The following is a 67,528-nucleotide window of genomic DNA, read 5'->3' on the forward strand; positions in this document are numbered from 1 at the left end:
TGCATTCTAACCACTGCACCACCAGGGAGGGAGAGAGGGAGGGAGGGAGGGAGGGAATATAGGTAAACAGATAGACAGTGACAGATATTGTAAGATGATAGATAGAAAGATAGATATTGTAGATAGACAGGAAGGAAGGAAGGAAGGAAGGAAGGAAGGAAGGAAGGAAGGAAGGAAGGAAGGAAGGAAGGAAAGAAAGAAAGAGACACATAGACACATAAAGATATATGATAGATAGATGATAGTTAGCAATAGCACTTAGACATATACCGCTTCATAGTGCTTTACAGCCCTCTCTAAGCAGTTTACAGCCTATTGCCCCCCCCCCACTCCCCCAAACAATCTGGGTCCTCATTTTACCAACCTCAGAAGGACAGGAGGCTGAGTCAACTTTGAGCCGGTTAGGATCGAACTCCTGGCAGTGGACAGAATTAGCCCGCAATACTGCATTCTAACCCCTGTGCCACCAGAGCTAAGTACCTTTTAAAAGTCTGTCGTAACTTCGAACAATCACTGACTGGTCGTAAGTCAGGGACTGGCTGTACTTCAACTTTGAACCTCCAAGCTATGAGATGGTGTGGGGGTTCCTTTTTTCTTCCAGCTGAACTGGCTACCTCCATGGAAGGCTTCGAAACGGGCCCGGTGGAGCAGCAGAAGCAGCGGAAAAGTTACTTTGTGCGGCTGGGGTCCTTGTCCAGCAAACTTCGCCACCGCGTCTTCCCGCATTTCCTGGCTAAGTTGAAAGACGCCAAGGAGGGCACCCAAGACGCCCTGGGCCAGCTGCACCAGACTTTAGTGCTGGTAAGAAAAGAAGAAAAAAAATTCTTGGGATGTTTATGTCTTCTTTTTTTTTTTTTGAACTTTGCACATGCTTCTTAGCAGAGAAAATGCTTGCTTAACTTCCATTGGCTGAATTGCGTTGATGTCCCAGAAAAGGCATCACATTCTTAACTCCCATGGGCTGACATGCTGTGATGTCACTGTGCAGGCATCACAGTCTTAACTCCCATTAGCTGACTTACTGTGATGTCATAAGTCAGCTATCATATATTCTTAACTCCCATTGGCTGACTCGCTGTGATGTCACAGTGCAGGCATCACAGTCTTAACTCCCATTAGCTAACTTACTGTGATGTCACAAGTCAGCTCTCATATATTCTTAACTCCCATTGGTGGACTCACTGTGATATCACACATTCTTACCTCCCATTGGCTGACGTGCTATGATGTCACAAGTCAGCTATCTTATATTCTTAACTCCCATTGGTGGACTCGCTGTGATGTCACAAGGCAGCTTTCACACGGTCTTAACTCCCATTGGCTGACTTGCTGTGATGTCATAAGTCAGCTATCATATATTCTTAACTCCCATTGGCTGACTCGCTGTGATGTCACAGTACAGGCATCACAGTCTTAACTGCCATTAGCTAACTTACTGTGATGTCACAAGTCAGCTCTCATATATTCTTAACTCCCATTGGTGGACTCACTGTGATATCACACATTCTTACCTCCCATTGGCTGACGTGCTATGATGTCACAAGTCAGCTATCTTATATTCTTAACTCCCATTGGTGGACTCGCTGTGATGTCACAAGGCAGCTTTCACACATTCTTAACTCCCATTGGCTGATTCGCTGTGATGTCAGAATGCAGGCATCATATTCTTAACTCCCATTGGCTGACATACTGTGATGTCATACGTCAGCTATCATATATTCTTAACTCCCATTGGCTGACTCGCTGTGATGTCACAGTGCAGGCACCACAGTCTTAACTCCCATTAGCTAACTTACTGTAATGTCACAAGTCAGCTCTCATATATTCTTAACTCCCATTGGTGGACTCATTGTGATATCACAAGGCAGCTATCACACATTCTTACCTCCCATTGGCTGACGTGCTGTGATGTCACAAGTCAGCTATCTTTTATTCTTAACTCCCATTAGCTACCTTACTGTGATGTCACAAGTCAGCTATCTTATATTCTTAACTCCCATTGGTGGACTTGCTGTGATGTCACAAGGCAGCTTTCACACATTCTAAACTCCCATTGGCTGATTCACTGTGATGTCAGAATGCAGGCATCATATTCTTAACTCCCATTGGCTGACATATTGTGATGTCAAGGCATCACATATTCTAAGCTTCAAGCTTCAGAGGTTGACCAAACCAGCCTTATTTTGCGGGGTGTTAAGGCTGATTTGTCAAGATGGACAAAAGGTTTCAAGGTTAAAACATAAAACATGTCACTAAACAAGGCAGGCCGTAACAACTTCCGGGATGGAAGCTTTTTCGTAAAAATAACATTTTGTAAAACTTCTCTGCTTTCTGCCCTTTGTTAGGTTGAACATGTCAAACACGGGCTGGACCAGAGGCTGCAAAACAGCCAGGAGAGACTCTTCCAGATGTGGCTGATCTGGAGCCAGATGCATGCTGGGAATGGCAAGCAGGTGGATTCATCAGCCCAGCCAGAGGTAGCTTTGCGATTCTTTCTCGCCTGTTTAGTTCCGGTTTCAATTCTCTTTTTTATTATTGTTATTATTATTATTTTTGCTGGGAACATCTGACTTCACACTCGACGCTAAGGATTGCGTGCTGCAACATGCTGAGCTGTGGTTTGTGAAGCACAGTGGCTAGAATTGCAGAATAACAAGAGCGGGAAGGGGCCTTGGAGGTCATCTAGTCCAACCCCCAGCTCAAGCTGTACCATTTCAGACAAATAGCTGTCCAGTCTCTTGAACATCTTCAGTGATGGAGCACCCACAACCTCTGGAGGCATAATTAATTGTCAGTTCCATGGATTAACTGTTGTAGCTGAAATTTTCTAACTGGTCATTAAAAGAAATGATCATATGTCAGGGGGAGGAAAGCGAAAGAGAAATCATGGTGGAGAAGCAGACTTGGTGGTGGTGATGGAGGAGGAGGAGGAGGAGGAGGAGAGGAAAGGAGAAGGAGGAAGAGGAGGAGCCAGCCCTGTGCTGCAGCTGGCCAAAAAGCCAACACAGTGCTGGGCTGCATTAACAGAGGGAGAGAATCAAGATCACGTGAAGTGTTAATACCACTCTACAAAGCCTTGGTAAGGCCACACTTGGAATACTGCATCCAGTTTTGGTCACCACGATGTAAAAAAGATGCTGAGACTCTAGAAAGAGTACAGAGAAGAGCAACAAAGATGATTAGGGGACTGGAGGCCAAAACATACGAAGAACAGGAATTGGGGATGTCTAGTTTAATGAAGAGAAGGACGAGGGGGGACATGATAGCAGCCTTCCAGTATCTCAGGGGCTGCCCCAAAGAAGAGGGAGTCAAGCTATTCTCCAAAGCCCCTGAAGGCAGGACAAGACGCAACGGATGGAAACTAACCAAGGAGAGAAGCAACCTAGAACTAAGGAGAAATTTCCTGATTGTTAGAACAATTAACCAGTGGAACTACCTGCCTCCAGAAGCGGTGAATGCTCCAACACTGGAGGTTTTGTAAGAAGAGACTGGACAGCCATTTGTCTGAAATGGTATAGGCCGAGCAAGGGGTTGGACTAGATGACCTCCAAGGTCCCTTCCAACTTTATTACTATGATTTTAATAGGTGGAGGAGAGGAAAAAGAATAGGAGAATGAGGAGGTGGAAGAGAATGTGGAGAAGAGGTAAGGAAGAGGAGGAGAAGAGGAAAGAAGGCATAGGAGAGGAGGAAGAGGAAGATGAAAGGAGAAAAGGAGAGGAGGAGGAGAAGAAAGAAGGCAAAGAAGGAAGAGAGGAAAGGAGAAGAAAAGGTGGAGGGAAAGGAAGAAGACAGGAGGAGAAGAGGAGAGGTGAGGAGGAGAGGAGAGGAAAGGAGGAGAGGAGGAAGAGGAAAGAAGGAGGAGAGGAAAAGAAAAGAGAGGAGGTAGAGGTGAGGAGGAGGAGGAGAAAGAAGGAAGAGGAGGAAGAATTATCCTGGAGAAGGAGGTGTGCTAATGATAGGAAGAGTGAGAGATGGACCCCGTCCTGAGTTAGACGAATCTAAGGAAGCACAGCTCTGCTGAGCACCTGCCTTCTCCCATTTCCTAGGCCGAGTCCCGGACGCTGACCGTGTTTCGTGGGCTGGCTCAACAGGTGCAGCTCTCCTGCTGGACCCTCCTGTCCCAGCTCCAGGGTCTCCCCGCCAGCATCCAAGACAAAGCCAGGCTGATGTGGCACACGGCGGAGGGCCTCCACCGATCTCTCTCGACCGCCCAGTCCTTCGAAGAGGTGCCCTCCACCGTATTGGCCCAGAACTGCCAGCGGATCGCCATGCCCCGGGGCTCGGTGGACGAGATCGTGGACTACGTGGTGCAGAACGTCCCCCTGCCCTGGGTGGTGGGGCCGTTCGCCCCCAGCGTGGTGGAACGGCCTTACGCCTGGAGCGTGGAGGGGAACGAGGAACGAGACGCCCCCCGACGCAAACGCAGTGTGGAGCCCAGGAAGGGAGCAGAAGGAAATTCTTTGTAGAGCGTGGAAGGACACGAAGAACAGGGGTCTTCAAACTTGGCCTTTTTATGACTGGTGGACTTCAATTCCCAGAATTCCTGAGCCAGCATGGGGGAACAAAGGCCCCTTCATGACTTGTGGACTTCAACTCCCAGAATTCCTCAGCCACCATGGAGGAACTATGGCCCCTTCATGACTTGCGGACTTCAACTCCCAGAATTCCTCAGCCAGCATGGAACTATGGCTCCTTCATGACTTGTGGACTTCAACTCCCAGAATTCCTCAGGCACCATGGAGGAACTATGGCCTCTTCATGACTTGCAGACTTCAACTCCCAGAATTCCTCGGCCAGCATGGAGGAACTATGGCCCCTTCATGACTTGCGGACTTCAACTCCCAGAATTCCTCAGCCAGCGTGCCTAGCTGAGGAATTCTGGGAGTTGAAGTCCACCAGTCATAAAAGGGCTGAGTTTGAAGACCCCCTGCTCAAGATCGTCTCCCCAAACTGCTCAGGACTGCCTGAAAAAAAAAACCTAAAATAAAAGATAGAATTTTATTTAATTCCACGAATGCAGAGTTCAGGAAGATTGCCTTATCTGCTCTCAGCTGTGCCTTTGGAACGGTGTTTCTCAACCGCCCTCATTTTCAGATAGTCCTCGCCTTAACGACCACTGTCGAGCCCAGAATTTAGGTTGCTAAGCAAGATGCTGGTTCAGTGAGTTTTGCCCCCTTTCGCAAACTTCCTTGCCCAATATTGTTAAATTAGACACACGGGTCGTTAGTGAACCTGACTTCCCCCCATTGATCTCGCTGGTCAGAAGTTTGCAAAAGGGAATCGTGTGACACACACACACACATACACGGGGGATACTGCAACTGTCGTAAATATGAGTCGGTTGTCGAGCATCCGAAGGTAAATCACGTGACCCTGGGGATGCCGGAATGGTCATAAGTGTGAAAAATGGTGCTAAGTCACTTTTTCCCCAGTGCCGTTGTAACTTCAAACGGTCACCAAGGACCACCGGTAGATGGACTTCAACTCCCAGAATTCCCCAGCCAGCAGGGAATTCTGGGAGTCGAAATCCACCCATCCGAAAGAGACCCAGGCTTTCCTTGTGGTGTCTTTCCTAGCCCCGGCCTGCCCACCTTCCGAGCCCAGAAGAAGACAAAAGACTACATAACCAAAAATTCACGGAGGCCCATCATCCTGCTGTACGGTTTGTTTCAACGGTGGGGCACCGAACGCAAGGCAAGATCTGGCGGCATAGGGAAGCATCCCTCCAGGGTGGTTTAGTTGGCTCTTTGGCCCATTGCAAGGGGGTTAGGCTAGATGATCCTGGGGTACCCCTCCCACGTTCACTGAGGACCACCATTGAGCCCCAGCCTTCCATTGCTAAGGAAGGCATTTTACAACCTGTTTTTTGTTGTTTTTGGTCTCAGTGGCTAAGCCAGGGGTTTTCCAACTTGGCCCTTTTATGACTTGTGGACTTCAACTTCCAGAATTCCTCAGTCAGGCACAGGAATAATAATTTACTCGGACATCTGAGTTAACTTTGGTTATGCTGCACAGAAGTTACCCTATATTGAAATGGCAGCTGTGTCTTCTCTGCCTTTTGCCTGTTTTAGAATAAGAATTTTTAAATTAGATTATGTTTTGCAAATAACCAAAGGGATATTGTTATTATTCATAGCACTGTCCCTTTGGTTATTATTAACATTATTAATACACCTGGTTATTAATAATAGTAGCAATAATCTCTACTGCCACTTTGTGCTCACATTTCGCTTCTGGTTCAGTCACCGAAATAATTTTTGGGGAGAAGACGGGGCTCGAACCCGTGTAAGCCTCCAAGAGGTCGAAGATATACGCATGCGTCAATTCAAACGGCAAACTTAACCACGGGTGCCTGCAATACCTCTCGATGGCCACTAGGCCGAGCTCTTCACCGCGCATGCCTCCACCTCCCTCAGAGGAACGCAAGAAGAACCTTCTGCGCTTGCGACAAACTTCGCGCTGGAGATGGTCCTGCGCAAGCGCATAAAAAGGGCCCTGCCATGAGGGCGCACGCGCGTGAGGAAGGCCTGGAAGCAAAGCATTATGGGCAATGAGGGCAAATTTTTTAATGGTTTTGTAATTAAAAAGCTTTATTACTCTTGCCAAATAAAAGATCGTTTCATGCGCTTTTGGGATTTATTTTTTAACGTCTGGGAAATTATGACCAAAGTTTTTTGCTCCCTTGATTTCTCAAGCGTTGGAATTTTTTGTTTTAATTCTCTCTAGCATTTTAAAAATGTTTTTTTCATTTTAGTATTGTATAAAGTTGTGATATATGTGCTATATTTCTAAAAATCTTGCCTCTCTTTTATCATATGCCATTTCATCTCCCCCTCCTGAACTTAACCTAGCTGGTTAATATATAAAAACTATGGAATTTAAAGAATTACTGTAGTGGGAAAGAAAAATGGGATTCCCCCCCCCCCGCGCATCCCTCCCCATGCTTTTTCCTTTTTCATCACATAATTCAGGGGTCTTCAAACTTAGCCCTTTAATGACTTGTGGACTTTAACTCCCAGAATTCCTCAGCTAGCGTGCCTGGCTGAGGAATTCTGGGAGTTGAAGTCCACAAGTTATCAAAGGGCGAAGTTTGAAGACTCCTGACATAATTACATCGGTAAGGCCTGCAGGAAGGGAATATTCCTTTCTCTTACTGATCGATGGTATGCAGGAGTTGCATATCAGCAATTGAGCAGAATTAAAAGAACAATCAACTGGTATTTATAATAAAATATTAGGTATCTATTATCTAATAACTTTAAAGAGAAATTCTGTACTCAGCCCATCTCAGTTCAATAGACTATACCAGGGGTTGGGAACCTTGGCTCTTTTATGACTCATGGACTTCAACTCCCAGAATTCCTGAGCCAGCATGAGGGAACTATGGCGCCTTCATGACTTGTAGACTTCAACTCCCAGAATTCCTGAGCTGGCATGGGGGAACTATGGCGCCTTCGTGACTTATGGACTTCAACTCCCAGAATTCCTGAGACGGCATGGGGGAACTATGGCCCCTTCATGACTTGTGGACTTCAATTCCCAGAATTCCTCAGCCAGCGTGTTGAAGTCCACAAGTCTTGAAGGGCCAAATTTGAAGACCCTTGGTATATGTAATAGCACAGGTGTGTGCATTGGGAAAATAATATTAGCTGTAAAAATTAGGATTCAATACAATAGTCCTCCATTTGCGGCCACAATTGACCCCAAAATTTCTGTTGCTAAGCAAGACGTTTGCTTAGTGCGTTTGGCCCCATTTATGACCTTCCTTGCCACCGTTGCTAAATGAATCACTGTAGTTGTTAAGTTAGTTTTTTCAATGGTAACTTCGAACGGTCATTAAATGAATCGTAAGTTGAGGACAACCTGTATATGATACCAGTTGAACTACCTTCCTCCAGAAGCTGTGAATGCTCCAACACTGGAAGTTTAAGAAGAGACTGGACAGCCATTTGTCTGAAATGGTATAGAATTTCCTGCCTGAGCAGGGGGTTGGACTAGATGACCTTCAAGGTCCCTTCCAACTTTATTATTATTATTATTATTGTTGTTGTTGTTGTTGTTGTTGTTACTACTACTACTACTACTACTACTACTACTACTATATAAATGCAATTGTGCAGTTACAAATCTTGAGGCTCAGGTGACTTTTACCCCTGAGAAAGCTCAACTTTACCTATTTAGGCAAGTGAGTCATGATCACACCCAGAAGATGTTTCACATAGTTCAGAGACACCCCCCCCCAAGGCCACCAGGGACCCCCTACCATAATCAGCTGATAGCCAAAACACACACAGAAGCCCCCAGGTTAATCCCAGGTAACACAAAACAGATAAAAATTTCTTTCAAAAAAAGGCAGCTCCTGGCGACTTTGTGAGCACAGCCACCTAATGAATTCAGAAAATGTGTTGTTGCTTTTTAATGCAATTTTTTTAAAATTCCCAGTCAGTGCCACAGCCATGGGATCACCAGCTGGTATCCCATCCCAATTCTGAAGATAGACCAAAAAAAAAAAATCAAAGGTCATGTAAGTCCAGCATGAATTCTGGGCCCAGATTGTTCTGTCCATCCTCTATGCCTTTTTTTTTTTCTCATCTTTTCAAGCCTCATTTCAAAGGCTTTAATAGTTGCTTTTAGATTGTTCTCGCTATGAATTATGTTGGGTCTGGTTGCATTTTAACAACGGTAATTTTTATCCCCTCACTGGTACTTTTAATCAGACATTTTGAACACAAGGCATCCCCAAATTCAGGGCCACCACCCTATTTTTGTGCTGAATAAAAACTAGCAAGTATGATTGGTGGCGACGGGTCAGTAGAATCCGGCAAACCTAGTTTGGGTTCAAGATCTACACAAGGTTGGGCCCTGTAAATGCTTGGAAGAGAGACCACCAAGAGATCCTAGAGCTGTAGGCTAAAAGCATCTAGTAGAGTGTTAGACTTCATCTCCCAGAGTTCACCAGGCAGCAGCTATGGACTTCAACTCCCAGAATTCCTAGCTAGCAACTGCGCACTTCAATTCCCAGTGTTCTCCAAGCAGCAGCTACAGACTTCAACTCCCAGAGTTCCTAGCTAGCAACTACAGACTTCAACTCCCAGAATTCCCCAGCCAATGCTGAGTGAACTTTCAAGAATTGGGAAGAGAAACACGATATTAAAAAGTGAAGGGGGAAAAAAAACAGCAGATCCTGGACATGATTCCCACAGTTATGCTGCCCCAATAATGGTATGCCACATATTCTCCATTGCAGGTGGTCCTCAGACTTACAACTGTTCATTTAGTGACCGTTCGAAGTTACAACGGCACTGAAAAAAAGTGACTTAGGCCCATTTTTCACACTTACGACCGACCACTGCAGTATCTCCATGGTCACACGATCAAAATTCAGGCGGTTGGCAAACTGGCTTGTATTTACGACGGGTTGCATGGTCCCGGGGTCACGTGATCCCCTTTTGCGACCTTCTGAACAAGCAAGAATCAGTGGGGAAGCTGGATTCACTTAACAACCGTGTGTTTACCTTAACAGCTGCAGTGATTTACCCAACAGTTGTGGCAAGCCAGGTCGTAAAATGGAGCAAAACTCACTTAACTGTCTTAGTGACAGAAATTTTGGGCTCGGTTGTGGTCCTAATTTGAGGACTGTCTGTATTTGTGTACCTATAGGTCACTGCCCTTGCTACAGGTCAGGGGTAGGCAACCATGGCTCTTTTATGACTCATGGACTTCAACTCCCAGAATTCCTGAGCCAGCATGGCTCAGCTTGGAAACCTTTCCCTTTCCCCTCAGCGTGGCTGGCTCAGGAATTCTGGGAGCGGAAGTCCACGAGTCATGAAGGGCCAGGATTGCCTACCCCTGCGTACAGGCAAACAACTTTGCTTCTGTTACCAAGAAAACAAGCTACAAAACGCAACAATGCTGCAAAAAAACATTGCAACAGAGTAACCTCATACCTGAATTCCTTTGTAGGAAATCGATTTATTATTATTATTATTTTTATTATTATTTTTATTTTTATTATTATTATTATTATTATTATTATTATTATTATTATTATTATTATTATTATTATTATTATTAATATATTAATTATTAATAAATTAATATATTAATAATATATCAATTAATAATATTAATAATATAATTAATAACAATATGATGGCCCATAACCCACAAGATGTCAAGGTCTTCATCGAAATTGATGGACGAACAACATTACTACTACTACTACTACTACTACTACTACTACTACTAGTAGTAGTAGTAGTAGTAGTAGTAGTAGTAGTAGTAGTAGTAGTAGTAGTAGTAGTAGTAGTAGTAGTAGTAGTAGTAGTAATGTTGTTCGTCCATCAACCCACAAGATGTCAAGGTCTTCATCGAAATTGATGGACGAACAACATTACTACTACTACTACTACTACTACTACTACTACTACTAGTAGTAGTAGTAGTAGTAGTAGTAGTAGTAGTAGTAGTAGTAGTAGTAGTAGTAGTAGTAGTAGTATTTTCTGGAAACTGATTCTGTAGTGATTGATCCATTCCGACGTCTTGCAAACAAATCATAAAAGGAACTGTGTAAAAAGGTGGTGCCGTTAAAACCTGGCTACTTCCTGGAAAACCTGCCTAACATTTGTATCCCGTGTCTTTTATTTTATTTTTTTCCTGAACCTTACGAAGCCCACCCGAGAGATAAAACTCTTATTTCATTTAAAAATCACCTCCAGCTTCTCTTAAGGCAGGGGTCTTCAACTGTGGCCCTTTTATGACTTGTGGACTTCAGCTCCCAGAATTCCTCAGCCAGCGTGCCTGGCTGAGGAATTTTGGGAGTTGGTCCACAAGTCATGAAGGGGCCATAGTTTCCCCCATGCTGGCTGAGGAATTCTGGGAGTTGAAGTCCACGAGTCATAAAAGAGCCAAGTTTGAAGACCCGGTCTTAAGGAATCGTCCTTCAAGAGTTTATTTTCCTTTTCATAAGAGAGTGTTGTTTTTTTGTTTTGCTTCTTTTAAATTTTTTTGATGTTTTGTATTTTAATCTTCTTTGAATAAACTGACATTTTCATGAGGAAAAAAAAAGAGAAAGTGGAAGTGCTGCGACCCGGGGATCTTTCAATCCCAATTCATTCCGGATTATCAAGGACCTGATCTTTTTACACCCCCACACTTATCCCATCCCCCCGGAGGCCAGTTTTCTTCCTACTTGGGGAAGTGAAAGTCTGCCCCAAACCCAACTTTCAAACTTTCCTGCCCTCCGCTTCGAATTTGCCCCTTTCCGGCGCCGTTTACACGAGGAAGCGGAGTCGATCCGCCTCTTTCAGAAACCCAGACGTCATAGGATATTTAAAACAAAACAAAAAACAAAAAAAAACAGAGGCTTCGGGAAAACAGGTTGGACTCCTTTCCCAATTCCTGAGCCGGCCCACATTCCGAAGGCACGTGATGCTTGCTTGCTCCTGATTGCCTCCAGCAACAAAGGGCAGTCACTCCGGAGTATAAAAGGAGCCCAGCGGGGAAGCGGGGGCGTGGCTGCGCCATTGGGGAAAGCGAATTTGTTACTTCGGTCGGGTAAGTTAAAGAGCGGCGTCTTTCTTTTTTTTCTCGTTTTCTTTCTCTGTTTCTCACTCTTGCTCTCTCTTTTATTCTTTCTTCCTTCCTCTTTCTTCCTCTCTTCGTTTTTTCCTTCTCTTTCCCATTCTCCCTCCTCCTTTCTCCCTGTCTTTTTCCCTTTCTCCTTCTTCCTTTTTTATCTTTTTCTCTTTCTCCCTAGCTCTCTCCTCCTCTCCATTCTTCCTCTTACTTTCTCCCTTTCTCCCCAACTTTCTCTCCCCCCAAATTTTTCTCTGCCCCCAACTCTCTCTCACCAACTCTCTCTTCTTTACAACTTTCTCTCTTCTCCCCACTTTCTCTCTGCCCCCCAATTCTCTCTCTCTCCTCCCCAACTCTCTCTTCTTCACAACTTTCTCTTCTCCCAACTTTCTCTCTTCTCCCCACTCTCTGCCCCCCAACTCTCTCTCTCTCTCCTCCCCAACTTTCTCTTTTCCCCAACTTTCTCTCTTCTGCCCACTTTCTCTCTGCCCCTCAATTCTCTCTCTTCTTCACAACTTTCCTCTCTTCGCCACAACTTTCTCTCTCCCCACTTTCTCTCTGCCCTCCCAACACTCTCTCTCTCTCTCTCTCTCTCTCTTTCACAACTTTCCTCTCTTCGCCACAACTTTCTCTCTCCCCACTTTCTCTCTGCCCTCCCAACACACACTCTCTCTCTCTCTCTCTCCCCCCCCCCCCCCGCACGCGGCTGATTGCAGTGTGCGGGTCCATTCATGGTCTGTTCGTGGGTTAAATCAATTAATCCTCATCCTAGTTCTAAAACTGCAGGGTTTTTTAAACCGCCCCAACCACTCCCCGGCCGGTGCCTGCAAAGACTTGTTCATATAGAGGGTCTTTTAAAAAAAAACACACACTTTTAATAAATAAATTTGGTGCTTTTAAGTTGGCTCCGCCTTGCAGCAGCTGCATGAACGGACTGATACGTGTCCTTGAGTAGCTGTCGGCTCCTAGCGACCACCCAGCGCTGTGATTGGAGGAGGCGTTTAACAGCTGACTGCTTTCACTGCGCCCTGGTTTGAATGAAGCCTCCATTGGAAGAGCAGTCTATCTGAGAGTAGCTGGTTCATGCTGCTTGGATTGGTGTAGCACCGGATCCTGAAATCTGTACATCTTAAAATTGTCCAGCTTGCCAAACTGGTTGCTTCATCTTTATTCGTGTGGGAAGCATCGCAATTAAAATCAGGTATACTATATATGACCTCAATTTAGAATATAAAATAATAGAAGATTAAAATATATACAAATTCAGCAGCTCTTTTCCCAGAAATTAGCAACATTCATTGGGTGCCAAACCAGTTTAGGAGGTCAATTCAGAACCCAGCAGGATCCATAATTGGTTTAATTTTGTCTTTATTTTTTATTTTTTTTAAGAAAGGTGGCTTCTGTTTTTAAGTTGAAAAGTTTGCCTGCCTTTTATATTTGTTAAATTCTGATGTCCCCATCTTGCAATCAAACAACCATAGTACAGGCAGTCAATAATAATAATAATAATAATAATAATAATAAAGTTGGAAGGGGCCTTGGAGGTCATCTAGTTCAACCCCCTGCTCAGGCAGGAAACCCTATACCATTTCGGACAAATGGCTGTCCAATCTCTTCTTAAAAACTTCCAGTGTTGGAGCATTCACAGCTTCTGGAGGCAGCTTGTTCCACTGGTTAATTGTTCTAACTTACAACAATTCATTTAGTGACCATTCAAAGCTTCAGTGGCACTAAAAGAAGATTATATAACTTGGTTTTTTTTTTTCAAATAATCGTTGCGGCATCCCCGTGATCACGTGATGAAAACTCAGAATTTGGCAACCGACTCGTATTTACGACGGTCGCAGTGGCCCCTTTTGCGACCTGACTAGCGAAGTCAATGGGGGAAAGCCAGATTCACTTAACAGATGTGTTACTAATTGAACAGCTGCAGTAATTCATTTTACAACTCGGGCAAGAAAAGTTGTAAAATGAGGCAAAACTCGCTTAATAATTGTCCCGTTTAGCAACAGAAATTTTGGGGCTCAGTGGCAGTTGTAAGTCAAGGACTACCTATATAAAACATTAAATGAGGATTATAAGGCCGCCCCCAAAAAATAACAACTTAATTCCTTTTCCAAAAACTTAATTTTTCCCACGAGTCTGGACTCCTGAAATTTAAGGCACGGGGTACCTTGTCAGTCTGGAGATGTTGCCTTAAAGTTACAGCCTTTTCAATAAATCACATTTAGTTTCTCTCCTGGGCCCCGTCTCCTCTTTTGAATGCAGCCCATAACCTGAAGCCAAACTGCATTAATTAGCCCTGCATTTATTTTTCTGGAAAGGGAAGGCAGTTGAATTTTGTGCTTTGGAATTGAAAGGTAAAATCTATTCAAAATGGTACAGTTGGTTTTTTTTACAAAAAGGCCGCAGTTTATTTTCTTACTTGAATAGAATAACTGAATAAGGGAGTTGGAAGGGACCTTGAAGGTCTTCTAGTCCAACCCCCTGCTCAGGCAGGAAACCCTATACAAGGGATAGGCAACCTTGGCTCTTTTATGACTTGTGGACTTCAACTCCCAGAATTCCTGAGCCAGCCACACTGAGGGGAAAGGGAGAGGTTTCCAAGCTGAGCCATGCTGGCTGAGGAATTCTGGGAGTTGAAGTCCACGAGTCATGAGGGGGCCATAGTTCCCCCATGCTGGCTCAGGAATTCTGGCAGTTGAAGTCCACGAGTCATAAAAGAGCCAAGGTTCCCCATCCTTGTTATAGACCAACTCTACATCTGGTGGAACTACTGGTTTGTACCTTTAGGGCAGGGGTCTTCAAACTGGACTGTTTTATGACTTGTGGACTTCAACTCCCAGAATTCCTGAGCCAGCCACGCTGAGGGGAAAGGGAGAGGTTTCCAAGCTGAGCCATGCTGGCTCAGGAATTCTGGGAGTTGAAGTCCACCAGTCATAAAAGAGCTAAGGTTACCTACCCCTGCCCTATACCATTTCAGACAAATGGTTGCCCAGCCTCTTCTTAAAAACCTCCAGGGATGAAACACCCACAACTTCTGGTGGCAAGCTGTTCCACTGGTTATTTGTTCTAACTGTTGGGAAATTTCTTCTTAGTTCCAGGTTGCTTCTCTCCTTTGATTAGTTTCCATCTGTTGCTTCTTGTCCTGCCTTTAGGCACTTTGGAGAATAGCTTGACTCCCCCTCTTCTTTGTGGGACCCCCTCAAATATTGGAAGACTGCTATCATGTCCCCCCTAGTCCTTCTCTTCATTAAATTAGATATCCCCAATTCCAATAGACCAGCAACAGTTTATGCAAGGCTCTTATTAAGCTGTCTCTGTTGCAAACATGGGGGGGGGGGGGAATTATGCATTAATTCTAATAGGATCAGGTGCTCCCAGCGAAACTTGCTGACTTGTGCCACATGTCCGGTTTGACATCCTTAAATTGTGTTGCTGATGTTGCTGGATGTTGTTTAGCAATCTCGGGCGAAACTCATTCACATGTAAAAATAATCTAAAGCTCAGATGGGAAAGGAAGAGCCATGAGAATTTGGCACTCTGTTTTTTTCCACCTTGGCATATATAAGAAGGGTGGACTTCAACTCCCAGAATTCCCCAGCCAGAATGCTAGAAGAAAAGCAATCTGTAGCTTGGTGGACTTGTTGGCTTCATCTCCTTAGCTATGATGGCTAACAAGTCAGAATCCACCTGGGAGTTGAAGTCCTGTAATCGAGTTGATTAATATGCCAGTTTTGACCCAATATTTACAATACACACAATACACTGTAAAATGTTGGCTTAGTTTCCTTAGCTATGATGGCTAACAACTCAGAGTCCACCAAGCCACAGTTTGCCTTTCTTTAACCCGGCTGGGGGACTCTGGGACTTGAAGTCCTGCAATTTACATGAATTACATGCCAATTTTGGCCCAGAATTTACAATATGTATCATATCCCGCTAAAATCTTAACTTAATCTCCTTAACTATGAAACTAAGATATTACAAGGGTATGATATGGATTGTAAATTCTGGGCTAAACAATGTCATCTAAAACATCTAAAGTGTGGGACCTCAATTCCCAGAATCCCCCAGCCCAGGGGTAGGTAACCTTGGCTCTTTTATGACTGGTGGACTTCAACTCCCAGAATTCCTGAGCCAGCATGGCTAAGCTTGGAAACTTCTCCCTTTCCCCTCAGCTTGGCTGGCTCAGGAATTCTGGGAGTTGAAGTCCACGAGTCATAAAAGAGCCAAGATTGCCTATCCCTCACCTAGATGATAGATAGATAGATAGATAGATAGATAGATAGATAGATAGATAGATAGACAGACAGACAGACAGACAGACAGACAGACAGACAGACAGACCTAGATCAGGGGTAGGCAACCTTAGGCTCTTTTATGACTCGTGGACTTCAACTCCCAGAATTCCTGAGCCAGCATCGCTCAGCATGGAAACATCTCCCTTTCCCCTCAGCGTGGCTGGCTCGGGAATTCTGGGAGTTGAAGTCCACGAGTCATAAAAGAGCCAAGGTTGTCTACCTTAGGCCTAGGCCGCTTTATGACTTGTGGACTTCAACTCCCAGAATTCCTGAGCCAGCCTGGCTCAGCTTGGAACCCTCTCCTTTTCCCCTCAGCGTGGCTGGCTCAGGAATTCTGGGAGTTGAAGTCCACGAGTCATAAAAGAGCCAACCCCTGCCCTAGCCACTGTGCATGCTGGCTGGAGAATTCTGGGAGTTGAAGTCCATCTTTCTTACATGTGCCAAGTTTTACCACAGGCCATAGTTGCAGTGCCAACAAGGAACATACTTAAAATTTTCTGCTCATTCTTGAATGATTGTACAAGGGAAACCACGTTAGGCTATTAGCGCCGTTTCCCGCCAATGCATTTGATATGGCTATAAAGTTTTTATAAACTGCAGCTTGTGCTTTTTAATAAATCCGTGAATCGGAAACGATGCTACCAAATTTCTGACAGCATTTGGGAGTTTCTGAGTGACATCACATTGCTAGCCCCCATAAGCCTGCCCACTCTTCCAGTTTTAACGCCCATTTCTATTTACTCTACCTGTACAGGTAGTCCTTGACTTAGAACAGTTTGTTTAGTGACCGTTCAAAGTTCCAATGGGACTGAAAAAATTACTTACGACCATTTTTCACACTTATGACCGTTGCAGCATCCCCAGGGTCACGTGATTTACACTCAGATTCTTGACAGCTGACTCATATTTATGACAGTCCCAGGATCCTGTGATCCCCTTTCGCGACCTTCAGACAAGCTGACTCAACGGGGGGGGGGGGGGGAGCCAGATTCACTTAACAACCGTGTTACTAATTTAACAACTGCAGTGATTTACTTCGCAACTGTGTGACAAGGAAAGCCGTAAAACGGGGTCTGTTTGTTTTTAAAAATCCTTTGCAAGCCGTCTTGTCTGTTAAGGCCACGGCAATCGTGCTGCGAATTGGAAAGAAAAGTGAAATCAAGAAATGGGTGGGTTTTTTTAAAAAAAAACTAAAAATAAAAATTCAGAAGTATGTGGCCATGGTGTAACTTAGAGATTATTTCAACTTCTCTTAGAGAGGATTGGCTTGCAAAACAATGTTGGGCAATTTTGTTTAGCTTAGTGTCACTTTGCTCCAGATTACTCCATAAGGATCTCGTCCTCGGGGGTTTTTCAGGCAAGACGATGAGATAAAGTAAAAAAAAAAAATCTTTTCAAAAGTGAGGGATGAGCGTCCAAAAATGCTCTGGACTCAGCATTTAGTTCCAATGTTGAGCTGGGCCAGTCACTTTCGGTCATCTTTATCTCTGTATGTTTATTCCCCATAAATTTAATTTGCCGCTTCCATTTAGAGGAGGGTGGAGCAAACACACACACACCCTTTCATTTTCAGAGGGTTTTTATTTCTGGTTTTTTTTTTTCTTTTTCTTTTTTCAGGGAATCAGGTAGAAGAGAGCGAATCAATATTCTTACCCAGTTCAATCACGCTGTTTACAAGCACACTTAGTTTAGTGCTTTTTGGCTTTGACTGCATGTAGCTTGGGCTAGACCAGGAGTAGGCAACCTTGGCTCTTTTATGACTCGTGGACTTCAACTCCCAGAATTCCTAAGCCGGCATGGCTCAGCTTGGAAACCTCTCCTTTTCCCCTCAGTGCAGCTGGCTCAGGAATGCTGGGAGTTGAAGTCCACGACTCATAAAAGAGCCAAGGTTGCCTACCCCTCTTTTAGTTTAATGAAGAGAAGGACCAGGGGTGAGACGATAGCAGTCTTCCACTATCTCAGGGGCTGCCCCAAAGAAGAGGGAGTCAAGCTATTCTCCAAAGTGCAAGAAGCAACGGATGGAAATTAAACAAGGAGAGAAGCAACCTGGAACTAAGGAGAAACTTCCTGACAGTGAGAACAATTAACCAGTGGAACAACCTGCCTCCAGAAGCGGTGAAGGCTCCAACACTGGAAGCTTTTAAGAAGAGACTGGACAGCCATTTGTCCGAAATGGTATAGGGTTTCTAGCCTGAGCAGGGGGTTGGACTCGATGACCTCCAAGGTCCCTTCCAGCTTCATTATTATTATTACTATTATGAAGTCATTTTTTTCAGTCCCGTTGTAACTTCAAACAGTCACTAAACAAGCTGTTGTAAGTTGAGGACAACCCCCGAGCGTAAAGCTTTGCAGAAGGAGCACCAAAAAATGAAAACTTGTCCCTTACCCATTGCCTTGGAATACATCCACCCACCCAAACAAGCACACAAACACACACAAGGCTAGCTATACTCTTGTGCTCCTGCAGACATTCACCCGGAAGTCTGGCTCAAGTTCAGCATGAACCAAGCCAGGGTGAAATGTTGCAATCTGGAACAAATGGCGAAGGGTGGTGGGACGGGGTGGGGTGGGGGGGAAGTGGTCTCCCGTTGACTCATCTCATTCTTGAGGATTTCTTGCAAAATTGCTTTCTGGGTGACAAGGGCGCCTTCCTTTGGCCCAGAGAGGGGGGTGATGCAACGGAGAATGGCTGGGAACAGCCGGCGGGTGAAGAAGGATTGGATCTTTGGGGCCAAAGATTGTGTGCGTCTTTGGGGGTGGGGGGGGGCAGAGATACAGACCGTCTCTTCCGTCCCACCAGAGTGGGGCAGGTCTGTGAAGTTTCTGCAGGGTTTGGCCAGAAGCAAATGAGCCAAGCTGGATTTTGGGGTGCTCTGTGAAAAGTCAAAAGGATTTGGAACGTTGGGGCCCTGGGTGTGCCCTGAGCTGGATGGTTCTCTTGTGGACGTTTCGTGACCCAACTAGGGAACGTCATCAGTGCCAGAAGGGGATGGGGTTTGTGGAGTGGGGGAAGAGGAGGAGGAGGAGGAAGAGGAAGAAGATGAGGAGGAGGAGAAAAAGAAAGAAGAAAAAGACTTTGGAGTCCCAGGTGCTCCCTGAGCTGGGTGGTTCTCTTGTGGACGTTTCGTGACCCAACTAGGGAACGTCATCAGTGCCAGAAGGGGATGGGGTTTGTGGAGTGGGGCAAGAGGAGGAGGAAGAGAGGAAGAAGAGGAAAAAGGAGAAGGAGAAAGACTGTGGGGTCCTTGGTGCTCCCTGAGCTTGATGGTTTCCTTGCAGACATTTCATGACCCAACTAGGGAATGTCATCAGTGCCAGAAGGCGATGGGGTTTGTGGAGTGGGGCAAGAGGAGGAAGAAGAGGAGGAGAAAGAAGAGAAGAAGGAGGACAAAGACTGTGGGGTCCTTGGTGCTCCCTGAGCTGGGTGGTTTTCTGGCAGACGTTTCATGACCCAACTAGGTAACACCCCATTTCAGACATTCCTGACAGAACGATTAACCAGAGGAACAACCTGCCACCAGAAGCGGTGAATGCTCCAACACTGGAAGTTTTTAAGAAGAGACTGGACAGCTACATGTCTGAAATGGTAGAGGGTTTCCTGCCTGAGCAGGGGGTTGGACTTAATGACCTCCAAGGTCCCTTCCAACTATTATTATTATTACCATTATCATTATTATCATTGTTATCATTATTGTTGTCATAATCATTATTATTATTTGGTTCTCCAATCTCTTCTTTAAAACTTCCAGTGTCAGAGCAGTCACAACGTCTGGAGGCCGGTAATTCCACTGATTATGAACCGTTATATGTCAAGGACTACCTGTCTTTCCACCCCCTTCCTGATGTCTCCCCAGCACAAAGACAATAAAACACCGAAGGGGACGCTGCTCCCTTCATCTTTGCCCCTTCCTGGATATTTTGAAGTTTCTCAGTTTACGACGGTGGTCTCACATCTAAGGGATAACAAAGATAGACCCTGCCTAGTGGTGGGGGATCGTCTCAAAGCAGTCTTGCTGTGTTGCCGATTGCTGAAGCTTTGGGTCTAAAGTAGGGTGCTAAAGTCCAGAGTAAATAAGGAGTGTCACTTGTACTCCTATCTTCCTCACCTTGGGACTTGAGAATGAGTTGCGTGGATAATTTCAAAGGTTTTGATCCTTGTTCTCGGGGCGACCTTCCGCAAGGATCACCTGTCTTATTTTATCTCTCTGGAATTTACTCGAGGCTCATCAAGATAAAGCTGGAGCGTAATCCGAATTTTCTTTCTTTCTTTCTTTCTTGATAGCTGCACCTCAACTCACCATGGCTTCCACCAAGAATGCGGATGTCGCCCCGTCTACCGCCAGCCCGGCAGTGGAAGAAACCGAACAGAAAATAACTGAGGTTTGGAGACATTGGGAATAAATAGAATAGAATAAGAGAGTTGGGAAGGGACCTTGGAGGTTTTCTAGTCCAACCCCTTGCTCAGGCAGGAAAAACCTTGCACCATTTCAGACAAAGGGTTGTCCACTCTCGTCTTTAAACCTTCCAATGTTGGAGAATTCGCAATTTCTGGAGGCGGGTTGTTCCACGGGTTAATTGTTCTCACTCTCAGGAAATTTCTTCGTAGTTCTAGGTTTATAGCGATTGTAGGCCTTCTCTGGGAATGCCTTCATTTAAGAGGGGACTTCTAGATTCAGGGGAAGGGTGTTTGGTGAGACATTGCCTCTTCAACTTGATCCCAAATCGGTCCACCAAGTGGAGTTGATCCCAAAAAGGATTTGAGTGGAATTGATACACGATATGAAGCGGTTCTCCGTCGAAAAGTCACATTTATGAATGTTAACTTGGTTTGGTGGGATGTATCTTTCAACTACAGCTAGTCCTCGACTTATAAACACAATTAAGCTCCAGATTGGTTGTTAAGCAAGACACTGAAGTCAGATTGGCCCCATTTTATGACTTGGCTTGCCACCGCTGTTAAGAGAATCCCTGCAGTTGTTAAGTGAGTAGCCTGGTTGTTAAGTGAATCCGGCTTCCCCCCATTGACTTAGCTTGTCAGAAGGTGTGATTCCAGGATGCTGCGACCGTCATAAAGTGGCTGAATTTTGATCACGTGACCCACGGGGAGGCTGCAACGGTCCTAAGTGGTGAAAAACAGTCCTCAGTCACTTTTTTCGATGCCGGTCACTAAATGAACGGTTGTAAATTAAGGACTAGCCACAATGCCCCAGCAGTCAGCTGCTGATCACGTCTGCTGAGGTCTCCTTTTGTGTGCCAAGCGAGTTGGAAGCCGGGCCAGGTTTGTGTAGAGTTTTCTCCTGAGCTGAGGTGACAAACTCCGGATCTATTTTGGGAGCGAGCGACGGCTGTTGCATTATCACTTTGGCAAAGACAGTTGCACAACCCGAGCAAAATGAATTCTCTGGAAGACGAGCCGTTCGCTTGGGTGCTCTGCCAAGTAGGAGATGCCCAGTGTGTCATTTCTGAGTTTAATAGGAGGCAAGATTCCAGGGGACACACACGCTCCACTTGTGCCAGCTCTAATCTCTCATTGCAGGGACTCTCTTGCAGGGGATAGCACAAACACACACACACACACAAAACGTAATTTATCTCAAAGATGTTTTTTCAGGAGGCAACTGGACTTTCTTGTTTTTCCTTTGACTCTGACTGGATGGTGGGGAAGGGAAGGATTTATACTCCTTGCTGACAGCTGGTCATTTGCATTCTTTTGGAGGGTCGTTGAGACCACTCGGAGGTTTATCTGTGTCCTAAGGGTCAGCTGAGTGGTGTAGCCCTGTCTCAACAGAGGGGTAGGGATACAATATCATCCATCTCCAGTCTACAACATGGTCCTTTCACCACTTTCAAGAAGGCTCCACACCCATTGGCCCCACTCAGGGGATCTTGAGGACACAGACGGACATCCAGGTGGCCTCAACAGCTCTCTAAAAGAATGCAAATAGAATAGAAAATAGAATAGAGAATAGAATAATAGAATAGAATTTGGAATAGAAAATGGAATGGAATGGAATAGAATAGAATTTAGAATAGAATATGGAATGGAATGAAATGGAGTAGGATAGGATAGAATAGAATTTAATTTAGAATAGAACATGGAGTGGAATGGAATAGAATATAATTTGGAATAAAATATGGAGTGGAATAGAATAGAATAATAGAATAGAATTTAGAATAGAAAATGGAATGGAATGGAATGGAGTAGGATAGGATAGAATAGAATTTAATTTAGAATAGAACATGGAGTGGAATGGAATAGAATATAATTTGGAATAAAATATGGAGTGGAATAGAATAGAATAATAGAATAGAATTTAGAATAGAAAATGGAATGGAATGAAATGGAGTAGGATAGGATAGAATAGAATTTAATTTAGAATAGAACATGGAGTGGAATGGAATAGAATATAATTTGGAATAAAATATGGAGTGGAATAGAATAGAATAATAGAATAGAATTTAGAATAGAAAATGGAATGGAATGGAATGGAGTAGAATAGGATAGAATAGAATAGAATTTAGAATAGAAAATGGAATAGAATATGGAATAGAATAGAGAATAGAATAGAATAGAATAGAATATAGAATGGAATTTAGAATAGAAAATAGAATAGAAAATAGAATGGAATGGAGTAGAATAGAATAGAGAATGGAATAGAATAGAATAGAATAGAATAGAATAGAATAGAATAGAGAATGTAAAAATAGAATAGAATGGAATGGAACAGAACAATAGCAATAATGTTTACACACCACTTCACAGTGCTTTACAGCCCTCTCTAACCGGTTTACAGAGCCAAGCCTATTTGCCCCCAACAATCTGGCTCCTCATTTTACCGACCTCGGAAGGATGGAAGGCTGAGTCAACCTTGAGTCGGTCCAGGATCGAACTCCTGACAGTGGGCAGAGTTTGCCTGCAATACTGCATTCTAACCACCGTGCTACCACGGCTCATTAAAAAAATGGAGAAGCAGGGGGAAGGAGGCACCAAGTTGCTAGTCCTCACGGTTGCCGCTCTCGTCTGTTTCTTCCCTTTGCCAGAACGTAGCGGATCGGGTAGCCAGCCTGCCACTGGTCAGCTCCGCCTACGACATGGTCTCGGCAGCGTACACCTCTACGAAAGAGAGCCATCCCTACATGAAGTCGGTTTGTGACATGGCGGAGAAGGGAGTGAAGACTATTGCCTCGGTGGCGGTCACCGGCGCCCAGCCCATCCTGAACAAACTGGAGCCACAGAGTGAGTAAATAACCGAAACGCTGCTAAACGAAACAGTGGTCCTTTTCTGCTTTCTTGTGCTTTTTGCAAAAGGCGAGTAGACTTCGTTTTTCCCTTGAAGACGTTTCGCTCCTCATCCAAGAAGCTTTTTCAGTTCTTTTTTTTATACATATATATAATATTTTATTAATTTTCCAATTTTACATTTGAATATTTAAAAAGCAACGTGGTGACTGGGTTAATCAATAGCTCAATAACAAAATCCGTGTGCTGCAGCTGCCAACAAAGCCAACACAGTGTTAGGCTGCATCAACAGAGGGAGAGAATCAAAATCACGTGAAATATTAATACCACTTTACAAGGCCTTGGTAAGGCCACACTTGGAATCCTGCATCCAGTTTTGGTCACCACGATGTAAAAAAGATGTTGAGACTCTGGAAAGAGTGCAGAGAAGAGCAACAAAGATGGTTAAGGGATTGGACATATAAGGAATGGTTGCTAGAATTGGGTATGTCTAGTTTAACGAAGAGAAGGATGAGGAGGAACATGATAGCAGTCTTTTAGTATCTCAGGGGCTGCCACAAAGAAGAGGGAGTCAAGCTATTCTCCAAAGCGCTTGAAGGCAGGACAAGAAGCAACGGGTGGAAACTAAGCAAGGAGAGAAGCACCTAGAACTTAGGAGAAACTTCCTGACAGTTAGAACAATTAACCAGTGGAACAACCTGCCTCCAGAAGCAGTGAATGCTCCAACACTGGAAGTTTTTAAGAAGAGACTGGACAGCCATTTGTCCGAAACGGTATAGGGTTTCCTGCCTGAGCAGGGGGTTGGACTAGATGACCTCCAAGGTCCCTTCCAACTTTACTACTACTACTACTACTACTACTACTACTACTACTATTATTATTTAGATTTAGCGGCAGAACTTAAAGGTGCTGAAATTACAATAGGCACAAGTTAACGACACTGGAAAAAAAAGTGACTTAATGACCGTTTTTCACACTTACGACCGGTGTAGCGGTCCCCCATAGTCATGTGATCAAAATTTGGGTGCTTGGCAACTGGCTCGTATTTATGATGGTTGCGGCATCCCAGGATGTCGTGATCACCCGTTGTAACCTATCCCAGCAGGCTTCCGACAAGGACAGCCACTGGGGGAAGGCAGATCTGCTTAACAACCAGTTAAACAGTTGCTAAGTGGGTTTTGCCCCATTTTGCGACCTTTTTGGGCCAGTTTGGTGAACCACTGCAGTCATTAACTGAATCGTGTGGTTGCTAAGTGAATCTATCTCCCCCTCCCATTTACGCCGTGGTTTTGTGATCCGTCCTCTGCATTTCCTGACCCATGTAGAAAGGAGAGGTGCTTGAATGCGTGACTTTTTTGACCTCCGGATAACTTTTTCTTCTCCAGTTTCCACAGCGAATGAATACGCCTTGAAAGGTTTGGACAAGCTGGAAGAGAAATTGCCAATTCTTCAACAGCCGACTGATAAGGTAATCAAAACCTTCCTTCCCTCCTTCCTTCCTTCCTTCCTTCCTTCCTTCCTTCCTTCCTTCCTTCCTTCCTTCCTTCCTCCCCATTTTCATCTTCCTTCCTTCCTTTCTTCTCCTTTCTCATTTTCATCTTCCCTCTTCTTTCCTTCCTTCTCATTTTCATCTTCCTTCCTTTCCCCTTCCTCCTCCCTCCCCATTTTCTCCTTCCTTCCTTCCTTCCTTTCTTCCTCCTTTCTCATTTTCATCTTCCCTCTTCCTTCCTTCCTCATTTTCATCTTCCTTCCTTCCCTCCTTCCTTCTCATTTTCATCTTCCTTCCTTCTCCCTTCCTTCCTTTCTTCCTCCTTTCTCATTTTCATTTTCCCTCTTCCTTTATTCCTTCTCATTTTCATCTTCCTTCCTTCCTCCCTCCCCATTTTCATCTTCCTTCCTTCCTTCCTTCCTTCCTTCCTTCCTTCCTTCCTTCCTTCCTTCCTTCCTCCTTTCTCATTTTCATCTTCCTTCTTGCTTCCTTCCTTCTCATTTTCATTTTCCTTCCTTCCCTCTTCCTCCTCCCTCCCCATTTTCATATTCCTTCCTTCCTTCCTTCCTTCCTTCCTTCCTTCTCATCTTCCTCTCCCCTTCCTCCTCCCTACCTTCTAATTTCTCCTTCCTTCCTTCCTTCCTTCCCTCCTTCCTTCCTTCCCTCCTTCTTTTCTGCCTGGCTGGGGAATTTGGGAGTTGAAGTCCACTCCTCTTAAAGTCTGTATCAGGGGTTTTCAAACTTGGCCCTTTTATGACTTGTGGACTTCAACTCCCAAAATTACTCAGCCAGGCACGCTGGCTGGGGAATTCTGGGAGTTGAAGTCCACTCAACTTAAAGTCTATATCAGGGGTCTTCAAACTTGGCCCTTTTGTGACTTGTGGACTTCAAGGCCCAGAATGCCTCAGATCTGGATCCAAGCCTGCAGTTTCATCAAAATGGCTGTCTGAGGAATTCTGGGAGCATAGCTGACTCAGGAATTCTGGGAGTTGAAGTCCATGAGTCATAAAAGAGCCGAGGTTGGGTTTCCTGCTTAAACGGGGGGGGGAGCTAGACTAGAAGACCTCCAAGGTCCCTTTCAACTCTGTTCTTCTGTTCTTGTTTCAGATCATTTCGGGCACAAAAGACCTGGTCACTGGAGCTAAGGAGGCGGTGAGCTCCACCGTCAGCGGCATGGTGGACAGAACCAAGGAAGTGGTCCAGGGTGGGGTGGAGATGACCCGCTCGGCCGTCCAGGGCGGTGTGGACATGACCCGCTCGGCTGTCCAAAGTGGTATGGAGATGACCCGCTCAGCGGTGTCCAGTAGTGTCAACACCGTCATGGAGTCTTCCGTGGGCCAGATGGTGTCCAGCAATTTGGAAGCCGCCCTTGGAAAATCTGAAGAGATGGTGGACCACTATCTCCCCATGACGGATGAAGAACTGGGTGAGTTGGCTGTTCAAGGGAAGCTGAAGATGGCCACCTTAAGATGCGTGGACTTCAACTCTCAGCTATACATGGGTTTCTTGGTGGTCTCTGAGCTTGGTTGTTTTCTTGGAGATGTTTCATGACCCAACTAGATAATGTCATCAGTACTAGAAGAGGGTGGGGATAACTCTCTATTTGTATACTAATGGCTTGCCCTATCTGCACTAATGGGAATGGTCTTGGTGGTACCTTGAATAGCTGTTGTTTGTTGTTAGTTTGTTTGTCTGAGTTGTTAGTGTCAAGCCACTGTATATAGAGAGCAAATCCCACACGCCCATCTAGCACTCATGATGTTACTTAGTTGGACAAGAAAATGTCTCCATGAAAACAACCAAGCTCAGAGAACACCAAGGATCCCACAGCCATTGTCGTCGTCATCTTCTTCTTCCTCTTCTTCTTCCTCTTCCTCTTCTCCTCCTCCTCCTTCCTTCCTTCTTCCGCCTCCTCCTTCTCCTTCCTCCTCTTCCTCTTCTTCTCTTTCTCCTCCTCCTTCCTTCTTCTTCTTCCTCTCCTCTCCTCCTTCTCCTTCCTCCTCTTCCTCTTCTTCTCTTTCTCCTCCTCCTTCCTTCCTTCTTCTTCCTCTCCTCTCCTCCTCCTCCTTTCTTCTTCTTTTCTTCTCCTCCTCCTTCCTTTCTTCTTCTTCCTCCCTCCTCCTCCTTCCTCTCCCCTCCTCCTCCTCCTTCTTCCTCTTTCTCTTCCTCTTCTTCTCCTCCTCCTCCTCTTTCCTTCCTCCTCCTCCTCCTCCTCCTCCTCCTTCTTCCTCTTCTTCTTCTTCTCTTTCTCCTCCTCCTCCTTCCTTCCTTCTTCTTCTTCCTCCCTCCTCCTCCTCCTTCTTCTTCCTCTTCTCCTCCTCCTCCTCCTCCTTCTTCTTCACAAAACCCACTCCCTTCTAGCACTGATGATATTTCCTAGATTGGTAATCAAAACCACCAAGTTCAGAGAGCACCTGGGACCCACAGTCCTACTCCTACTCCTCTCTCCAAATCCCACTCCCTTTTGGCACTGATGATGTTATTTAGTTGGTTCATGAAACGTCTGCAAGAAAACCACCGAGCTCAGAGAGCGCCAAGGACCCCACAGACCTCCTGCTCCTCAAACCCCTCTCATCTAGCACTGATGTCAGAGCCTGCACAGTCTTATTGCGCTGAGATAACCCAGGAGTAAATACAGTAAACGGTGGTTTGTATTAAATGGTGCTTTATCTTACACTATAATACCATACATCAGGAACAATATACATATAATACTATATATCAGGAACAATATACAATACAGCAGGATCCAACAAACCACAATTACAGCAGGAAACGGAAGAGAGAGAACACATCAGCAGAGCCTTCCCTTTATACGAAGGCTCTTCAAGAGACGCAGATCCTGCTGAGCTATTTCCATTCATTTCTTTACATCTTACATCCTACGTTATATAAGCTGGTTAGCTCTTAAACCAATACCTTGACAACTGATGATGTTATTTAGTCGGTTCAGGAAACGTCTGCAAGAAAACCACCAAGCTCAGAGAGCACAAGAAGCCCACAGACCATGGCTTGAGACGCAATCTGTGAAACTTGGCATTTAAAGCAGAGTCCAAAAGGAAGCACAATTAAAACCCAACACCCAGAGAAGCAGGGATTAACCCTAGACAAACATTCGGGAAGTAAACAATACCCCAGTCAAAAAAATATGAAGGAGAAAAACCAGAGTTTCACCAATCCTGGCAGGGCAAGCTACTATACATAAACAAGAGCAAACCTTATTCCCTTCTAGGACTGATGAGGTTGCCTAGCTGGGTCATGAAATGTCTGCAAGAAAACCACCAAGCTCAGAGAGCACCCAGGACCCCACAGTCCTTTCTTTCTTTCTTTCTTTCTTTCTTTCTTTCTTTCTTTCTTTCTTTCTTTCTTTCTTTCTTTCTTTCTTTCTTTCTTTCTCTCTCTCATTCTCTTTCTCTTTCTGTCTTTCTCTCTTTCTTTTTCTTTCTTTTTCTTTTTCTTTCTCTTTCTATTCTCTTCCTCCTCCTCTTCTCTGCAAGGCCCCCTCCCTTCTAGCACTGATGATGTTGCCTAGTTGGGTCATGAAACATCTGCAAGAAAACAGCCAAGCTCAGAGAGCACCAAGGACCCGACAGTCCTTCCTTCCTTCCTTTTTCTCTTTCTTTCTCTTTCTTTCTTTTTCTTTCTCTCTTTCTTTCTATTCTTCTCCTCTCCGCAAGGCCCCCTCCCTTCTAGCACTGATGATGTTGCCTAGTTGGGTCATGAAACGTCTGTAAGAAAACAGCCAAGCTCAGAGAGCACCAAGGACCCCACAGTTCAACCCTGAGCTACAAAGATCCCTTGTGTTGGCGGGGTGTGTTGGGTAAACCCAGTTTTTAATCACTTTTTTTTTTCTAGCCCAGCTGGCTACCTCCGTGGAAGGCTTCGAAACTGGCACGGTGGAACAGCAGAAGGAGCAGAAAAGTTACTTTGTGCGGCTGGGGTCCTTGTCCAGTAAACTTCGTCACCGGGCTTTCCAACACTCCCTGGCCAAGTTGAAAAAGGCCAAGCAGGGCACCCAGGACACCCTGTCCCAGCTGCACCAGACCATTGAACTGGTAAGGAGAAACGGGTAGGGGATGAAAGACCTGGGGGCGCTGTGGTTAGAATGCAGCATTGCAGGCTGACTCTGCTCCCTGCCTGCAGTTCAATCCTGACCGGCTCGAGGTTGACTCGGCCTTCCGTCCTTCCGAGGTCGGTAAAAGGAGGACCCAGATTGTTGGAGGGGCAATAGGCTGACTCTTAGACAGGGCTGTAAAGCACTGTGAAGCGTTGTATAAGTCTAAGGCAGTGATTCTCCACCTGTGGGTCGGGACCCCATTTGGGGTCGAATGACCATTTCACGGGGGTCGCCAAACAACGCAGTCCGCCATTTTTTCCCCCTTTTCCTTAGCCGTGCTACTCCCTTTTGTTCTATTGGCTTTTGAAAGCCAATAGAATAGACTCTCTTGAATAGAGTCTAATTCTATTGGCTTTCAAAAGCCAATAGGAATTGTCCAGGCTGTCCCTGCCCTGCGGAGCCCGCCAAAAGTCCCATTCTGCAAATGGTGCTGCACCAGTTGAGTAGTCCTCGACTTACGACCCGTTGAGTAGTCCTTGACTTACGACCGGTTGGGGGTCGCGGCATTAAAAAGGTTGAGAACCACTGGTCTAAGGGCTATTGCTATTGCTAACTATCATCTATCTATCATATATTTCTCTCTGTCTGTCTATCTAGAATTTCCATCTATCTGTCTCTGTCTCTCTCTGTCTCTCTCTCTCTGTCTCTGTCTCTCTCTCTCTCTCTCTCTCTCTCTCTCTCTCTCTCCCTGGTTAGAATGCAGTATTGCAGTCTAATTCTGCTGACTGCCAGCAATTCGATCCTGACCAGCTCAAGGTTGACTCGGCCTTCCGTATTTCTGAGGTCGGTAAAATGAGGACCCAGATTGTTGGGGGCAAATGTACTGACCCTGTAAACTGCTTAGAGAGGGCTGTAAAGCACTGTGAAGCGGTAGATAAGTTTAAGTGCTATTGCTATCTATCTAACTATCCATCCATTTCTCTCTCTATATATATCTATCTGTCTCTATATCTATCTATCTATCTATCTATCTCATCTCTATATCTACAATATCTATCACTATCTCTCTCTCTCTCTCTCTCTCTATCTATCTATCTATATATATAAAATCTCATATCTCTCGATCTATATCTATCTATCTATCTATCTCATCTCTATATCTATAATATCTATCACTGTCTATATTCTCTCTATGTATATATCTATATATCTCTATCTCTACTATCTCATCTCTCTCTCTCTCGATCTATCTATCAGCTATCTATCTATCTCATCTCTATATCTACAATATCTGTATATTCTCTCTCTCTCTCTCTCTCTGTATATCTATATATATATCTCTATATTATCTCATCTCTCTCTCTCTCTCTCTCTCTCTCGCTGTGGTGGCACAGTGGTTAGAATGCAGCATTCTGAGCAAACTGCTGACTGCCACCAGTTCAATCCCAACCAGCCCAAGGTTGCCTCAGTCTTCCATCCTTCCGAGGTTGATAAAAGGAGAACTCAGACTGTTGTGAGCAATAGGCTGGCTCTGTAAACTGCTTAGAGAGGGCTGTAAAGCATTGTGAAGCAGTAGATAAGTTTAAGTGCTATTGTTATCTATCCATCCATCTATCTATCTATCTATCTATCTATCTATCTATATCTCATCTCTATATCTACAATCTATCACTGTCTATATTCTCTCTACCTACATGTAACCTCATCCTGAAGAACAGTGCAGAAAGAAACACAACCAGGAATGGCCCTTTTTGATCCAATGGTGGTTTGGTTGTGTTTAGAACCCAGACCCAGGAGCGCCACTGTCCTCACAATGTCCATGTTTGTCACATGGTCGCTCTGATTTTTCCAGTGCTTGCCCCTCTCTTTTCTTCTGCATGTGGTGGTGAAGCAAATCAGTGCCGTTGTTCATTGAATCACACAGTCATTAAGCCAATCCAGCTTCCCTCATTGATTTTGTTCATCGGAAGCTGGCTAGGAAAGTCGGAAATGGGGATCGCACATCTCTGGGGCGCTGCACCCATCGTAAACACACGCTGGTGGCCAAGGGCCCAAATGTTGATCACGTGACCAGGGAGATGCTGCGATGTTCCTTACGAGGATGGCCAGTCCTTTTTTCCAGAGCTGTTGTGATCTAGGTCACTAAACGAATAATTGTAGGTCAGTGATGGTGAACCTTTTAGAGACCGAGTGCCCAAAAACCACCACCCCCACCCCTGTCCCCACTCCGCTGTGCCCGCTGGACCACCCACCACTTCCATGGCCCGCCATAGATCACCCAGGCAGCCCAGCAGCTCCATGAAGAGCCGAGGTGGCGCAGCAGTTAGGGTGCAGTACTGCAGGCCACTTTAGCTGACTGTGTTCAGCCGCTCAGCGGTTCAAATCTCACCGGCTCAAGGTTGACTCAGCCTTCCATCCTTCCGGGGTAGGTAAAATGAGGACCCAGATTGTTGGGGGCAACGTAAATATATATATATACATTGCTTACTGGTGTACACCGCTTAGAGAGTGCTTGCACTTAAAGCGGTATATAAGTCTTATAAATAAATAAATAAATGGTGTCCACGCCCTCCGCCTGTGCCCTGCAGCATCATCTGCATATGACGGGGTGCAAGGGCGGAGTCTTGTTCCCGCTGCCCAGCTACCAGGTTCTTGGCTGTGCAGCATTGCGTGGGCCGTGTCCGGGGGTGACTCTCCTCTGGAGGGCTGCTGGGGAGGAGGGGGCCATGGGAGGAGGCAGGGCTGGGGCGACGGTGCGCGTGCCCACAGAGAGAGCTCCGAGTGCCGCCTCTGGCCCGCGTGCCATAGGTTCGCCACCCACTGTTGTAGGTCTAGGATTTCCTTCCGTGATAAGAAGAAGAAAGACCCAAGTTCTCAAGAACTTCAGTGTTAGAGAATTTTAATTTCTCTATTGGTGAAAAATAAATCAGAAGCTCTCACAGTTGACTGCATTTAGCTAAATAACTTTATATTTATATAAAAATATTTACAATACCATTCTTCTGTACAGCAACATAGCTTAATGTAGACTTCTTACGGAGACAGACCAGAGACAAAACTTTGAGACTGGAAATCCAGCTCCTAACTCAATACTCTTTTTGCACAGACTCAGTAGCACTTTGCTCACATTGGCTGACTGAGTTACCCCAGGACTCTTCCTGCTCATGAATATTCCAACATTCAGTTTCTCCCTCTGCTTAAGAGGCAGGTATTGCTTTTTTTTCCCCCATTTTTTTTTTTTCGGAATGGCCGACTCAGCCATTTCCTTGGTCTCTTCCCAGATTGAACACGTCAAACAGGGGGTCGATCAGAAGATTCAAGGGGGCCAGGAAAAGCTCCATCAGATGTGGCTGCAGTGGCAGCAAAAACAGTCTCCTAAGAAGACCCAGAAGGATGTTCCCGAGACACAGGTACAGAATAACAGAGTTGGAAGAGACCTCTATTCCAGGGGTTCCCAACCTGCGGGCCGGGACAGGCACACTCCCTCATTTGCACTAGCGCAGTAGCCGGGTGCAAAAATGGGCCGCCACTGCAGGGCGCGAAAATGGGACACCGCCGTGCCTCGGGGCGTGAAAATGGGACACCAATGCTGCACCTTGGGGTGTGGAAACAGGATCCCGCCACACCTCAGGCCGCAAAAACGGGACACCGCCGTGCCTCGGGGTGTGAAAATGGGACACCAATGCTGCACCTTGGGGTGTGGAAACGGGATCCCGCCACGCCTCAGGCTGCGAAAACGGGATGCCGCCGGGCCTCGGGGCACGAAAATGAGTCACCACTGCGCTGCGGGGTGCAAAAACAGGCCGCCGCTGCGCCATGGGGTGCAGAAACAATATGCTGCACCACACAAGAATGGGGCAGGGCTAGTACTACGCGGGCGCTAGCCCCACCCCGTTTGCGGTGCATGCTCGCAGCCCCCTGCGTGCATACATGTAAATTGCTTTCCCACTCCCTTTTCCTCCGGTCTGCCAACTGACAAAGGTTGGTGATGTCTTTTCTAACCCAACCCCTGCTCAGGCAGGAAACCTTATCCCATTCTAGACAAATGGTTGTCCAATCTCTAGACCAGGGGTCCCCAACCACTGAGCCATGGCCCACTATCGAGCTGTGGCCTATTTGCAACTGGGCCGCATAAACGGCAGGGCAGCGTGCCTGTGCATGCACAGCTCGACTCGTGCGAGTGGTGGGCTGGCATGCACGTGTGCGCTCGCAGCTTGCCCACTGCAGCTCACATAGCTGGGGGGGGGGGCGGGAATCGGGCTGCATGAGTGGTGGGCCAGCATACGCATAAGTCAAGTAGTTGAGCTGCATGTGAACGCCAGCCTTCTGCTCGCGTGAGTTGCTCAAACTCAGCCAGGCATCCCCCTCTTCCCCCAGCCGGGCCGCCAAGCCACAAAGGTTGGGGACACTGCTGTAGACCAGAGGTCCCCAATCTTTTGGACACCAGGGACCGGAGAGAGGTTTTTTCCGCGGACCGGAGAGGGTGTGGTTTTGTGTGCTGCCTGCATCTCGCGGATGGGGCTTTGCTTGTTTGTGCGGACCGGTTGCTGGCGTGCCGTGGCCCGCTACCGGTCCACAGACCTGGGATTGGGGACCCCTGCTCTACACACAACCACCTGAAGAGCTAACTAACCTGACTCTTGCTTGGATCCCTGTTGCAGGAGATCGAGTCCCAAGCGCTGGAGGTCTCCCGCGGCCTCACCCAGCAGCTCCAGTCGGCTACGACAACATTGGTCTCCAACCTCCAAGGTCTGCCAGCCGGGCTTCAAGAGAAAGTCGGTCTGGTCCGTCAGAACGTGGAGGAGCTCCGAAGTGCCTTCACAACCGCTGGGTCCTTCCAGGACCTGTCGGGATCCCTCCTAGCTCAGAGCCGGGAAAAAGTCGCCAAGGCCCGTCAGTTGACGGATGAGCTGATGGATCACGTGGTACAAAATGTCCCCCTTACTTGGCTCGTAGGCCCTTTCGCGGCCTCGGGAAAACCAGAGGGGGAAGAAATAGAAATGAAATAGGATTTCAAGGATGTGAGCAATTTAGAGTATTGTTAAGTGTAAGAAGGGTATTTTGTTTTTTTGGGGGGGGGGGTTTTGGAGCAAAGAGAAGAATTAAGCTCGGCTGCCAATAGTTTAAATAAATATAGAATTCTGGGTGCAAAAGCTTTCTCAACCACGTAAAGCCAAGGGTTTTTTGTTTTTTTTTGATAGTCCAGTTGCTTTTGTTTTCCTAACATGATCCAGTGAAATTTAGTAAATCGGCAATTTGGGAGGCATTTTTCCTCCCCACCTACTCAACACCCACTTTTTTGACTTTGCAGGATTAGGAGAATCCATTTTCAGTGGATGTGGCCCAAAGGAAGAAGGGATTATCTATATTTTTCACCTTCTTGGGGATGGCAGAGAGATTAGTTTTTGCAAGGGAAATCTCGGAAACAAAAGAATGATTCAGTTTGGTGCAAGCAGCGGGGAAGTTAACCAATTACACCTAAGTAGTGCCTTTTTCTTCTGATTCCCCCCTTTTCCTGGTGATAATTCTCTGGCTTAATTGATCTTTTTTCCTCCCCTTTTTCTGCTGAGGGCACAGAGTTAGGGGTTTTTTTTTTTTTTTTTTTTGCAAATGCTTCCAGAACCGAGAAAGCTGAAATGGCCAGAAATTTAAGTGGGATGAAGGGATGGAGACAAAGGTTAGTAAATTATCTGGGTTGTTTTTATTTCAGCTTTTCTCGGTGCCTATAGACTTTAGTTGGGAGAAGGGAAAATGAGGTTAAATATCTTTGCAAAATGTCTTCTGTATTTGCAAGGGATATTATCTAGGGCAGTGTAGCATCCCCTGGTTGAAGTTCTTCCCATCATTTACAACAGTGGGCGACTTTAAGAGTTGTGGACTTCAATTCCCAGAATTCTCCAGCCAGCATGGCTGGCTGGGGAATTTTGGGAGTTGAAGTCCGCAAGTCTTAAAATAGCCCAGTTTGAAGACCCCTGATTTACAGGGTGGAATCAAGTCTTATCTTTGAAGGAGAGGAACCATCATAGCTCATCAGATTTGTTTCATTTTCAACTCCTTGCTTGTAATGACTTTTCAGAGTTTTCGAACAACTCTGTTATACGTTGGGTAAACGGATTTCCCCACCATGCTTCCATTGTCGATTTATAACCTGTGCCTTAACTCACAAAAATAAAACTAATATCATATTGCATTCAAAAAATACAAGAGACTTTTCATGTTTACCAAAGGGGGGGGTAGTCATCCAACTGTCCCAATTGTTTTGTTCCAGGTGATATAATGAGGTGGGTTTTGCTAATTGGGAATGAGAAGTGGGGAACATGAGGACTGGAAGCTTGAGAGATGGCTTATGCACGTGGCAGCAGGCAATCGGGTGGGGGGGGGTTATGCAATGGGAAAGGACAACAGCCAAGGGAAAACTCGTATGGGGGGGGGGGAACTACAGAAGGGAATTACACTGAAAAGGAAGTAGAAAAGGGAAGAATGGAGAAGGTCTTTGATTTATGCATGTCAGTTTTTCTTAGGAATAGAAGGAACAACACAGGAAAACTCAGTTTCCAATTATAAGAATATAGATTGTGCAGGACCATACCAAAGTCCTATTTCCATTAATGGGGATTGAATTGAGAGAATAGGATTAGGATTAGGATAGAATTAGAATTAAAATTAGGAATAGAATAGAATAGAACAGAATAGAATAAGGAATAGAATAGAGTAGAGTAGAGTAGAGTAGAATATGGAATGGAATAGAATAGAATAGAATAGAATAGAATAGAATAGAATAGAATAGAATAGAATAGAATAGAATAGAATAGAATAGAATAGAATAAGAATAAGAATAAGAATTACAGAATAGAATAGAATAAGAATTAATAGAATAGAATAAGAATTACAGAATAGAATAGAATAAGAATTACAAAATAGAATAGAATAGAATAGAACAATACAAATATAATACAAATAGACAATAGACAACATCACCACCAGATGGATCTGTAGCTGGCTGACAAACTATACTCAATGAGTAGTCATCAACAGCACTACATTCACATAGAGAGAAGTTAGCATTGGGGTACCACAAGGCTCCGTCTTAGGCCCAGTACTCTTCAATATCTTCATAAATGACTTAGATGAGGGAATTAAAGGGGAACTTATCAAATTTGCAGATGACACCAAACAGGCAGGAGTAGCCAACACCCCAGAAGACAAACTCAGGATCCCAAAAAAATCCTGACAAACTCAAACTATGGGCCCTATCCAACAAAATGAGTTTCAATGTGGAAAAAAATCAAAGTCTTACACTTAGGCAGGAAAAACCAAAGGTACAAGTACAGATTGGGCGAGACCTGGCTCAAAACAGCAACTGTGAGAGGGACCTTGGAGTCCTAGTGGACGATCCCTTGACTATGAGCCAGCCGTGTGCAGCAGCAGCCAAAAAAGCTAATACAATCCTGGGTTGTATAAACAGGAATAGAATCAAGATCACACGAGGGATTGGTACCGCTCTATAAAACCCCTAGTAAGACCACACTTGGAATACTGCAACCAATTTTGGTCACCATATAACAAAGAAGATGTTGAGAGTTTGGAAAAAATTCAGAGAAGAGCAACTAAGATGATCCAAGGCCTGGAGACTAAAACATACGAAGAATGGCTGCAGGACAAGAATAAATGGGGGAGACATGATAGCAGTCTTCCAGTATCTGAGGGGCTGCCACAAGGCAGAGGGGGTCAGCTTGTTCACTAGGGCACCAGAGGGGAAGGACGAGAAACAATAGTTGGAAACTGGTCAAGGAGAAAAGCAACCTGGTATTAAGGAGAAACTTCCTGACAGTGAGGACAATCAAGCAGTGGAACAGCTTGCCACCAGAAATCATGGGCGCTCCAACACTGGAGGTTTGTAAGAAGAGACTAGACAATCACCTGTCTGAGATGGTGTAGGTTCTCCTGCTTGAGCAGGGGGCTGGACTAGAAGACCTCCAAGGTCCCTTCCAGCTCTATTCTATTCTATATATTCTATTCTCTATTCTGTTCTCTATTCTCTATTCTATTCTATTCTCTATATTCTATATTCTATTCTCTATTCTGTTCTTTATTCTGTTCTCTATTCTATTCTATTCTCTATATACTATATTGTATTCTCTATTTTGTTCTCTATTCTCCTCTTCTCTCCTCTCCGCTCCTCTCCTATTCTATTCTATTCTATTCTATTCTATTCTATTCTATTCTATTCTAATACAAATCAAATACAGGTAGACCTTGACTTACATCAATATATTTATAGCCTCTCAAATTTAACAACAGCACTGAAAAAAAGGACTCTCAGTCATTTTTCACACAACTATTGCAAAATGGTTTTCAACACCTTCCAGTTTACCACCATCTTGTGGCAAGGAGTTCCACCATTAACACGTGGCCACCCAGAGTTCCTAAAACTCTCCTTTTCATTAGTCTTTTTTTTTTTTTTTACCCCCAATCCGTTTACGAAATAACGGCCCTGCCACCCAGGTGGAAAGTTTTTCCGTTTGGCTCTCTCTTATTTTGTTCCAGTTATGTTTCTGTGGCAGCAAAAAACATAAGATTATTAGCCAGTTGTAAAAGGCGGCTAGCTTTTAAATTTGCCATCGAAGTGGAAGTCAAGTTAAATGCAGCACAATTTTTTAACCTGGTTGGTTCTGTGGAAGGGGTTTAGCAGTTACCATCAAAAACCGACTTGGGCTTTTCTTTAAGAATACAAGATATATTTTTTTCCTCCAGAAAAAAAATGAAAGGCTAGAAATGGAGAGGGTAAAAGTTTGGGTCTCCTAAACAGGATACAGGTAATCCTTGACTTATGACAACAACTGAGTTCCAAAATTCCGTCGCTATGCGAGACAATTGTTAAGTAAGCTTTCCCCCATTTTAGCATCTCTCTTGCCACAGTCCTTAAGAGAACCCCAGCAGTTGGTAAGTTAAGAAGAGAATCTGGCTTCCTTTTGATCTGGTTTGTCAGAAGGTCGTAAAAAGAGGATCAGGTGACCCTGGGACACTGCAACCGTCGTAAATATGAGTCAGTTGTTGAGCATCCGAATTTGGATCATGTGACACCAGGGATGCTTGCAACAGTCGTGTGAAAAATGTTATGAAGTCACTTTTTTTCCCGTCTCCTTGTCACTTCAAACGGTCACTAAGCAAACGGTTGTAAGTTGATTATGAAAACTCCACAATCTCACAACGTGTGGACAGATTCAGCCCTGGTTTCAACCTGAGCATTCTAGGCTAAATACCCCAAAAAATGCAAGGGAGTTCCTGAAAATTTAGCATTTGGACAAATTAGTCATCGACGGACACACAGAGATAAACCACCTTTACACACCATTCAAAAGAGACAATAAAGAAGCTGGGGGGAGAAAAAAAAAACCAGAACGGTCCCCTCCAGCAGCCAATACTCAGATAAGCGGGAAACAACACCAAACAAACACTCAAGCAGAAAATAATCTTCTAATAAAGGAATTACTGAGGAGAAAGCCGTAACCCCACCAGTACTGGCAAGGCAAGCTACTGAGAGCAAGCCCTAGCACTGATGGTGTTAGCTAGTTGAGTCATGAGATGTCTGCAAGAAAACAACTAAGATCAGAAAGGACCAAGGACTCCACAGTCCCCTTCCTCCTCCTCCTCCCCCCCCCAAATCCCACTCCCTTCTAGCACTGATGATGTTACCTAGTTTGGGTCATGAAATGTCTGCAAGACAACAAACAAGTTCAGAGAGCACCAAGGACCCCATAGTTGTCGTCCTCCTCCTCCTTTTCCTCCCCCCTGCAAACTCCACTCCCTTCTAGCACTGATGAGGTTACCTAGTTGGGTCATGAAACGTCTGCAAGGAAATAACCAAGCTCAAAGAGCATGAAAGACTCCACTTCCTCCCTCCCTCCCTCCCTTCCTTCCTTCCTTCCTTCCTTCCTTCCTCCTCCTCCTCCTCCTCCTTCTCCCTGCAAACTCCACTCCCTTCTAGCACTGATGAGGTTACCTAGCTGGGTCATGAAACGTCTGCAAGGAAACAACCAAGCTCAAAGAGCATGAAAGACTCCACTTCCTCCCTTCCTTCCTTCCTTCCTTCCTTCCTTCCTTCCTTCCTTCCTTCCTTCCTCCTCCTCCTCCTCCTCCTCCTCCTTCTCCCTGCAAACTCCACTCCCTTCTAGCACTGATGAGGTTACCTAGTTGGGTAATGAAACATCTGCAAGGAAACAACCAAACTCAGAGAGAACCAAGACTCCACTTCCTTCCTTCCTTCCTTCTTTCCTTTCCTCCTCCTCCTCCTCCTTCTCCCTGCAAACTCCACTCCCTTCTAGCAGTGATGAGGTTACCTAGTTGGGTAATGAAACGTCTGCAAGGAAACAACCAAACTCAGAGAGCACCAAGACTCCACTTCCTTCCTTCCTTCCTTCCTTCCTTCCTTCCTTCCTTCCTTCCTTCCTTCCTTCCTTCCTTCCTTCCTCCTCCTTCTCCTCCTCTTCCTCCTCCTCCTCCTCCTCCTCCTCCTCCCTTCTGGCACTGATGAGGTTACCTAGTTGGGTAACGAAACGTCTGCAAAGAAACTCCCAGGCTCACAGAGCCTCAAAGGCTCCACCAATGCACTCAGCTAATATCCCTTGGGTTAACCAAAGCACTTGCCTTTCATACAACACACACATTCTGCTCAGTTTTAAACTTGGGAGATGCCCAGAAAGAGACTAAGGATGGAAGGGCAACACCCATCAGCCATGAGCGCAGCACCATTGTGTGTGAGCAGGGCATCTGGTGCATGCTGTGATTATTATTTACAATATATATATATGAAAAAAAAAATTAAAAGAACATAAACAAACTCAAGGGAACCAAGCAAAAACAGGGAAGGGAAAGAGGGAAGGAGGAAGGAAGGAAGGAAGAAAGGAAGGAAGGAAGGAAGGAAGGAAGGAAGGAAGGAAGGAAGGAAGGAAGGAAGGAAGGAGGGAGCTAAAGGAAGGGAGGGAGGGGAAAAATGAAGAGGGGAAGATGGGAAGAGAGAGAAGGAAGGAAGGAGGGAGAATGGTAGATAGAAAAGGAAGGGAGAGGGAGAGATAGAGAAAGGGAGGAAGAAGGAAGGAAGGTGAGGAAAGATGCAGGGATAAGAGAGATGGATGGGTGTAAGGGAGGAAGGAAGGAAAATGATAGAAAAAGAAGGGAGAGAAAGAGATGAAGGAAGGAAGGAAAGAAGGAAGGGAGGGAGGGAGGGGAAAAAGTGAAGAGGAGAGGATGGAGAGGGAAGGAAAGGAAGGAAGGAAGGAAGGAAGGATGGTGGATAGAAAAGGAAGGGAGAGGGAGAGATAGAGAAAGAGAGGAAGAAGGAAGGCGAGGAAAGAAGCAGAGATAAGAGAAATGGATGGATGGATGGATGGAAGGAAGGAAGGAAGGAAGGAAGGAAGGAAGGAAGGAAGGAAGGAAGGAAGGAAGGAAGGAAAAAAAATGATTGAAAAGGAAGAGAGAGATGGAAGGAAGGAAGGACAAGAAAAAGGAAGGAAGAAGGAACAAAATAGGAAGAAACAAAGAAAGGAAGGAAATACAAGAAAAAGGAAGAAAGAAGGAAATACAAGAAAAATAGTTGTGGATACTGGGCATTGTAGTGCCCCCACCCCGACTGCAGGGAAAAGCTGGCCCATCGCCCGATCTGTGATGTCACACGCTACATCACAAGGACCGCTTGGAATGATGGGAAAATCTTTAGCCTTGGCCGCCACCCTTGGGATGGTGGCTGGCCTGGGTGGGGAAACCACGATGCCCTGAATTTCAGCTCTCGCAAGCCAAGATCATGGCAGAATGTGAGTGGAAAAGCAGAGCGGTCAGCTGGGAGGGAGGGAGGAACCAGGAATGGACCTGGCGTGCGAATTTTGGAGGCCTCACTGCTCATTAAAAGTAGCTCCTATCCTGCTTCTGACGCCTTCGAAGAGGCTGGAGAAGTGATGAAATACTCTAGTTCCATGCGACCTTCCACCCTTCAGCTTTGGCTTCAGTCTGTGTGACTACATAGACCATCCCTGCTGACTGTCTTTTGGGCCAGAAACATCGCTTGTTGTTCTCTTGACCAATGGAAGAGAATATTTGGAGCTCAGGGATGAATTGGGGGGGGGGTCCTTGGTGCTCTCTGAACTTGGTGGTTTTCTTGCAGATCTTTCATGACCCAACTAGGTAACGTCATCAGTGCCAGAAGGGAATATGGGGTTAGAGGAGGAGGAGAAGCAGGAGCAGGAGCAGGAGGAGCAGGAGCAGGAGCAGGAGGAAGATTGTGGGGTGCTTGGTGCTCTCTGAGCTGGCTTGTTTTCTTGCAGACGTTTCATGACCCAACTAGGTAACATCATCAGTGCCAGAAGGGAATATGGGGTTGGAGGAGGAGGAGGAGCAGGAGGAGGAGAAGCAGCAGGAGGAGCAGGATTGTGGGGTGCTTGGTGCTCTCTGAACTTGGTTGTTTTCTTGCAGACGTTTCATGACCCAACTAGGTAACATCATCAGTGCTAGAAGGGAGTCAGTGGGGTTTGCTCTCTGTTTATCTACACTGTCTTGTCAGTATTGGTGGGAGTGCTTTTGGTGATTCCTTGATGAGGCTGTTGTTTATGGTTAACTTACGGGAAATCCTCAACTTACAACAGTTCATTTAATGACCATCCAAAGTTACAACACTGAAGAAAGTGACATGATCTTTTTTCAACAGTTACAATCGTTGTGGCATCCCCCTGGTCACGTGAACAAAATGGTGATGCCTGGCAACTGACTCCTATTTATGATGGTTGCAGTGTCCTAGGGTCATGAGATCCCCTTTTTCGACCTCCTGTCTACCGAAGCCACATTCACTTAACACAACTTTACTCATCATTAACAACTGCACTGTGGCAAGAAAGTTCATAAAAGGGGGCCGCGCTCACTTAACAACGATCTCACTTAACAATAGAAATGTTGGTCACAATTGTGGTACATCGAGGACTACCTATATTTGAATTGATAGCGCCTTGATTATTAGACTATTGTTTACTGTTCGATTGTTGGTCTAATATTAATTTTGATGTTGCTCTCTGCTTATCTCTGTGTTGATTGCTAACAGGGCGGTGTTTTGCTCTTTTTATTTGTTTCATTTTGGGCCTTTAGATGATCTCTTTTGAATGATATGTAAACGTTGCTTATCTCTATGTGCCTGTTGATGGCCATCAAGATTAACACTAGACCAGGGGTAGGCAACTTTAGCTCTTTTATGACTCGTGGACTTCAACTCCCAGAATTCCTGAGCCAGCATGGGAGACCTATGGCCCCTTCATGACTCGTGGACTTAATAATAATAGTAGTAGTAGTAGTAGTAGTAGTAGTAGTAGTAATAGTAAAGTTGGAAGGGACCTTGGAGGTCATCGAGTCCAACCCCCTGCTCAGGCAGGAAACTCTATACCATTTCAGACAAATGGCTGTCCAGTCTCTTCTTAAAAACTTCCAGTGTTGGAGAATTCACTGCTTCTGGAGGCAGGTTGTTCCACTGGTTAATTGTTCTCACTGTCAGGAAGTTTCTCCTTAGTTCCAGGTTGCTTCTCTCCTTGATTAGTTTCCACCTGTTGCTTCTTGTCCTGCCTTCAGGCGCTTTGGAAAATAACTTGACTCCCTCTTCTTTGGGGCAGCCCCTGAGATACTGGAAGGCTGCTATCATGTCCCCCCTCGTCCTTCTCTTCATACCCAATTCCAGCAGCCATTCCTTATATGCTTTAGCCTCCAGTCCCCTAATCATTTTTGCTGCTCTTCTCTTTCTAGAGTCTCAACATCTTTTTTACATTGCAGTGACGAAAACTGGATGCCGTATTCCAAGTGTGGCCTTACCAAGGCCTTGTAAAGTGGCATTAACACTTCACGTCATCTTGATACTACCCCAGAATTCCAACTCCCAGAATTCCTGAGCCAGCATGGGGAAACTATGGCCCCTTCATGACTCGTAGACTTCAACTCCCAGAATCCCTTATCCAGCATGGCTCAGCTTGGAAACCTCTCCCTTTCCCCTCAGCATGGCTGGCTCAGGAATTCTGGGAGTTGAAGTCCACGAGTCGTCAAAGAGCCAAGGTGGCCTATCCCTGCACCAGACCAACAAACAGTGAACAATACCCCTGTCAAAGAGCTACCTATTCAGGTACACATTCAAACAGTAAATCACAGGCTAATCAAGGAATTATTCCCACCAACACTGACAGGGCCAGCCACATTTATATCAACAGAGAGCAAACCCCACACTCCTTTCTAGCACTGATGATGTTACCTAGTTGGGTCATGAAACGTCTGCAAGAAAACAGTCAGCCTCAGAGAGCCCCAAGGACCCCACAACTGTTGTCTTTTTCACAAGTGTTTTTGAGATTTCCTAGTTTAGAGTTGGAAGGGACCTTAGAGGTCTTCTAGTCCAACCCCCTGCTCAGGCAGAAAACCCTATACCATTCAAACAAATGGTTTTCCAATCTTTTCTTAAAAACTTCCAGTGTTGGGCATTCACAACTTCTGGAGGCAAGTTGTCCTACTGATGAATTGTTCTGACTGTCAGGAAGTTTCTTCTTAGTTCTAGGTTGCTTCTCTCCTTGATTAGTTTCCATCTGTTGCTTCTTGTCCTGCCTTCAGGGGCTTTGGAGAATAGCTTGACTGCCTCTTCTTTGGGACAGCCCCTGAGATATTGGAACACTGCTATCATGTCCCCCCTCGTCCTTCTCTTCATTAAACTAGACATATCAAATTCCTGCAATCGCTCTTCATAGACCTTTAATCAACTTTGTTGCTCTTTCCAGAGTCTCAACTTCTTTTTTACCTTGTGGCGACCAAAATCAGTATTTTAAGTGTGGTCTTACCAAGGCATTATAAAATGATATTAACACTTTATAATGCCTTGGTAAGACCACACTTGGAAGTTAAGCCTATGGCTTTGGTATTTCTTAGTGGTCTCCCCTCCAGGAGTTAACTCCGCCCACTTCAGGTGCTACCACTGATTGTAACTCCTACCTAAACTAGCCCATTCTTATTTTGGAACCATGAGGACTAGTGTCCTGTTTTCCTTACACGACAGAGGAAGGGCATGGACTGAAACCCCACAACCACACCCTGAACCCCCCCCCACCCGTGCCCCCCTCCCAGCAAACTGGCTTGTGGCAAACGTCATTTAACATCCTGCATTATGATTTCAAAAGAACCAGGATGGTTGAAGGTGGTGGGGGCCCAAAATTATGAAATGGAAGAATTATGAAAAACAGAGATCAATTTTGTCCTGGAAAGTCTGGAATGGAAGGGTTGAACCAGCTGAAGGAGAGCCAGGATATATCAATGTTTGTGATCAAACAAATTGAATTATTATTTTTATTTAGTTTGGAGCTCAGAAGCATATAAGATGGTTGCTGGTTCCTCCGATCCTATGTCACAGACTATGTACCTGCGGGAGGAGAAAACGGTATTGTCGCTCTTTTTTTTCCTATGGGGTGAACAATCGGAGGGAAAGGGCACTTATTTATTTATTGGTTGCTAATTATTAAATTATATGGCTCCCATGTCCCTAGCCCAGGGGTAGGCAAGCTCGGCTCTTTTATGACTCGTGGACTTCAACTCCCAGAATTCCTGAGCCAGCCATGCTGAGGGGAAAGGGAGAGGTTTCCATGCTGAGCCATGCTGGCTCAGGAATTCTGGGAGTTGAAGTCCATGAGTCATGAAGGGACCAAAGTTTCCCCCATGCTGGCTCAGGAATTCTGGGAGTTGAAGTCCATGAGTCATGAAGGGACCAAAGTTTCCCCCATGCTGGCTCAGGAATTCTGGGAGTTGAAGTCCACCAGTCATAAAGAGCCAAGGTTGCCTACCCCTGACCTTGATGATAGATAGATAGATAGATAGATAGATAGATAGATAGATAGATAGATAGATAGATGAGAGAGAGAGAGAGAGAGAGAAAGAGAGAGAGAGAGAGAGAGAGAGAGAGAGACGGTCCTCGATTTACGAACACAATTGAGCCCACAATGTCCATTGCTAAGTGAAACAGTTTTTAAGTGATTGCTGGGGGCGATACGCTGACTTTGTAAACCGCTTAGAGAGGGCTATAAAGCAGTGTGAAGAGGTATATAAGTCCAAGTGCTATTGCTGTTGCCCCCCCTCCCTCCCTCCCTCCCTCCCTTCCTTCCTTCCTTCCTTTCTTTCCCTCTTTCCTTCCTTCCTCCCTCCCTCCTAGTGGTTAGAGTATGATATTGCAGGCTAACTCTGCCCACTGCCAGGAGTTCGATCCTGACCGGCTCAGGGTTGACTCTGCCTTCTGTCCTTCCGAGGTCAGTAAAAGAAAGACCCAGATTTTGGGGGACAATAGGCTGACTCTGTAAACCGCTTAGAGAGGGCTATAAAGCAGTGTGAAGAGGTATATAAGTCCAAGTGCTATTGCTGTTGCCCTCCCTCCCTCCCTTCCTTCCTTCCTTTCTTTCCCTCTTTCCTTCCTTCCTCCCTCCCTCCTAGTGGTTAGAGTATGATATTGCAGGCTAACTCTGCCCACTGCCAGGAGTTCGATCCTGACCGGCTCAGGGTTGACTCTGCCTTCTGTCCTTCAGAGGTCAGTAAAAGAAGGACCCAGATTTTGGGGGACAATAGGCTGATTCTGTAAACCGCTTAGGAAGGGCTGTAAAGCACTGTGAAGCGGCGTATAAGTCTAAGTGCTATTGCTGTGGCTATACTTTTCTCAACAAATGGCGCCAAGATTCATTTCTAATTAGAGGCTTAAGCTGCGGCAGGTCCGACAGCGTGCTTCCAAGGTCCCACTTTGTGACAGGATTTCAGGGAAGGGATCTGAACCTAGCAGGGTTTAGTAGGACAGGCAGCTATTCTTAAGGAGAGGAATCTGGTCCTTGCCATCTACAATTCGGGTCTGGGACCAACTCGCCACAGCGGGATAATCCCTGTGGGACAAGAAGACTATTGAATAGAATCATTAAGGAAAGGATGCAAATGGAAATGAAAGGTGTGAACGACAAAAAAAAATTTAAAATATCCTTTTGATGACTTCCAATAATTCAACGGACTTCCGGCATTGTCGCGACCGTTTAGGTCGCCATAAACCGAGCCACGAGCCTGTGCGAGAGTCTCAACGCCGAATTGGAGGGAGTCTTGGATGACCGAAAGTACGACGTCGACCTCGTGATGGAGACCATCTCCTCCACGTTTGCGGATCCTCGTTCGAAGAGTCCCAGTGAGTGTCAGCCGAGTTGAGGGGTGGCCTGAGATGGGATGGGATGGGGTGGGATGAGGGCCACGATGGTAAGTGAGCAGTTGGGAAGTTGGGAAGTTGGGCTGGATTTCAGAACTGGACCTTTCTCTGGGCTGGTCAAGGTTCATGTGAGGTTCACCTTCACAGCCCGAAAAACCAAGGACCTCTGCAAGGATAACCACCTGAACTTCAGAGCTCTGGAAGAACAGAAAGAATTGGTGGGTGAAGAGTCATCCCTAGCGTCTCAGCCAGTCATAGAAGAGAATATCCCTCCTCACAAGGTCTCTGTTTTTATTTATTTTATTTAATTAATAACAAGATAGCAGTCTTCCAATATCTCAGGGATGGCCACAAAAAAGAACGGCTCAAGCTATTCTCCAAAGCGCCTGAAGGCAGGAGAAGAAGCAACGGATGGAAACTGATCAAGGAGAGAAGCAACCTAGAACTAAGGAGAAACTTCCTGACAGTCAGAACAATTAACCAGTGGAACAACTTTGCCTTCAGAAGCGGTGAATGCTCCAACACTGGAAGTTTTTAAGAAGAGACTGGACGGCCATTTGTCTGAAATGGTCTAGGGCAGGGCTAGGCAACCTTGGCTCTTTTATGCCTCGTGGACTTCAACTCCCAGAATTCCTGAGCCAGCCATGCTGAGGGAGAAGGGAGAGGTTTCCAAGCTGAGCCAGACTGTTGTTGTTGTTATTAATGAGGATCATTGCACAGTCAGCCAGATGTTCAGACTGGATTTGGCATTTTGTCTACCTATCAAGTCCTTACCAAGGACCTGGGATAGGCATTATTACTATTATTATTATTATTATTATTATTATTAGGGTCCCACCTTTATTATTTTTAAAAATAACTAAAGCTGCCGAACATAGAGGTAGTCCTTGACTTATAACCACAAATGAGCCCAAATGACTGCTATCATATCACTCCCTAGACTTCTCTGTTAGACTTCAAAGAGAATAACAGAGTTGGAAGAGACCTTAGAGGTCATCTAGTCCAACCCCCTGCTCAGGCAGGAAACCCTATACCATTTCAGACAAATGGCTGTCCAGTCTCTTCTTAAAAACTTCCACTGATGGAGCACCCACAATTTCTGGAGGCAGGTAGTTCCATTGGTTAATTGTTCTCACTGTCAGGAAATTCCTCCTTAGTTCTAGGTTGCTTCTCTCCTTGATTTGTTTTCATCTGTTGCTTCTTGTCCTGCCTTCAGGCGCTTTGAAGCAGGAGTCCCCAATCCCCGGTCCGTGGACCAGTACCGGGCCCCGCATCTAGGGTGAGAGGATAGAAGAAGGTGAGAAGTACGTAGGAAGGTGGAGGAGAGAGGGTGAGGGAGAAAGAGAAGGAAGAGGGAAAGAGGTAAGTTGGTTAGAGGGTGGATGCGGTTTGGGGGGAAGTGGGTAAGCAATACCAAAAATGGGATGTATTAATTTGTTTTATTTTTTATCTGAAGTATTTTTATGATTGTATTGTATTGCAAAATTGAAATAAATTTTTTTTACAAAAGGACCAGTACCAGGCTGCATCACGCCAGCAACTGGGCCACACAAAGAAGCAAAGCCCCATCCACGAGATGCAGGCAGCACACAACACCACGCACCCTCCGGTCCGTGGAAAAACCTCTCTCCACGGAATTGGTCCTTGGTGCCCAAAAGGTTGGGGACCTCTGCTTTGGAGAATAGCTTGGCTGCCTCTTCTTTGGGGCCACCCCTGAGATCTTGGAAGACCGTTATCACATCACCTCGAGTCCTTCTCTTCATTAAACGAGCCATACCCAAGTCCTGCAACCGTTCTTCCTACGTGGTGAAGCAGGATGAGAGATTTCCCAAAGTCCGCTGTTTACCCTTCATAAAATATGATGCCGTGTGTTCTATTTCTGTTTCTTTCATCTAGCCCAGTGATTCTCAACCTGTGGGTCGGGACCCCATTTGGGGTCGAATGACCATTTCACGGGGGTCGCCAAACAACGCAGTCCGCCATTTTTTCCCCCTTTTCCTTAGCTGTGCTACTCCCTTTTGTTCTATTGGCTTTTGAAAGCCAATAGAATAGACTCTCTTGAATAGAGTCTAATTCTATTGGCTTTCCAAAGCCAATCGGAATTGTCCAGGCTGTCTCTGCCCTGCTGAGCCCGCCAAAAGTCCTATTCTGCAAACGGTGCTGCTGCACCAGTTGAGTCGTCCTTGACTTACGACCGATTGAGTAGTCCTCGGCTTACGACCGGTTGGGGGTCGCGGCATTAAAAAGGTTGAGAACCACTGATCTAGCCCCAAATACATTTTGTCCCTCCTCAGCTGTTCTCATTTTTCTGCAACTCCCTTTGTAGGAGAAAAAAGAGATCCAGACTGAGGACCGAGCCATTCAACACGAAGAGAAGACAACCGAGATGCCATCCAAGAAGACATTGGACACCTTACACACACCCACTGGACCCATCATTATCTTGCTCGAATCGAGCTCAGTGGAACAACTTAAGGATGAACGGAGAGCTATTCTTGAGGAACCCAAAGCTGCTGAGAAGGAACTCTCACCATCCCATCCTGTGCCAAAGAGTGAAGCCTTGGCCATCTTGCCACCTCCTTCTGAAGCTCCACGTAAGCATTGTCTGTAATTGAATCACAGAGTTGGGAAGGGAACTTGGAGGTCATCTAGTCCAACCCCCTGTTCAGGCAGGAGACCCTATCCCATTTCAGACCAATGACCAGTCCAGTCTCTTCTGAAAAACCTCCAGTGATGGAGCGCCCACAACTTCTGGAGGCAAGGAGTTCCACTGGTCAATCGTCCCCACGGCTAGGAAGCTTCTCCTTAGTTCCGGGTTGCTTCTCTCCTGGATGAGTTTCCATCCGTTGTTTCTCCTCCTGCCCTCTGGTGCTTTGGAGAATAGATGGCTATGGAGATAGCCCTCTGCTTACGACCGTAATTGAGAATGGAATTATTGTTGTAAGTCGAGGACTACCTGTATTTATCACATAACAAGGTTAATAATAATTAATGGAATGGAATGGAATGGAATGGAAGGGAAGGGAAGGGAAGGGGAAGAGAAGAGAATTACAGAAAGAATAGAATAGAATAGAATAGAATAGAATAGAATAGAATAGAATAGAATAGAATAGAATAGAATAGAATAGAATAGAATAGAACAGAACAGAATAGAATAGAAGAAAGGAAGGAAAGAAGGAAGGAACAGAACGGAACGGAACAGAACGGAACGGAACAGAACAGAATAGAAAGGAAGGAATGGAGTGGAATGGAACAGAACAGAACAGAACAGAATAGAATAGAATAGAACAGAACAGAACAGAATAACAGAGTTGGAAGGGGCCTTGGAGGTCTTCTAGTTCAACCCCCGGCTCAGGCAGGAAACCCTATACTATTTCGGACAAGTGGCTGTCTAGTCTCTTCTTAAAAACTTCCAGGGTTGGAGCATTCACAACTTCTGGAGGCAGGTAGTTCCACTGGTTAATTGTTCTCACTGTCAGGAAATGTCTCCTTAGTTCTGGGTTGCTTCTCTCCTTGATTAGTTTCCATCTATTGCCGACTTATTGAGGGAAGGACAAGAGACTTCTCCAATCCCATAATTGAAATGGGATTCTTTTTTTTTTTTTCAGGATCTGTTCCGCTTCCGGAGAAGACTCCACCAATCTTCCCATCTCCTCCTCCACAGGAAACAAGGATTCCTCAACCAACATCCTTTGAGGAAGGCTCAGTCCTTCATATATTGTTTGAGAAGGTATGGTGGTCCTTCCCTTTGAGAAATTCAGACTCTTAAAACCATCAGTTGGGTTTGGGCCTTGGAGATGATCTGGAGGCCCCTTATTGTTTGAAATGTTCTCCCAGAATCATGGGAAGGAAGAGTTGGGAATTTGGAATCTCTGAGCTCCTCTAGTTCAAATCCCAGGAATCCATGACTCCAGAATCCCAAGCAGATGGCCTCCAGCCAACCATCTTTGAGAGCAATCTAGTCCACTGATCCATAATATCCATTGTGGATATTGTCTTCACAGCCCTTTAAAATCTGTTTCCTGGTTATTTCCACCCATTTTTTCTTCTCTCATCTTCCCAACCCCACTGGGCCTGCTTCTATCCAGTCTTCTGAATGTTTTTGGAGATTCTCAGGGTTGTCCCAAGGATGCTTTTTCAAGAGGTAACTGGACTTTCTTGTTTTTCCTTTGAAGACGTTTCGCTTCTCCTCTCAGAAGCTTCTTCAGCTCTGATTGGATGGTGGGGAAGGGAAGGATTTATACTCCTTGCAGACAGCCGGTCATTTGCATTCTTTTAGAGAGTCGTTGAGGCCACCTGGAGGTTTATCTGTGTCCACTGGGTCATCTGAGGGGTGCAAATGGGTGTGGGGCCTTCTTGGAACGGCTGAAAGGACTGTGTTGTAGATTGGAGATAGACGATGTCATATCCTCCCCCTCTATTGAGAGAGGGTATACCACTCAGCTGACCTTGAGGACATAGACAAACCTCCAAGTGGCCTCAACGACTCTCCAAAAGAAGGCAAATGACCAGCTGTCTGCATGGAGTATAAATCCTTCCATTTCCCACCATCCAGTCAGAGCTGAAGAAGCTTCTTGGATGAGAAGCGAAATGTCTTCAAAGAAAAACAAGAAAGTCTCCTGAAAAAAGTACTTTTTGGATATCCAGTCTTCTCCTTGACTGGAATCTTTACTTGTAGCCAAAGTGTTCTACCTCAATAAGGGTAAAGGTGTGGATTTGACCACCATCTTCTTAAAAAAGTAAGTAGCAGGTGAAAGGAACGAAAATTCTCTTGAAAAGCAACATTCACACTCCGTAACAATCTGGTCCTTCAAGAAGCTGACTTCTTTTGTCTTCTCCACCAGACCAAACCTGTCTTTGAGATGGTCCCAAAGGGGCTTCATACGATCATACAAGAAATTGCAACAATGCATCATCCAGAGACCGAAGCACCAACCCAAACAGAACCAAAGGTAGGCATATTTCAGACTCATTTCCCAAAACTGCACCTGGGTAGAATAGAATAGAATAGAATAGAATAGAATGGAATGGAATGGAATGGAATGGAATAGAATAGAATAGAATAGAATAGAATAGAATAGAATAGAATAGAATAGAATAGAATAGAATAGGATTACAGAATAGAATTACAGAATAGAATAGAATTACAGAATGGAAAGAATAGAATAGAATAGAATCACAGAATGGAATAAAATCACAGAATGGAATAGAATAGAATTACAGAATGGAATAGAATAGAATTATAGAATAGAATTACAGAATAGAATAGAATTACAGAATAGAATAGAATAGAATAGAATAGAATAGAATAGAATAGAATAGAATAGAATAGAATAGAGCTGGAAGGGACCTTGGAGGTCTTCTAGTCCAGCCCCCTACTCAAGCAGGAGAACTATACCATTGCAGACAAGTGAGTGTCTAGTCTCTTCTTAAAAATCTCCAATAACGGAGCGCCCATGATTTCTGGGGGCAAAGCTGTTCCACTGGGTAGAGTCCTTATGATGTAGGACTCTGTGTTCCCATCCTGAAAACATACAAAAAGTCGTCAATTTACATCCATTCATTTAGTGACGGTTCGAAGTTAAAGTGGTGCTGTGAAAAATGTGACATGCTTCACATTTTGCAGCAGCCCTGTAGTCACGTAATCAAAATTCAGATGCTTCGTAACCGGTTCATATTTATGACGGTCGCAGCGTCCCAGGGTCATGGGACGCCCTTTTGCGACCTTCTGACGAGCTGAGTCAATGGGTGGAAAGCCAGATTCACTTAACAACTGCCGTCATTCACTTGACAAATGCGGCAAGAAAGGTCGTAAAATGGGGCAAAATTCACTTAACAACTGTCTCGCTTAGCAACGGAAATTTTGGGCTCAATTGTGGTCGTAAGTCGAGGACTTCCTGTAATCCCCTCTTGCGACCCCAAAGTCAATGGGGAAGCCAGATTCACTTCACAACTGTGTTACAAATGCGGCAAGAAAGGTCGTAAAATGGGGCAAAATTCACTTACCAATTGTCTTCACTTAGCAACGGAGGTTTTGGGCTCAATTTTGGACGTAAGCTGAGAACTGCCTGAATTTTTTTCAGACCTGTCTGATTCTACTAGATGTCAGATATTGTATTTAATATCAGACAAAGTGTTGACCTACAGTAGTGGCCAAAATTGTGGAAACCTTTTGGGAAAAGTGTACAGTAGAAATGCCAGCTTTGGTCAAGTTTCCACCCATTTTTCTCCTAATTTCTTTATAACGTGGCCTTCTTCACTTAATCATACTATTTTACATCACTTTCTGGGCGACTGGTCAACTTTTTGCACCATTACTTTTATTTTATTACTTTGAATATTTATTACTTTATTATTTTGAAATGAAAGAACACAAAAAACCCCAACCAACTTGACAGCGATCACATAACACACTGACATATGTCCCCCTCTCAGCTTCAATACATGACATCAATCACTGGATCCTACTGTGATCTGATTGGCTCATTGTCAAAACAAGATGATACCTGATTGGCTCTCTAAACACTCATGTTCATTGGCTACAATCAGACGAAGGAAAGCTACCTGATATCAACCTGACCAAGTTGTGCTTCCTTTTTCTGGTTATTTGGCTATAACTTTTCATAGAATACAGTACAGATAATTGAACCAACTTTGTTGCATTACATGCTTGATTAAATTATCTTTCCATTGATATATAATGTTATGGTAGTCCTCCAAAAAAAGTGGTGTTATTAGCCATCAAACCTCAAAAATAAACTTTTTCCCAAAAGGTCTCCACCATTTTGGCCACTACTGTATAAAGATGGAATAACCAACGTATCCAGTTAATCGATTTACGGCCATTTGCTTAGCGATCATTTGGAGTTACGACTGTACTGAAAAAAAAGGGGACTTATAACGGTCCTCACATTTACCACCCTCACAGCATCCCACCATCACACAATCCAAATCTGGACGCTTGGACATTTCACTTCTCATCCAAGACACTTTCTTCAGTTCTGGAGAACTGAACTGAAGAATGAAACTGAGGAAGCTTCTTGGATGAGAAGCGAAACTTCTTCAAGGACGAACAAAATCCAGTTGCCTTTTGAAAAAGCCCCTTTGTCACTTAGAATAACAGGGTTGGAAGGAATCCTGGAGGTCTTCTAGTCCACGGGTTGGCAACCCGTGGCTCCGGAGCCACATGTGACTCTTTGAGCCTTCAACTGTGTCTTCCAGTCCTCCTCCACCATTTGCAGAGAGAGAGAGACAGAGAGACAGAGAGAGGCACTTGCGCTTCCCTTTTCTCTCTCTCCGATCTTCTGCCTCACACTGTTCTCCGACAAGCTGACAAGCTTATTGGGTGGGGCTCCTGCCTTTGCTGTGTCGCCCGAGAAAGCAGGAAGCAGCAGCTCTCTCTTTCTCGCTCTGTCTCTCTCTGTCTCTCTGTCTCTCTCTTTCTCTCTCTTTCTCTCTCACACACACACACACACAGAGAGAGAGAGAGAGAGAGAGAGAGAGAGAGAGAGAGAGAGAGAGAGACTGGCAGACCAAGGGCAGGAGAGAGCCAGGCCAATAAGAATGTATGTCAGCTTGTCAGAGAACAGCGTGAAGCCAGCTTGCCAGGTGAGCAGAAGATCGGAGAGAGGGAGGGGGGGAGAGAGGGAGGGAGACAAAGAGAGGGAGGGGGGGAGAGAGAGAGAACTTATGCACAGCAGCCTCTATTCCTTTTTAATTAAACTCTTCAATCAAGCCCCCCCTTCTGCGTGCATGCACGTGCATGCACACGGGTTTTGCGGCTCCCGGTGTTTTCTTTTCTGTGGGAAATGGGTCCAAGTGGCCCTCTGAGTGTTTAAGGTTGCCGACCCCTTTCCTAGTCCAACCTCCTGCTCAACCCATCAACCATCAGCCTAGTCAACCCCCGTGCTTCATGTCTCTTCTCCCTTTTCCTGCTGTTCCTCTTGCTTCCATCCATGGCCCAAGAAGGAAGAAGCGGAGAGCATTGTGGTAACCCACAAGGGGAGACTCTTATCCCAACGAGGAAAGGAGAAGGCCACCAATGAAGAGATGTCTTCTCTCTCTGGGAAGGAAAAGGCTTCAGCTATGGCCACCAGCCTCAGCTCATTCGTGGTATCGCCCGTGGGACAGGTCTTTGCGGACACCATTGAGCGGGCGCTGAGTAAATCCGAGGAATGGCTGAATTATTACCTTCCAGCACCAGAGTCCAACAAGGGTGAGAAACGGGCCTCAGTAGTTGGAGATGAAGACTCTTGTGACAAATCTCCTAACTCTTGTTTTTCCTCCAATGTTTTATAGCTTTTCAAAACCCTTTCTTAGCGTCATGGGTAATCTTGACTGAGAGTTCCTAGAGGGAATAGGCCAGCTCCTTGACAGATGTTTCCAGTTGTTTTGGAGCTTCAGAAGTAGGTCTCAGCCAATTCTTTGGGGCAGCTGAAGCTCTCCTAGATAAGCCATTGGTGAAGAACCTCATCAGGGTGGGAGCGGACACATGTGGTGGTGGGGGACAATTTGTGGGTCTTCTGCTAAGGTCCAGACCTGAAGTATATTTTTATTAGAAGTCATGCAAAGCCAGAATTGAGAAGCATGCGGCCAAACCCCTAAGTTCAACTTTTCCCTCCCTTAACTGCTTCCCATTGCACACGCGCACGTGCGTGAACACACACACACACACAATGACTAATCAGGTTCAAGCAAGATGTTTTCAGAACGATTACTTCAAGCATAGTTTGGTATGCAGTTGCCTTCTTCTCCCAGCCGGATGACCTTGAAGCAGCATTTCAAGAAGATACAGAAGTTACTTCTCCTTTCCCCCAAACATTCTCCCTTCCATCCTTCCTCCTCAGAATTCACGGCAAACTGTCCCTGCTTAGTAGCGAAGCACAAGCCAGCATAAGGTAGAAACTGACAAGGGGACTTGGCAACCTGGATTCAAAGTCAAGTTCTCTCTATAGTCACACGAGCTAATTTTAGGCACTCGGTAATATGGTTGCATTGATAGCCATCTGCAATTTCCCAGTCACGTGACTATGTTTTATTACAGTTTTGCTGAAAACCTAATTTTCAGTTTTGGGCAAAATCTCTCCACGGTGAATCATTGGTTCACTTAGGTATTTGCTTAATAACTGCTGCGGTTGCTTAACGACCACTGCATTTCACTTAAAGACTATCACCAAAAAGGTCCTAAAATTGGATCGGTCACATAACCAACCTGTTTTATAACTGATCGAACAAGTGACCGTAATGGGCAGGCTTCATCACGGTCGTATGTCAGGGACTATCTCTACTATGACATCAGGTGACTGCCCAGCACTGTGAGGTGATGTTCAACCTAAATTCTTTTTAAACACCAAAGACCTCGATTCACACCGACGCTTCCATATCAAGGAAATGTGTGGTTGTGTTTTCTCAGCCCTTTCCAATGCCACCTCTGGGGAAGTGGACACGTCTATGCAGGATCTTTGCAAGGAAGGTTGTTTCGTGAGGATCAATTCGCTTTCGACCCAGCTGAGGACCCGGGCCTTCAAAATTGTGTTGCACCAAATCAAGGCAGCGCGTCAAAATACACACGAAAGTCTCTCGCTGCTTGATCAGATCTTAGAGATGGTAGGTCTGAGGAGGAGGTGGAAGAGGCGAGTCCCACCACCATCACATCCTTGTTTCAAAGTTCTCTACCATCATATGCCCTCCGTCCTTATTCCAAAGTTCTCTGTTATCATATGTCCTCTATCCTTGTTTCAAAGTTCTCTGCTATCATATGTCCTTATTTCAAAGTTCTCTTCCATCATATGTCCTCCATCCTTGTTTCAAAGTTCTCTACCATCACATGTCCTCCATCCTTGTTTCAAAGTTCTCTACCATCATATGTCCTCCATCCTTATTCCAAAGTTCTCTGCTATCATATGTCCTCCATCCTTGTTTCAAAGTTCTCTGCTATCATATGTCCTTATTTCAAAGTTCTCTTCCATCATATGTCCTCCATCCTTGTTTCAAAGTTCTCTACCATCATATGTCCTCCATCCTTGTTTCAAAGTTCTCTACCATCATATGTCCTCCATCCTTATTCCAAAGTTCTCTGCTATCATATGTCCTCCATCTTTGTTTCAAAGTTCTCTACCATCATATGTCCTCCATCCTTATTCCAAAGTTCTCTGCTATCATATGTCCTCCATCCTTGTTTTAAAGTTCACCACTACAACTCCTCCATCCTTATTTCAAAGTTCTATCATATGTCCTCCATTCTTGCTTCAAAGTTCTCTACCATCATATATCCTCCATTTTTATTCCAAAGTTCTCTGCTATCATGTCCTCCATCCTTGCTTCAAAGTTCTCTGCTATCATGTCCTCCATCCTTCAAAATTCTCTGCTATCATATGTCCTTGTTTCAAAGTTCTTTTCCATCATATGTCCTCCATCCTTATTCCAAAGTTTACTATATATGTCCTCCATTCTTGTTTCAAAGTTCTCTACCATCATATGTCCTCCATCCTTGTTTCAAAGTTCTCTGCTATCATATGACCTTGCTTCAAAGTTCTCTGTTATCATATGTCCTCCATCCTTATTCCAAAGTTCACTATCATATGTCCTCCATTCTTGTTTCAAAGTTCTCTGCTATCAAATGTCCTTGTTTCAAAGTTCTTTTCCATCATATGTCCTCCATCCTTATTCCAAAATTCACTATCATATGTCCTCCATCCTTGTTTCAAAGTTCTCTGCTATTATATGTCCTAAATCCTTGTTTTAAAGATCTCTGTTATCATATGTCCTTGCTTCAAAGTTTCTGTTATCATATGTCCTCCATCCTTATTCCAAAGTTCTCTGCTATCATATGTCCTCCATCCTTGTTTCAAAGTTCTCTATCATCATACAGGTAGCCCCCAACTTACGACAGTTCATTTAGTGACCGTTCAAAGTTACAACAGCACTGAAAAAGTAATTATGACTGTTTTTCACACTGATGACCATTGCAGCTTCCCTGTGGTCACATGCTCAAAATTCAGATGCTTTTGTCTCATATTTACGATGGTTGCAGTGTCCCAGGGGGTCACGTGGTCACCTTAGCAGTAGAAATTTTGGTCTTAATAATGGTTGTAAGTCGAGGAATACCTATATTATCATCCCTGGCATCAGACTCATTCTTGAGCTGAATACACTTAGCCCTCGACTTACAAACACAGTGGAACCCAGAATTTCTGTTGCTAAACGAGACATTTGTTAAGTGAGTTTTGCCCCATTTTATGAATTTTCTTCTCACAGTTGTTAAGGGAATTGCAATTAAGTTAGTAACACAGTTGTTAAGTGAATCTGGCTTCCCCCACTGACTTTGGTTGTCAGAAGATTGCAAAAGGGGGATTCCCATGTCCCAGCGACATTGTAACCGTCGTAAATACGAGTCAGATGTCAAGTATCTCAATTTTGGTCTCGTGATGAAAGGGATGTGGCAATGGTCGTTAAGTGCGAATAATGGTTGTGCCTTCAAACAGTCACTAAATGAGCTGTTGTAAGATCTGCAATCTTTCTTTCACACTTTGGGCAGTTGTAAGTAGAGGACTAGCTGTACTAAAGCTTCTTTCTCTCTTTCCAGGTGGAATATGCCCAGACCACCGGGACCACCACCTTGTCAAACGTCCCCCAGCAGTTGTCTAACTTGTGGACTCAGTGGAATACATCCCAGGGTCCGCCCAACACAAAACCAACATCGGGGACGGTCAAAGAGTCCCTCTCTTTACTGCCCGAGGTAGTTTGATAGAACAATAAAGCCAAGGTTTCATTCGTGGTTATCGGTGGGATGGAGGGGAGCAGACAGAGCCCAAGAATAACCTGAAGGAAGGCAAAAAAGTCAAGCAGGTATCCAGGATTGCAGTTCAATTCCTTCCTCCATTTTGTGGATAATGGATGGACAAGGCTGGGTTCAGGTCACTTCAGCATGGCTGCCCTCCCTGGCTTTAATCAGACCCCATTTGGAATAGAGTTTAATAATAATATAATAATAATAATAATAACAACAACAACAACAACAATAGAACAGAATATGGAAGAAATAGAACAGAACAGAACAGAACAGAACAGAATAGAATAGAATAATAGAGTGGGAAGGGACCTTGGAGGTCTTCTAGTCCAACCCCCTCCTCAGGCAGGAAATCCTATATCACTTCAGACAAAAGCTTTTGTATTTTTTGTATTTTCCTCTATAATCTAGTAAAATGTTATAAAGCCTTGGAGAAAAAAAAAAAGAACCCTGGGGCATAATGCCAAACTGACAGGAGGGACGTTCAAAAGTCATGTGAGAAAGTCTTCCTTCGCTGAAAGCTTAATGGAAGTTTTGAACCAGCTTCCAGAGGAGATAGTAGTGGGTCAGCCATTAGTAAACTGAGTTTAAATATGAATCAGGGAATTGTGCAGCGGTTGTTCCAATGTAGTCAGAGACACCGACACGAACTTGTAGTGTTATGTAAATGAGGCAATCTGCGCTGTGATTGGTTGCTGTGGGTGTGGAGGGGGCGTTTCCCTTTTTTCCCGCCTTTTTTCCCTTCCGTGTGCCATCTCTGTGATTTACCTCAGGACAGTCCTGTTTGCCTGACTATCTAGTTTGCTGTATATATAGCTATAAAATTAAAGCCCACCAATGATGGATGGGGAATTCTGGGAGCTGAAGCCCACAAATGCTGGTCATTCAGGGCATTAATGTTCTCACACACTGACTAGGGATTTCTGGAATTCTGTCAATAATAATAATAATAATAACAACAACAACAAATTGCAAATACATCAATTGCAAAAGGCGGCCTTACTAGGAACTGCTTCCATCCTGCTTCCATCCTTCCATCTGTAATAGCATCAAACCTCCACATCTGCCTATCCCAGGTCCTGGGTAAGGACTCAATAGGTAGACAAAAAGGCCAAATCCAGTCTGAACATCTGGCTGACTGTGTGATGATGATGGTGATGATGATGATTTTGGAAAGGATCTTGAAGATCATTATCTTAAAGCTGGCTATGGAATTCTGGGAGTTGAAGTCCACCCGTCCTAAAGCATGCTGGCTGGGGAATTCTGGGCGTTGAAGTCCACACATGCTAGGTGGGGCATTTAGTGTTGAAGTCCACCAATACTGACTGGGGAAATCTGGGAGCTGAAATCCACAAATGGTGGCTGGGAAATTCAGGGAATTGAAATCCACCTATCTTAAAGTTGCCAAGTTGAAAACCCTACAGTAGAAGATCCCGTGGGAGGCTTCTTGCCACGCCAGGCCACTACCTGATTTAAAGGATCTGACCCAGCAAAGCTAGCGATCCATCCCTTTCCTTTCTCTTTTGTTTCCTCTTAGCAACTGGAGTTGAAAGCTTTACTTCTGACCCGTGACCTGGCCCGGGAGCTCTACCACACCTACCACAACCTCTTGCCGCACATCTCCGAGCTGCCAGCACACCTGCAGGAGAAGGTGACTCAGATCCACGAAAACCTGGAGGAGATGCAGGGCTACTTGTCCTCCAGCACCAACCTGAGGGATCTGCCCAACAGCATCGTTCTCCAAAGCCGGCAAAAAATAGCCACGGCCCGGGAGAATCTGGATGAGCTGTTGGAATTCATGGGAAGGAATTCGGGGTCTTCCTGGCTGCCCCAACCCAGTTCTTCTCGCTCAGGCAAGGAACTGTTGTATCATCCCGCCCTCAGACAGCGAGAAGGGGCCACCTCCGAGCAGAAGGCCAAGGCAGAGAGCCCAGGGTCTCGGCAGTTTCCCCACCCACCTCCACCAGTCCCGTAGTCTCCTTGGACCCACAGGTGCCAAACGTTGAAAGACTGAGGAGCTAGTGGGCTTCAGCTCCACCGCAGAAGTCCTGGGAGGGAGATGGAGGCCTCTTAGGGCTGGGGTGAGGTAGGTCAGCCACCCTGAGCCACCAGAAGGGTTTCAGGCATCGTTTCCAATTAAAGACCCTTGGAAACCAGCAAGCATCTGCACGTTCCTTCAGGATCTCCTCAAACAGGAGATGCGTTGTTCCAGCTAAGTATCTAGGCTTGAGGAGTTCCTCAAGCTTGTCAGCTTGACGATAGGTGGACTTCAACTCCCAGAATTCCTGGGAGTTGAAGTCCATCCATCTTCACGCTAAGCTTGAGGAGCACTGCTCTATTGGGTAGAGTTGGCCTCTTCTGGCTTTCAAGCTGAGTTGAAGACGTTCTACCACCTCATGGCTGGTGGTGACGGTGGACAGCAGGGAGGACCTCGTGGCCATTGCTTGGATGAGATACTAGACATGGCCCCCGTTGATGTCCCTGGCAGTGGGGCCACTTGCTGACCTGAAGCCCTGGTAGATGATGCCCACCATTTATGATCGCTTACTTGACCCTCAAACAGGTGTACAAAGGGAAAATCCTTCCTTGAAAGGGTCCCTGGAGGCCATCCAGTCTTAACCCCTGCTCAAGGCAGGAGTTCCAGTTCAAGATGGCTGTCCAGCCTTTGCTTGAAGACATCCAGCAAAGGAGAATCCCAACAGCATTTACTGTCCGGTCACGAGTTCCTCTGTCTTAACTGTTCACAACTGTAGCTGTTCTGCTTTTGAAGCTGCGTTTTCCTGATTTATTTATCCAATTTATATACAGGTAGTCCTCGACTTATGACCACAATTGAGCCCAAAGTTTAGGTGGCTGAGAAATGTGTTAAGTGACTTTTGCCTCATTTTACGGCTTTTCTTGCCACAGTTGTTAAGGTGAAGTGAATCCCTGCAGTTCTTAACTTACAGTAGTGGCCAAAATTGTGAAAACTTTTTGGGAAAAGTGTACAGTAGAAATGCCAGCTTTGGTTAAGTTTTCACCCATTTTTCTTCTAATTTCTTTATAACGGTAGCCTTGTTCACTTAATAATACTATTTTGCATCGCTTTCTGGGCGACCAGTCAAGTCTTTGCACCATGACTTTGATTTTATGACGTTTCACAAGCTCGCTAAATGAAAGAACACAAAAAACCCCAACCAACTTGATAGCGATCGCATAACACACTGACAAATGTCCTCCTCTCAGCTTCAATACATGACATCAATCACTGGATCCTACTGTGATCTGATTGGCTCATTGCCAAAACAAGACGACACCCGATTGGCTCTCTAAACACTCACGCTCATTGGCTACAATCAGACGAAGGAAAGCTACCTCATATCAACCTAAGCAAGTTGTGCTTCCTTTTTCTGGTTCTTTGGCTATAGCTTTTCATGGAATACAGTACAGATAATTGAACAAACTTTGTTGCATTACATTCTTCATTAAATTATCTTTCCATTGATGTATAATTTTATGGAACTACTCCATTAAAAAAAGTGGTGTTATTAGCCATCAAACCTCAAAAATACACTTTTCCCAAAAGGTTTCCCCAATTTTGGCCACTATTGTAGTAATCTAGTTGTTAAGTGAATCTGGTTTACCAGATTTGTTGTCAGAAGGTTGCAAAATGTGGTCACATGACTCTGGGACACTGCAACCATCATAATTGTGAGTCAGTTGTCAAGCATCTGAACATAAATCAGGTGACCACGAGGATGCTGCAAGGGTCGTAAATGTGAAAAACGATTCATAAGTCACTTTTTTCAGTACTGTTGTACCGTCAAAACGGTCACTGAATGAACTGTCGTAAGTCGAGGACTACCTGTACTGAGGTTCTGGGCGTTGTATTCCATAGATTCCTAATCTAAGGAGAAAAGACCAGTTCTTTCAGTGGATAGATAGGTGTTCCTTGGCTTACAACCATCCATTTAACGATGGTTCAAAGTTACGACAACCTGGAAAAAAGCGATTTAGGATTTCTCCTCTCAGTTACGACTGTTGCACCGTTCTAATGGATCACACAATTGCAATTCAACTGCTTGGCCACCAGCTCGCCTTGTTGACCAGCTGCAGCGTGCTGCAGGTGCACAATTGCAATTTGTGACTTTGCCAGCTGGTTTCCAGTAAACAAGGCCAATTGGGGAAGCTGGATTCACTTAACGGCCCCAGGATTCACTTAACGGCCACATGATTCCCTTAATAACCATGTGGTTTTCTTTACGGCCTTGGTAGAAACGGTAAAAAAAAATCAGTCACGTGATGTCTCAACTTATGATTCCGATTTACGGTTGAAAAATCTGGTCCCAACTGTCGTAACTCGAGAACTGTCTGTAATTCGGCCAAACCATGCACCAGGGACATGAAAAAGCGTGCAAAGCTTTTAATCAGAACTGCCTTCCCAGAGAAACCAGCCATTTGAAGAATCGCAGTTTTTCTGAATTTCTGTAGCTTGTAAGTTAACGATCCCCCGAAATCCAATTTGGGACCTCGGATGATGATCATGATGATCAGAAGAACCCTTTGGGGAGGGCTTTGAAGCTTGATCTCTACATTGACCGAGCGGTCTGGGTTTTCCTGAACCCACTAAAACACAACCATCCCCCAACCAACCAAGCGGTTGTGCGAACGCAGCTACTTGTGTTTGACTGACCAGACAGCCTACGATGCGCAAACAAAAAATGTTTCAAGCAATGACAATCACAATCTACAAGATTTGGAGGTGTTTTTTTTCCCCTCGTATCTTCAAACTTTCCAGTTGTTAGGGAGCAAAGGGTGGAAATGGACGAGAGGAGGGTGAGAAAAATGGGGTGCGCAGTCGGCCAATTGGGAGGTAAACTGGGAGGGGGGCAAATCACAAACCCACCACACTGGTATGGAATAAACAGAAGAGAGAACAACTCCTTAAAAGCCGGGAATTTAAAAATAAAAGTGAAAGCCTCCCTGGAAAGAGATTCCTTTAACACTATTTCAAAAACTAAATCCACAGGTACAGAACAGGTGGTACCTGGCTCAATAGTAGCAACTGTGAGAGGGATCTTGGAGTCCTAGTGGACAATCACTTAAATAAGAGCCAGCCGTGTGCTGCAGTTGCCAAAAAAGCCAACACAGTCCTAGGCGGCATTAAGGGATAGACTCAAGATCATGTGAAATGTTAATCCCACTTTATAAAGCCTTGGTAAGGCCACACTTGGAATACTGCATCCAGTTTCGGTCACCACGACACAAAAATACATTGAGACTCTGGAAAGAGGGCAGAGAAGAGCAACAAAGATGATTAAGGGACTGGAGGCTAAAACATACAAAGAACAATTGCAGGAATTGGGTATGTCCAGTCTGATGAAAAGAAGGACCAGGGGTAACATGATAGCAATGTTTTAATGTTTAAGGGGCTGCCACAAAGAAGGGGGGGTCAACCTATTCGCCAAAGCACAAGAACGATGGACAAGAAGCAACGGATGGAAACGAATCAAGGAGAGAAGCAACCTAGAACCAAGGAAAAATGTCATTAACAGTGCGAACAATTAACCAGTGGAACAGCTGGCCTCCAGAAGTTGTGGATGCTCCATCGTTGGAGGTTTTCAAGACAAGACTGGACTGCCATTTGTCCGGAATGGTATAGACCAGGGGTAGGCAACCTTGGCTTTTTTATGATTCGTGGACTTCAACTCCTGGCTGGCTCAGGAATTCTGGGAGTTGAAGTCCACGAATCATAAAAGAGCCAAGGTTGCCTACCCTTGGTATAGACTTTCCTGCTTGAGCAGGGGGTTGGACTAGATGACCTCCAAGGTCCCTTCCAACTCTGTTATTCTGTAAAATATTCAGACAATGGCCAGAAAAATTTATGAGGGGGTCCTTGGTGCTCTCTGAGCTTGGGTGTTTCCTTGCAAAAGTTTCATTACCCAACTAGGTAACATCATCAGTGCTAGTAAGAAATGGGATTTGCTCTCAGTTTATATTCTAGTGGCCGTCTCTGTCAGGGTTGGTGGAGGTGATCTTAGAGATTCTTTGGTGGGGCTGTTTACTGTTGGCCCTTTGGCAGTTTCTTGATTGGGGTGTTGTTTATTACCTGATTGTTTGTCTGATGTTAATCTTGGAGTTAATCTAAAAGTATTAATACAAAAAATATTCCCTTTTTGGCTTGTTGATATTTCTCCTTTGCATAGCATGTAGATATTGTTTATGTCTATGTGTCTATTGATGGCTAATTGGTCAGAGTGCCAGGCTTCTAGGAACACCCTAGCCCAGTGGTGGCGAACCTATGGCATGGGTGCCAGAGGCGGTACTCAGAGCCCTCTCTGTGGGCACATGCGCCATTGCCCCAGTCGTAGGCCTTCAGCTGGGTTTTATAAAACCTTTTCGCTTTAGGCCTCCGCCGCCATGTGCAAAAAAAAAAAAAAGGTTCAATCAATCAATTTCAACTTCTTGCGGGGAAAAAAGATCGTGCAAAGTTGGAATTGATGGATTGAACTTTTTAGTCCCACCCAGTCTGCCGTTACCACTGCAACCACGCCCACCCAATGGGCCACACCCAGCCGGCACCCAACGATGCATAAGTGGGTTTTGGGTTGCAGTTTGGGCACTCGGTCTCTAAAAGGTTCGCCATCACTGCCCTAGCCAGACATGTCAAACTCATGACATCACGTGACGTTACGTAACGTATCTGAAATTTTTCACCATTGCTGGCAATGGGGTGGGCCTGGTTTCCCGATGACGCGTCCAGCCCGCGGGCCAGCAGTTTGACACCCCTGCCCTAGCGTTTTTGGACTTGACTTGGTCTAGGATGGTCACAGTTTCCCAGTTGAAACAATGGTTAAGTCTGCCCATATATTGTGAATTTATACAGTTTTCATCATGTCTCTTCTGAGCGCTATTGGGTGTTCGTAGATGCCAGTCTTCTGCCTGTTTATCCTACACAATGGTTGTTGTAGTCATTACACTGTACATTGTAGACAGCTCCTGCTTTTTCCTCTGGGGCTGCTGGGTCAAACCTCTAAGACAGTGGTTCTCAACCTGTGGGTCGGGACCCCATTTGGGGTCGAACGACCATTTCACGGGGGTCGCCAAACAAGGCTGTCCGCCATTTTTTTCCCCTTTTCTTTGGCCACGCCCCTGGCACCCGGTGATGTATAAGTGGTTGGGGGTCACCACAACATGGGGAACTGTATTATGGGGTCACGGCATTAGAAAGGTTGAGAACCACTGCTCTAAGACCACCCCCCACTAACCCTTACAGGGAAAAACCACTAAACACTGAGTGCAAACCCCACGCTCCCTCTAGCACTGATGACGCTTGTGCCATAGTGGCGAATTTCTGTAGCTCAGCTGTACGATGAAGGCGGAGGTTGATTCTCCAAGCTTGTGGGTCGGTTCCCAAATGTTTCATTGCCAGCCTAGGTAACACCTTCAGCAGAATTTAGGGGAAGTCAGTGTTGGCATTCTGCTTATAAAGGGCTTCACGTGGTCAGTAGATCTTGTGATGGGGAGGTCACGTCAGGTGTGGGTCACTTCAGGAAGGGTGATTGGGAGGTGAAGTGCCGGTTGGAGTGGTTGCGTGGGGTGGTTGGGGACCGGTGCCATCGCTGGTTGGCTGTGCGGTTGATCAACCCACACAACCCCCCTCCGCCAACCAGCCCTTCACCTCCCAACAACCCTCACCTGGTGTGATTGATGCACACCTGACCCATCACCTCGCCTCATGTGACCTTCCCATCACAAGACCTACTGACCACAAGAAGCCCTTATAAGCAGAAGAACACCGACACCGACATCCCTTAAATTCTGCTGAAGATGTTACCTAGCCCGGCAACGAAACGTTCAGAAACTAACCTACAAGTTCGGAGAAGGAAACTCCAGTCTCACTGATGATGTTACCTAATCGGGTCACGAGACGTCTGCAAGGAAACCGGAGAGCACTAAGGACCCCGCAGTTCAGCCCTGAGCTATAAATATTCTCCTTTATCAGAAAAGTTTATCTCGGGAACCTAGGAGGCAATGTCTTCAAGAAGGCCTAGATTTGGATAGATCAGAGGTTCCCCAACCTGTGGGCCGCGGCCTGCTGGCCACTGGGTTGTGGGACAGGCTGGCCAGTGTGCATGTGTGTGTGCGTGCGCATGCATTCACCCCCACTCGTGCTAGCCCGTGCGCAAACGGGGCCGCTAGCGCCATGTGGGTGTTCACAGATTGTTTGCGCATGCATGCGAGCACTAGCACCTGCACGCATGCACAAACAGGGCCACTGGCACCGCACAGGTGCGCGTGGCCCTGTTTGCGCAGGCACACGCGCATATTTGCCAGCTGTCCCCTTTCCCTCTGGGCCTCCAGCCTGGAAAGGTTGGGGGACTCTGGGATAGATCTTCTCAACCTCGGTTGGGAACGACGTCCTCTCCGGGTCCCTCCCTCCTTCCCCTGGGCTGGGCAGTGGGACCACGGCAGCAGTGATCTGACCTTGACCATCTGTGACATCACCCTGCTTCACAAGGGCAGCCTGGAATGCTGGGAGTTCCCCGGACTCCAGGGAAGCCAGGAAGATGCTGCCATGAAGACCCCAGAGGTGATTTTCGCCCGTCTGAGGTGGCCAATGTGGGGGAACCATGGGTGAGCGAACGCCACGGCTCCCCGTTTGTACCCTGAGATTTGGGGAAGGAAAAGAAATTCAGGGGAGGTCTGTAAAGTCATCTTTACGCTTATAAACGGAATGGGAGAACTGGAACGTGGGACAACTTGCCCCGGGACAACCCGCTCAGGGGTCCATTCCACAGTTCCATTTAATTATTTAAAGAATTAAATTGGGAGACTAAGATGGCCATTTCGAGCTCATTCTGCTCTCTTCAGTTAGCCACACCCTTTATGGGATTCGAACCTGGGCAGTTTACATACTAGGCAGTGATTTAACCACCAAGCCAAGGTGTAATCAATTAGACATCTGTCTGAAAAAGTTCCTATATATATATATATATATATATATATATATATATGAATAAAAGAATAAAACACGATCACTGGGAGGATAAGAATATTTTACTAAAAATATACTTATACTAAAAAGCTGGCCAATCAGGGCCAGTAACACGGTCTAGGAGCCGTGCGCAAACGCTACTTGAACCTACTTAAACCACCTTTATTGTAATGGCCTTTTAGCCCTGACGATGCTGAGGAGTTCCCCCAGCGAAAGCTTGGCAACTTTTTAGTATAAGTATATTTTTAGTAAAGTATTCTTACCCTCCCGGTGATTGTGTTTTATTCTTTTATTCATAATTATGCCCGGGAGTCGCATTTTTACCAATGTTCTTGAATATATATATATATGTTTTCTGAGGTTTTCGCGGGTGTTTGTATGTAGGTCTTTGGTTGTTCGGCTTTTCTCCCATGTAAAATTGGAAGTGTCTTGACATATATATATATTTCAAATGTGGTCATTCACATTTCATTCCATCCCTCCTTTTGGCATCCTTTCTTTAACGATTCTAGCCCACTCTTTCTTTGATATTAGTGCGAGTTTTGTCCCGCGAGTTGGCCGCAGCGAATTGTCGTAGACCCTTCGTAAACCAGACACACAGAGGGAGGTTCCCTCCAGCACAATCTCCGATTCACTGTGGAAGTTAGACTTAAGGTTTTAATTGTATTTTTTTTGTTTTTTAACCTCAGTGATTTTTTTTTCTTGCCTGCTTGTAGCTGGCTCTCTTCAAGGGGCTTGCGAAAAGGCACACAATGCTGTCCAGGACAACATCACAATCACAAGCCCCATAATCACCTGCCTACAACTAAGCTGTCACCTCCCTCTCAAGGCTGAATCCCTCAGCCCCTGAAAACTCTTTCAAAGAGACCAGTCC

General features: G+C 45.3%; 3 protein-coding genes across 6 annotated transcripts in view; all 3 read left to right on the forward strand.

The window, feature by feature from the left end:
- LOC120300668 (perilipin-3-like) overlaps nucleotides 1–4,608 on the forward strand; it is a 24,213-nt gene extending 19,605 nt beyond the window's left edge. For both annotated transcript variants that reach the window (XM_039326974.1, XM_039326975.1), the window contains exons 6-8: nucleotides 602–801; nucleotides 2,346–2,477; nucleotides 4,048–4,608. In XM_039326974.1, coding sequence (XP_039182908.1) covers nucleotides 602–801; nucleotides 2,346–2,477; nucleotides 4,048–4,467 — 752 coding nt within the window. In that variant the 3' untranslated portion in view covers nucleotides 4,468–4,608. The remainder of the gene's footprint in view (nucleotides 1–601; nucleotides 802–2,345; nucleotides 2,478–4,047) is intronic.
- A 6,809-nt stretch (nucleotides 4,609–11,417) lies between these two features.
- LOC120300669 (perilipin-3-like) lies at nucleotides 11,418–34,869 on the forward strand. 2 transcript variants are annotated; one of them, XM_039326978.1, is made up of 8 exons: nucleotides 11,418–11,557; nucleotides 20,165–20,262; nucleotides 22,924–23,119; nucleotides 24,508–24,590; nucleotides 25,719–26,037; nucleotides 28,467–28,666; nucleotides 31,950–32,078; nucleotides 33,330–34,869. In XM_039326978.1, the coding sequence occupies exons 2-8, from the start codon at nucleotides 20,182–20,184 to the stop codon at nucleotides 33,675–33,677; spliced, it is 1,356 nt and encodes a 451-aa protein (XP_039182912.1). In that variant the 5' UTR covers nucleotides 11,418–11,557; nucleotides 20,165–20,181; the 3' UTR covers nucleotides 33,678–34,869. The 2 variants fall into 2 exon arrangements, with proteins under 2 accessions (XP_039182912.1, XP_039182911.1); XM_039326977.1 differs by lacking the exon at nucleotides 11,418–11,557 and adding an exon at nucleotides 12,503–12,779 and having other exon boundaries at nucleotides 33,330–33,677.
- A 5,503-nt stretch (nucleotides 34,870–40,372) lies between these two features.
- LOC120300679 (perilipin-3-like) lies at nucleotides 40,373–60,103 on the forward strand. 2 transcript variants are annotated; one of them, XM_039326988.1, is made up of 11 exons: nucleotides 40,373–40,478; nucleotides 44,022–44,104; nucleotides 45,730–45,871; nucleotides 46,037–46,170; nucleotides 48,216–48,483; nucleotides 49,498–49,619; nucleotides 50,734–50,841; nucleotides 53,858–54,104; nucleotides 55,302–55,495; nucleotides 57,474–57,626; nucleotides 59,215–60,103. In XM_039326988.1, exons 1-11 carry the CDS (start codon nucleotides 40,469–40,471, stop codon nucleotides 59,650–59,652), a joined length of 1,899 nt encoding a protein of 632 aa, XP_039182922.1. In that variant the 5' UTR covers nucleotides 40,373–40,468; the 3' UTR covers nucleotides 59,653–60,103. The 2 variants fall into 2 exon arrangements, with proteins under 2 accessions (XP_039182922.1, XP_039182921.1); XM_039326987.1 differs by having other exon boundaries at nucleotides 53,855–54,104; nucleotides 59,215–60,101.
- The last annotated feature ends 7,425 nt before the right edge of the window (nucleotides 60,104–67,528 follow it).

This window comes from Crotalus tigris, unplaced genomic scaffold, assembly GCF_016545835.1.
Source record: "Crotalus tigris isolate CLP2741 ecotype Arizona unplaced genomic scaffold, ASM1654583v1 scf7180000024348.693503, whole genome shotgun sequence".
Taxonomy (NCBI): domain Eukaryota; kingdom Metazoa; phylum Chordata; class Lepidosauria; order Squamata; family Viperidae; genus Crotalus; species Crotalus tigris.

Coding starts and splice junctions, on each gene's coding strand:
- LOC120300669 (XM_039326978.1), top strand. CDS start 20,182: ATGGCTTCCACCAAGAATGCGGATGTCGCCCCGTCTACCGCCAGCCCG. Junction 20,263..22,923: donor CCGAACAGAAAATAACTGAG/GTTTGGAGACAT, acceptor TCCCTTTGCCAG/AACGTAGCGGATCGGGTAGC. Junction 23,120..24,507: donor GAACAAACTGGAGCCACAGA/GTGAGTAAATAA, acceptor TTTCTTCTCCAG/TTTCCACAGCGAATGAATAC.
- LOC120300679 (XM_039326987.1), top strand. Junction 44,105..45,729: donor ACCTGCGGGAGGAGAAAACG/GTATTGTCGCTC, acceptor GCGACCGTTTAG/GTCGCCATAAACCGAGCCAC. Junction 54,105..55,301: donor AGCACCAGAGTCCAACAAGG/GTGAGAAACGGG, acceptor GTGTTTTCTCAG/CCCTTTCCAATGCCACCTCT.